General features: G+C 42.7%; 4 protein-coding genes across 4 annotated transcripts; all 4 read right to left on the reverse strand.

The window, feature by feature from the left end:
* Positions 1-24866: 24866 nt before the first annotated feature.
* LOC127348367 (putative RING-H2 finger protein ATL71) lies at positions 24867-26023 on the reverse strand. The gene has a single exon (XM_051374414.2). It carries the CDS (start codon positions 25797-25799, stop codon positions 25215-25217), a length of 585 nt encoding a protein of 194 aa, XP_051230374.1. The 5' UTR covers positions 25800-26023; the 3' UTR covers positions 24867-25214.
* Positions 26024-30410: 4387 nt separating this feature from the next.
* On the reverse strand, positions 30411-31087 carry LOC127292494 (dnaJ protein homolog). The gene is made up of 2 exons (XM_051321908.2): positions 30954-31087; positions 30411-30852 (listed from the first exon to the last, which is right to left on the reverse strand). Exons 1-2 carry the CDS (start codon positions 31085-31087, stop codon positions 30627-30629), a joined length of 360 nt encoding a protein of 119 aa, XP_051177868.1. The 3' UTR covers positions 30411-30626.
* Positions 31088-31134: 47 nt separating this feature from the next.
* On the reverse strand, positions 31135-32483 carry LOC127292493 (uncharacterized protein C227.17c). Its single transcript, XM_051321907.2, has 2 exons — positions 32271-32483; positions 31135-31687 (listed from the first exon to the last, which is right to left on the reverse strand). Exon 2 carries the CDS (start codon positions 31662-31664, stop codon positions 31278-31280), a length of 387 nt encoding a protein of 128 aa, XP_051177867.1. The 5' UTR covers positions 31665-31687; positions 32271-32483; the 3' UTR covers positions 31135-31277.
* Positions 32484-36380: 3897 nt separating this feature from the next.
* Positions 36381-39077, reverse strand: LOC127292495 (dnaJ protein homolog ANJ1). The gene is made up of 6 exons (XM_051321909.2): positions 38814-39077; positions 37825-37996; positions 37594-37732; positions 37232-37508; positions 36950-37148; positions 36381-36861 (listed from the first exon to the last, which is right to left on the reverse strand). The coding sequence occupies exons 1-6, from the start codon at positions 38964-38966 to the stop codon at positions 36536-36538; spliced, it is 1266 nt and encodes a 421-aa protein (XP_051177869.1). The 5' UTR covers positions 38967-39077; the 3' UTR covers positions 36381-36535.
* Positions 39078-72089: the final 33012 nt, after the last annotated feature.

Here is a 72089-nt window from a genome sequence, read left to right on the forward strand (position 1 = left end):
GTGCGTAATGTAATCAACAACTACATCCTTAGACATAGCATCAATGTTTTATCCCTAGTGGCAACAGCACAACACAACCTTAGAACTTTCTCACATCGTCCTGTGTGTCAATGCAGCATGAACCCACTATCGAGCATAAATACTCCCTCTTGGAGTTACAAGCATCTACTTGGCCAGAGCATCTACTAGTAACGGAGAGCATGCAAGATCATAAACAACACATAGATATAACTTTGATAATCAACATAACAAGTATTCTCTATTCATCGGATCCCAACAAACGCAACATATAGAATTACAGATAGATGATCTTGATCATGTTAGGCAGCTCACAAGATCCGACAATGATAGCACAATGGGGAGAAGACAACCATCTAGCTACTGCTATGGACCCATAGTCCAGGGGTAGACTACTCACACATCACTCCGGAGGCGACCATGGCGGCGTAGAGTCCTCCGGGAGATGATTCCCCTCTCCGGCAGGGTGCCGGAGGCGATCTCCTGGATCCCCCGAGATGGGATCGGCGGCGGTGGCGTCTCTGGAAGGTTTTCCGTATCGTGGCTCTCGGTACTGGGGGTTTCGCGACGGAGGCTTTAAGTAGGCGGAAGGGCAGGTCAGGAGGCGGCACGAGGGCCCCACACCACAGGGCCGTGCGGCCAAGGGGGGGCCACGCCGCCCTAGGGTGTGGCCCCCTCGTGGCCCCTCTTCGTCTCCTCTTCGGACTTCTGGAAGCTTCGTGGCAAAATAGGACCCTGGGCGTTGATTTCGTCCAATTCCGAGAATATTTCGTTACTAGGATGTCTGAAACCAAAAACAGCAGAAACAAAGAATCGGCACTTCGGCATCTTGTTAATAGGTTAGTTCCAGAAAATGCACGAATATGACATAAAGTGTGCATAAAACATGTAGATAACATCAATAATGTGGCATGGAACATAAGAAATTATCGATACGTCGGAGACGTATCACCCCCCCCCCTAGGGCCGCGCCGGCCTGTCATCTGGGGGCCCAGTGGCCCCCCTCTGGCGACTCTCGGGTGTTCTGGAAGCTTCGTGGAAAAATAGGATGCTGGGCGTTGATTTCGTCCGATTCCGAGAATATTTCCTTACTAGGATTTCTGGGACCAAAAACAGCAGAAAACAGGAACTGGCCCTTCGGCATCTCGTCAATAGGTTAGTTCCGGAAAACGCATAATAATGACATAAAGTATGCATAAAACATGTAGATATCATCAATAATGTGGCATGGAACATAAGAAATTATCGATACGTCAGAGACGTATCAGCATCCCCAAGCTTAGTTCCTGCTCGTCCCGAGCAGGTAAACGATAACAAAGATAATTTCTGGAGTGACATGCCATCATAACCTTGATCATACTATTGTAAGCATATGTAATGAATGCAGCGATCAAAACAATGGTAATGACATGAGTAAACAAATGAATCATAAAGCAAAGACTTTTCATGAATAGTACTTCAAGACAAGCATCAATAAGTCTTGCATAAGAGTTAACTCATAAAGCAATAAATTCATAGTAAAGGCATTGAAGCAACACAAAGGAAGATTAAGTTTCAGCGGTTGCTTTCAACTTATAACATGTATATCTCATGGATAATTGTCAACATAGAGTAATATAACAAGTGCAATATGCAAGTATGTAGGAATCAATGCACAGTTCACACAAGTGTTTGCTTCTTGAGGTGGAGAGAGATAGGTGAACTGACTCAACATAAAAGTAAAAGAAAGGCCCTTCGCAGAGGGAAGCATTGATTGCTATATTTGTGCTAGAGCTTTGGTTTTGAAAACATAAAGAGAGCATGCAAATAAAGTTTTGAGAGGTGTTTGTTGTTGTCAACGAATGGTAGCGGGTACTCTAACTACCTTATCAACCAGACTTTCAAGAGCGGCTCCCATGAAGGACGTTATCTCTACCAGCAAGGTAGATCATCCCTCTTCTCTTTTGTTTACACATGTACTTTAGTTTAGTTTTTCTTTATTTATGGATGACACTCCTCCCAACCTTTTGCTTACACAAGCCATGGCTAACCGAATCCTCGGGTGCCTTCCAACATTCACATACCATGGAGGAGTGTCTATTTGCAAAATTAAGTTGCTTACTGATAGATCAGAGCAAAACATGTGAAGAGAATTATTAATGCAAGTTAATTAATTGGGGCTGGGCACCCCATTGCCAACTCTTTTTGCAAAATTATTGGATAAGCGGATGAGCCACTAGTCCATTGGTGAAAGTCTGTCCGAAGTAAATGACAAGATCAAAAGATAAACACCACATACTTCCTCATGAGCTATAAAACATTGACACAAATAAGAGGTGATAAATTTTGAATTATTTAAAGGTAGCACTCAAGCAATTTACTTTGGAATGGCGGAGAAATACCATGTAGTAGGTAGGTATGGTGGACACAAATGGCATAGTGGTTGGCTCAAGGATTTTGGATGCATGAGAAGTATTCCCTCTCGATACAAGGGTTAGGCTAGCAAAGTTATTTAAAACAAACACAAGGATGAACCGGTGCAGCAAAACTTACATAAAAGACATATTGTAAACATTATAAGACTCTACACCGTCTTCCTTGTTGTTCAAACTCTTTACTAGAAATTATCTAGACCTTAGAGAGACCAATTATGCAAACCAAATTTTAGCAAGCTCTATGTATTTCTTCATTAATAGGTGCAAAGTATATGATGCAAGAGCTTAAACATGAGCACAACAATTGCCAAGTATCAAATTATCCAAGACATTTTACCAATTACTACATGTAGCATTTCCCGTTTCCAACCATATAACAATTAACAAAGCAGTTTCAACCTTCGCCATGAACATTAAAAGCTAAGAACACATGTGTTCATATGAACAGCGGAGCGTGTCTCTCTCCCACACAAGCATGAATTTATTCAAACAAAACAAAAACAAACAGACGCTCCAAGTAAAGAACATAAGATGTGACCGAATAAAAATATAGTTTCAAGAGAAGAAACCTGATAAGTTGTCGATGAAGAAGGGGATGCATTGGGCATCCCCAAGCTTAGACGCTTGAGTCTTCTTGAAATATGCAGGGATGAACCACGGGTGCATCCCCAAGCTTAGACTCTTCACTCTTCTTGATCATAGTATATCATCCTCCTCTCTTGACCCTTGAAAACTTCCTCCACACCAAACTTAAAACAAACTCATTAGAGGGTTAGTGCATAATCAAAAATTCACATGTTCAGAGGTGACACAATAATTCTTAACACTTCTGGACATTGCCCAAAGCTACTGGAGGTTAACAAAGAAATCCATCCAACACAGCAAAAGAGGCAATGCGAAATAAAAGGCAGAATCTGTCAAAACAGAACAGTCCGTAAAGACGAATTTTAAAGTGGCACCAGACTTGCTCAGATGAAAATTCCCAAATTGAATGAAAGTTGCGTATATATCTGAGGATCACTCACGTAAATTGGCATAATTTTCTGAGTTACCTACAGAGAATTAGGCCCAGATTCGTGACAGCAAGAAATCTGTTTCTGCGCAGTAATCCAAATCTAGTATGAACCCTACTATCAAAGACTTTACTTGGCACAACAATGCAATAAAATAAAGATAAGGAGAGGTTGCTACAGTAGTAACAACTTCCAAGACTCAAATATAAAACAAAAGTACTGTAGCAAAATAAACACATGGGTTATCTCCCAAGAAGTTCTTTCTTTATAGCCATTAAGATGGGCTCAGCAGTTTTAATGATGCACTCTCAAGAAATAGTAGTTGAAGCAAAAGAGAGCATCAAGAAGCAAATTCAAAACACATTTAAGTCTAACATGCTTCCTATGCATAGGAATCTTGTAAATAAACAAGTTCATGAAGAGCAAAGTAACAAGCATAGGAAGATAGAACAAGTGTAGCTTCAAAAATTTCAGCATATAGAGAGGTGTTTTAGTAACATGAAAATTTCTACAACCATATTTTCCTCTCTCATAATAATTTTCAGTAGCATCATGAACAAACTCAACAATATAAGTATCACATAAAGCATTCTTATTCACATGCATAAAAGTATCATTACTCTCCACATAAGCCTAATCGATTTTATTAGTTGTAGTGGGAGCAAATTCAACAAAGTAGCTATCATTATTATTCTCATCATCAAATATAGGAGGCATATTGTAATCATAATCAAATTTATCCTCCATAACAGGCGGTACTAAAAGACCAATATCATTATAATCATCATAAATAGGAGGCAAAGTATCATCAAAGTAAATTTTCTCCTCAATGCTTGGGGGACTAAAAATATCATGCTCATCAAAGCCAGCTTCCCCAAGCTTAGAATTTTCCATAGCATTAGCAACAATGGTGTTCAAAGCATTCATACTAATAACATTCCCATTAGCATGCATAAGTTCCATGGGTTTTTTAATTTTCTCTTCAAACACATCATGTCCTAATTCAAGATAAAGTTCATAAAGATCTCTCATTTTATTGTTGTCTTCCATTAAGCCTTACTAGTGTAAAACAAGAGACAAAAAGATGCAATTGCAGGATCTAAAGGAAATAGCTTCGAGCACACACACGACGGCAACAGAAAAGTACTTAGTTACCTGGGACCGGAGTATGAGTGCCTTTTACCTTTCCTCCCCGGCAACGGCGCCAGAAAAGTGCTTGATGTCTACGGGTGCTTCTATTCTTGTAGATAGTTTTGGGCCTCCAAGAGTAGAGGTTTGTAGAACAGCAGCAAGTTTCCCTTAAGTGGATCACCCAAGGTTTATCGAACTGAGGGAGGAAGAGGTCAAAGATATCCCTCTCATGCAACCCTGCAACCACAAAGCAAGAAGTCTCTTGTGTCCCCAACACACCTAATAGGTGCACTAGTTCGGCGAAGAGATAGTGAAATACAAGTGGTATGAATGAATATGAGCAGTAGTAACGGCGCTAGAAAAGTGCTTGCTGGCGTGCAGTTGATGGTAGTAATATTGCAGGAAGTAAAGATGCAGTAAAACAGTAAACAAGCAGCGATAGCAGTATTTAGGAACAAGGCCTAGGGATCATACTTTCACTAGTGGACACTCTCAACATTGATCACATAACAGAATAAATAAATAGATGCTAGACTCTACACCCTCTTGTTGGATGATGAACACCACTAACTGTGTAGGATTACACGAACCCTCAATGCCGGAGTTAACAAGCTCCACAATATTCGATGTTCATATTTAAATAACCTTAGAGTGCATGACAGATCAACATAACCAAACCAAGTACTAACATAACATGCACACTGTCACCTTCACACTACGAAAGGAGGAATAGATCACATCAATACTATCATAGCAATAGTTAACTTCGTAATCTACAAGAGATCACAATCATAGCCTACGCCAAGTACTACACGATGCACACACTGTCACCATTACACCGTGCAGGAGGAATAAACTACTTTAATAACATCACTAGAGTAGCACGCAGATATATTGTGATACAAAACACATTGCAATCATAAAGAGATATAAATAAGCACTTCACTATGCCATTCATAATAGTGAATAAGTATTCTGTGAAATATAGCCTAAGAGACCCACACGGTGCACACACTGTCACCTTTACACACGTGGGACAAGGAGTCTCCGGAGATCACATAAGTAAAACCCACTTGACTAGCATAATGACATCTAGATTACAAGCATCATCATATGAATCTCAATCATGTAAGGCAGCTCATGAGATTATTGTATTGAAGCACATAGGAGAGAGATGAACCACATAGCTACCGGTACAGCCCCGAGCCTCGATGGAGAACTACTCCCTCCTCATGGGAGACAACAGCGTCGATGAAGATGGCGGTGGTGTCGACGGAGAAGCCTTCCGGGGGCACTTCCCCGTCCCGGCGGCGTGCCGGAACAGAGACTCCTGTCCCCCAGATCTTGGCTTCGCGATGGCGATGGCTCTGGAAGGTTTTCTCTGGTTTCGTCGAACGTGTCGAGGTTTTTAGGTCAGGGACCTTTATATAGGCGAAGAGGCGGAGTCGGGGGGTCGACGAGGCGACGACACACTAGGGGGGCGCGCCCCCGCCCCCTAGGGCCGCGCCGGCCTGTCATCTGGGGGCCCAGTGGCCCCCCTCTGGCGACTCTCGGGTGTTCTGGAAGCTTCGTGGAAAAATAGGATGCTGGGCGTTGATTTCGTCTGATTCCGAGAATATTTTCTTACTAGGATTTCTGGGACCAAAAACAGCAGAAAACAGGAACTGGCCCTTCTGCATCTCGTCAATAGGTTAGTTCCGGAAAACGCATAATAATGACATAAAGTATGCATAAAACATGTAGATATCATCAATAATGTGGCATGGAACATAAGAAATTATCGATACGTCAGAGACGTATCAGCGGCGTCTCAGTAAGGTTTTCCGTATCGTGGCTCTCGGTACTGGGGGTTTCGCGACGAAGGCTTTAAGTAGGCGGAAGGGCAACGCAGGGGGCCACACGAGGGCCCCACACACCAGGGCCGCGCGGCCAAGACCTGGGCCGCGCCGCCCTGTTGTGGCGGCGCCTCGTGGGCCCACTTCCTTTCCCCCTCGGTCTTCTGGAAGCTTCGTGCAAAAATAGGACCCTGGGCGTTGATTTCGTCCAATTCCGAGAATATTTCCTTTGTAGGATTTCTGAAACCAAAAACAGCAGAAAACAGCAACTGGCTCTTCGGCATCTCGTTAATAGGTTAGTGCCGGAAAATGCATAAATACGACATATAATGTGTATAAAACATGTAGATATCATCAATAATGTGGCATGGAACATAAGAAATTATCGATACGTCGGAGACGTATCAGCATCCCCAAGCTTAGTTCCTGCTCGTCCCGAGCAGGTAAACGATAACAAAGATAATTTATGGAGTGACATGCCATCATAACCTTGATCATACTATTGTAAGCATATGTAATGAATGCAGCGATCAAAACAATGGTAATGACATGAGTAAACAACTGAATCATAAATCAAAGACTTTTCATGAATAGTACTTCAAGACAAGCATCAATAAGTCTTGCATAAGAGTTAACTCATAAAGCAATAAATTCATAGTAAAGGTATTGAAGCAACACAAAGGAAGATTAAGTTTCAGCGGTTGATTTCAACTTATAACATGTATATCTCATGGATAGTTGTCAATGCAAAGTAATATAATAAGTGCAATATGCAAGTATGTAGGAATCAATGCACAGTTCACACAAGTGTTTGCTTCTTGAGGTGGAGAGAGATAGGTGAACTGACTCAACATAAAAGTAAAAGAAAGGTCCTTCAAAGAGGAAAGCATCGATTGCTATATTTGTGCTAGAGCTTTGGTTTTGAAAACATGAAGCAATTTTGTCAACGGTAGTAATAAAGCATATGTATCATGTAAATTATATCTTACAAGTTGCAAGCCTCATGCATAGTATACTAATAGTGCCCGCACCTTGTCCTAATTAGCTTGGGTTAACACTGATTATCATTGCATAACATATGTTTCAACCAAGTGTCACAAAGGGGTACCTCTATGCCGCCTGTACAAGGGTCTAAGGAGAAAGTTCGCATTGGATTTCTCACTTTTGATCATTCTTCAACTTAGACACCCATACCGGGACAACATAGACAACAGATAATGGACTCCTCTTTTAATGCTTAAGCATTCAACAGTTAATATTCTCATAAGAGATTGAGGTTTCATGTCCAAACTGAAACTTCCACCATGATTCATGGCTTTAGTTAGCGGCCCAATGTTCTTCTCTAACAATATGCATACTCAAACCATTTGATTGTGAAAACCGCCCTTACTTCAGACAAGACGAACATGCATAGCAACTCACATGATATTCAACAAAGAGTTGATGGCGTCCCCAGGAACATGGTTATCGCACAACAAGCAACTTAATAAGAGATAAAGTGCATAAGTACATATTCAATACCACAATAGTTTTTAAGGCTATTTTGTCCCATGAGCTATATATTGCAAAGGCGAATGATGGAATTTTAAAGGTAGCACTCAAGCAATTTACTTTGGAATGGCGGAGAAATACCATGTAGTAGGTAGGTATGGTGGACACAAATGGCATAGTGGTTGGCTCAAGGATTTTGGATGCATGAGAAGTATTCCCTCTCGATACAAGGTTTAGGCTAGCAAGGTTATTTGAAACAAACACAAGGATGAACCGGTGCAGCAAAACTCACATAAAAGACATATTGTAAACATTATAAGACTCTACACCGTCTTCCTTGTTGTTCAAAACTCAATACTAGAAATTATCTAGACTTTAGAGAGACCAAATATGCAAACCAAATTTTAGCAAGCTCTATGTATTTCTTCATTAATGGGTGCAAAGTATATGATGCAAGAGCTTAAACATGAGCACAAAAATTGCCAAGTATCAAATTATTCAAGACATTTTAGAATTACTACATGTAGCATTTCCCGATTCCAACCATATAATAATTTAACGAAGAAGATTCAACCTTCGCCATGAATACTATGAGTAAAGCCTAAGGACATATTGTCCATATGCAACAGAGGAGCGTGTCTCTCTCCCACACAATGAATGCTAGGATCCATTTATTCAAACAAAAACAAAAACAAAAACAAACCGACGCTCCAAGTAAAGCACATAAGATGTGACTGAATAAAAATATAGTTTCAGGGGAGGAACCTGATGATGTTGTCGATGAAGAAGGGGATGCCTTGGGCATCCCCAAGCTTAGACGCTTGAGTCTTCTTAAAATATGCAGGGGTGAACCACCGGGGCATCCCCAAGCTTAGAGCTTTCACTCCTCTTGATCATAGTATATCATACTCCTCTCTTGACCCTTGAAAACTTTCTTCACACCAAACTTCAAGCAAACTCATTAGAGGGTTAGTGCACAATCAAAAATTCACATGTTCAGAGGTGACACAATAATTCTTAACACTTCTGGACATTGCATAAAGCTACTGGACATTAATGGATCAAAGAAATTCATCCAACATAGCAAAAGAGGCAATGCGAAATAAAAGGCAGAATCTGTCAAAAACAGAACAGTCCGTAAAGACAAACCTGGAAGGGGCACTTAACTTGCTCAAACGGAAAAACTCAAAACTAATGAAAGTTGCGTACATATCTGAGGATCACGCACGTAAATTTGCAGATTTTTTTGATTTTTTACAGAGACTTCTGCGCGAATTCGTGACAGACAGCAATGCTGTTTCTGTGCAGCAATCCAAATCTAGCATCAACTTTACCATAGAGACTTTACTTGGCACAAAAACATGATAAGGAGAGTTTGCTACAGTAGTAAACAACTTCCAAGACTCAAATATAAAACAAAGTACTGTAGTAAAAACATGGGTTGTCTCCCATAAGCGCTTTTCTTTAACGCCTTTCAGCTAGGCGCAGAAAGTGTGAATCAAGTGTTATCGAGATATGAAGCATCAACATTACCTTGGGTGTTGGGAGTTGCTTCAACAATGCATGTTATCTTATCTATGTAAGTTTCAGAGGCTCCCTTTTCATTACTCTTAGGCTTGCTATTCTCATTAAACAAATTTTCAGGAACAATCCAATCATAATTCTTTTCTAGTGCCTCGAACATTCCTGCGAGCTTGCAAGGTATAGATGTCTTAATATCCCCTACATCATTAACATCATTAGTGTATCTTATCCTATCAATGTCCATCTTTTTAAGGGTACTAGCAAAGTTGGTGTAAGAACCAAGCGTATTGTATTTAGTAAAGACCTTTCTAGCCTCTCTTGCTACACCTCCAAATTCTTTAAGAAGGGTTTCTAAAACAAAATCTTTCTTTTCCCCTTCTTCCATATCACCGAGTGTGAGAAACATGTGTTGGATTATAGGATTAAGATTAATAAATTTAGTTTCCAACATGTGAACTAAAGAAGCAACAGCAATTTCATAAGTAGGAGCAAGTTCTACCAAGTGTCTATCTTCAAAATCTTCAGTGGTACTAACATGAGTGAAAAAATCTTCTATATTATCTCTCCCAATTATAGACCCACGTCCTACCGGTATGTCTTTTAGAGTGTACTTAGGTGGAAACATAATGAAATAAACAAAAGGTAAATAAAGTAAATGCAAGTAACTAATTTTTTTGTGTGTTTTTTGATATAGAGTGCAAGACAGTAAATAAAGTAAAACTAGCAACTAATTTTTTTGTGTTTTGATTTAGTGCAGCAAACAAAGTAGTAAATAAAATAAAGCAAGACAAAAACAAAGTAAAGAGATTGGATTGTGGAGACTCCCCTTGCAGCGTGTCTTGATCTCCCCGGCAACGGCGCCAGAAAATATGCTTGATGGCGTGTAACACACACGTTCGTTGGGAACCCCAAGAGGAAGGTATGTTGCACATAGTAGCAAGTTTTCCCTCAGAAAGAAACCAAGGTTTATCGAACCAGGAGGAGCCAAGAAGCACGTTGAAGGTTGATGGCGGTGAGATGTAGTGCGGCGCAACACCAGAGATTCCGGCGCCAACGTGGAACCTGCACAACACAACCAAAGTACTTGCCCCAACGAAACAGTGAGGTTGTCAATCTCACCGGCTTGCTGTAACAAAGGATTAGATGTATAGTGTGGATGATGATTGCTTGCAGAAAACAGTAGAACAAGTATTGCAGTAGATTGTATTTAATGTAAAAGAATGGACCGGGGTCCATAGTTCACTAGAGGTGTCTCTTCCATAAGATAAATAGCATGTTGGGTGAACAAATTACAGTCGGGCAATTGACAAATAGAGAGGGCATGACAATGCACATACATGATACGATGAGTATTGTGAGATTTAATTGGGCATTACGACAAAGTACATAGACCGCTATCCAGCATGCATCTATGCCTAAAAAGTCCACTTTCAGGTTATCATCCGAACCCCTTCCGGTATTAAGTTGCAAGCAACAGACAATTGCATTAAGTATGGTGCGTAATGTAATCAATAACTACATCCTCGGACATAGCATCAATGTTTTATCCCTAGTGGCACAAAGACATCCACAACCTTAGAAATTTCTCACATCGTCCTGCATTTAATGGAGGCATGAACCCACTATCGAGCATAAATACTCCCTCTTGGAGTTAGGAGTAAAAACTTGGTCAGAGCCTCTACTAATAACGGAGAGCATGCAAGATCATAAACAACACATAGGTAATAGATTGATAATCAACATAACATAGTATTCTCTATCCATCGGATCCCGACAAACACAACATATAGCATTACAGATAGATGATCTTGATCATGTTAGGCAGCTCACAAGATTCGACAATGAAGCATATAAGGAGAAGACGACCATCTAGCTACTGCTATGGACCCATAGTCCAGGGGTGAACTACTCACTCATCACTCCGGAGGTGACCATGGCGGTGAAGAGTCCTCCGGGAGATGATTCCCCTCTCCGGCAGGGTGCCGGAGGCGATCTCCAGAATCCCCCGAGATGGGATTGGCGGCGGCGGCGTCTCAGTAAGGTTTTCCGTATCGTGGCTCTCGGTACTGGGGGTTTCGCGACGAAGGCTTTAAGTAGGCGGAAGGGCAACGCGGGGGGGCACACGAGGGCCCCACACACCAGGGCCGCGCGGCCAGGACCTGGGCCGCGCCGCCCTGTTGTGGCGGCGCCTCGTGGCCCCACTTCCTTTCCCCCTCGGTCTTCTGGAAGCTTCGTGCAAAAATAGGACCCTGGGCGTTGATTTCGTCCAATTCCGAGAATATTTCCTTTGTAGGATTTCTGAAACCAAAAACAGCAGAAAACAGCAACTGGCTCTTCGGCATCTCGTTAATAGGTTAGTGCCGGAAAATGCATAAATACGACATATAATGTGTATAAAACATGTAGATATCATCAATAATGTGGCATGGAACATAAGAAATTATCGATACGTCGGAGACGTATCACACAACAATACTATGTGATGTTCCACATCATCAACACATAATATGGATAGCAACAAACAAGGAAAACTTACATAGTCCTCCGGCACGCATCCACTAGGGGGGTTGTCGGCCACTTGATCCATGGCAGCACTCCAACGAGAACAAGCTGGTTTGATGATGTTCCATCGGCTTTCAAGGGAGCGGTAGGATCTGTCGGCCATGCTCTTGGTGCGAGGCTTTAGCTGGTGGTACAGATCCTCAATGCGCTGCCAATAGCGCTTGCCGCCTTGGTCCACTCCGGTGCACGCATCCATCCCCACCTTGCTCCAAGCACGGACCAAGATGGCGTCTTCGATCTCGCTGTAGTTCTCCGTGCGTGGCTTCGGTGTCGATGAAGAACCGGTGGCAGCCGGATCAACCTCAACCATCTCCTCCTCGTCGTCACCCTCATCCTCGTCGTCATCAATCTCTTCGACATTGCACTCCCCATCGAACGCAGCGATGCCGGCGTCCAGATTCACCGCGGATTCGTTGAGCATGTCGAGGTACGATGTTGTGGACTCAACATCGAACACCTTGTATACGTCCATGGTGGGTGGCGGCGGCGCGGGCGGCGCATCGGACGGAACGGAGGGAGGAGGGGCCGCGGCCTTGGAGGGCGGTGGAGGCGCGAGGCAGATGCGGCTGATTGCCTTTGTCCTCACCTTGGCTGGCGCGGCGCCCCTCGGCCCGACCGCCTTGGTCTTCATCCTGCCCCCTTTCTTGGCAGCCGGCAGGGCTTCGGCCGGCGGAGCTGCGGCCGACGAAGCTGTGGCCGCCGCAGGTGCTTCAAAGAATTGCTTCGGAATCCTCTTCCTCTTCAACGGGATGGTGGCGCAGATCATGGCCGACATGGCGCCGGCGTTGTGGACCTCCGACGGGGACATCAACCACCGCGCCCGAAGGAGGTGCACCGCCGGCGATAGGCGGACCCTGTGGAGGATCCATGGCAGCGGGATCCGGCCATCTCGTTGCCGGGAAGGGCGGGGTGGAGGAGATCGGGCGGTGGCGGTGGCGGTTGGCTTCAGCGAAACCCTTCGCGCGCAGTGGAGGGGAGGATACTGGTTTGGCCCTCTATTATCCCCGCTCCCACCCCGCACAAGTAGGGGGCGAAGCCCCGCCCTGTAATCGAAACCAACAAAAATCGGAACGGGGGCCATTTTTACTGGGCTTGCTAGACGGCCGGGTAGAGCCGAAACCCGTATTCCGGCGGTTATTATACGTATTTGGCCCTTTTAAGGAGTCTGTTAGACATGCTCTAAATAAATTTAAAACATGGTATAGCTGAATCAAGCACCGAAAGTTACTCGGCCTGCTGAACCCGGCTGTGGGCGAGCTGCGGGATCTGGTTAGATCCTTCAATCCAGTGGTAGTATTTCTATGTGAAACGAAACAAAAAAAATAGGTATATGGGATTCAGACACGGAGTTTGTGTGGAAGGAAAGGGCAAGGGAGGAGGCCTTGCATTGTGGTGGAAGGATGGGGTGGATGTGGAGGTTCGGCCTTGGTGTCAGTTTTACATTGACGCTAGGATTTCATGTGATAATATCTCCTGGCGATTCACTGGAATCTATGGAGAACCGCGTTCCGATCTCCGAGGCAAGACATGGGATATACTGAGATACCTACGGAGCCAGGACAATTTGCCGTGGCTGTGTGTGGGTGATACGTCTCCGACATATCGATAATTTCTTATGTTCCATGCCACATTATTGATGATATCTACATGTTTTATACACATTATATGTCGTATTTATGCATTTTCCGGCACTAACCTATTAACGAGATGCCGAAGAGCCAGTTGCTGTTTTCTGCTGTTTTTGGTTTCAGAAATCCTACAAAGGAAATATTCTCGGAATTGGACGAAATCAACGCCCAGGGTCCTATTTTTGCACGAAGCTTCCAGAAGACCGAGGGGGAAAGGAAGTGGGGCCACGAGGCGCCGCCACAACAGGGCGGCGCGGCCCAGGTCTTGGCCGTGCGGCCCTGGTGTGTGGGGCCCTCGTGTGGCCCCCCGCGTTGCCCTTCCGCCTACTTAAAGCCTTCGTCGCGAAACCCCCAGTACCGAGAGCCACGATACGGAAAACCTTACTGAGACGCCGCCGCCGCCAATCCCATCTCGGGGGATTCTGGAGATCGCCTCCGGCACCCTGCCGGAGAGGGGAATCATCTCCCGGAGGACTCTTCACCGCCATGATCGCCTCCGGAGTGATGAGTGAGTAGTTCACCCCTGGACTATGTGTCCATAGTAGTAGCTAGATGGTTGTCTTCTCCTCATGTGCTTCATTGTCGGATCTTGTGAGCTGCCTAACATGATCAAGATCATCTATCTGTAATTCTATATGTTGTGTTTGTCGGGATCCGATGGATAGAGAATACTATGTTATGTTGATTATCAATCTATTACCTATGTGTTGTTTATGATCTTGCATGCTCTCCGTTAATAGTAGAGGCTCTGGCCAAGTTTTTACTCTTAACTCCAAGAGGGAGTATTTATGCTCGATAGTGGGTTCATGCCCCCATTAAATCTGGGACAGTGACAGAAAGTTCTAAGGTTGTGGATGTGCTGTTGCCACTAGGGATAAAACATTGATGCTATGTCCGAGGATGTAGTTATTGATTACATTACGCACCATACTTAATGCAATTGTCTGTTGCTTGCAACTTAATACCGGAAGGGGTTCGGATGATAACCTGAAAGTGGACTTTTTAGGCATAGATGCATGCTGGATAGCGGTCTATGTACTTTGTCGTAATGCCCAATTAAATCTCACAATACTCATCGTATCATGTATGTGCATTGTCATGCCCTCTCTATTTGTCAATTGCCCGACTGTAATTTGTTCACCCAACATGCTATTTATCTTATGGGAGAGACACCTCTAGTGAACTGTGGACCCCGGTCCATTCTTTTACATTAAATACAATCTACTGCAATACTTGTTCTACTGTTTTCTGCAAGCAATCATCATCCACACTATACATCTAATCCTTTGTTACAGCAAGCCGGTGAGATTGACAACCTCACTGTTTTGTTGGGGCAAAGTACTTTGGTTGTGTTGTGCAGGTTCCACGTTGGCGCCGGAATCTCTGGTGTTGCGCCGCAATACATCTCGCCGCCATCAACCTTCAACGTGCTTCTTGGCTCCTCCTGGTTCGATAAACCTTGGTTTCTTTCTGAGGGAAAACTTGCTACTGTGTGCAACATACCTTCCTCTTGGGGTTCCCAACGAACGTGTGTGTTACACGCCATCAAGCATATTTTCTGGCGCCGTTGCCGGGGAGATCAAGACACGCTGCAAGGGGAGTCTCCACAATCCAATCTCTTTACTTTGTTTTTGTCTTGCTTTATTTTATTTACTACTTTGTTTGCTGCACTAAATCAAAACACAAAAAAATTAGTTGCTAGTTTTACTTTATTTACTGTCTTGCACTCTATATCAAAAACACAAAAAAATTAGTTACTTGCATTTACTTTATTTACCTTTTGTTTATTTCATCATGTTTCCTCCTAATTACACTCTAAAAAAAATACCGGTAGGACAAGGGTCTATCATTGGAAGAGATAATATAGAAGCATTTTTCACCCATGTTAGTATGGATGAAGATTTTGAAGATATACCATTATTAAAAGTTGATCCTACTTATGAAAGTGCTTCTGCTTGTTTAGTACACATGTTGGAAACTAAATTTGTTAATCTCAATCCCATAATACAACATATATTTCTTACACTTTCTGATATGGAGATGGGAGAAAAGAGAAATTTTGTTTTAAAAGTCCTTGCTAGAGAATTTGAAGATATAGTTAAAGAAGCTAGGAAAGTTTTTATCAAGCATAAGAGGCTCGGTATGTTCCCTGATTTTAAAAGAACACTTGAAAAGATGGACATGGATAGAATAAGGTACACTAGTAATGTTAATGATGGTAAGGAAATTAAAGCACCGATACCTAGTAAGCTCCTAGGAATGCATGCAGCTCTAGAAAATAATTATGCTTGGCTTGTTCCTGAAATTTTGTTTGATAAGAATAGTAAGCCTAAAAGCGTACAAAGAGGAGTTACTTATATAGACCAAATACAATGCATTGTTAAGGAAACTCCCAACACCCAAGGTAATGTCGATGTTTCGTCTCTTGATAACACTTGATATACACTTTCTGCGCCTAGCTGAAAGGCGTTAAAGAAAAGCGCTTATGAGAGACAACCCATGTTTTTATTACAGTACTTTGTTTTATATTTGAGTCTTGTAAGTTGTTTACTACTGTAGCAACCTCTCCTTATCATGTTTTTGTGCCAAGTAAAGTCTCTATGGTAAAGTTGATGCTAGATTTGGATTGCTGCACAGAAACAGCATTGCTGTCTGTCACGAATTCACGCAGAAGTCTCTGTAAAAAAATCAAAAAAATCTGCAAATTTACGTGTGTGATCCTCAGATATGTACGCAACTTTCATTAGTTTTGAGTTTTTCCGTTTGAGCAAGTTAAGTGCCCCTTCCAGGTTTGTCTTTACGGACTGTTCTGTTTTTGACAGATTCTGCCTTTTATTTCGCATTGCCTCTTTTGCTATGTTGGATGAATTTCTTTGATCCATTAATGTCCAGTAGCTTTGTGCAATGTCCAGAAGTGTTAATAATGATTGTGTCACCTCTGAACATGCGAATTTTTGATTGTGCACTAACCCTCTAATGAGTTTGCTTGAAGTTTGGTGTGAAGGAAGTTTTCAAGGGTCAAGAGAGGAGTATGATATACTATGATCAAGGAGAGTGAAAGCTCTAAGCTTGAGGATGCCCAGGTGGTTCACCCCTGCATATTTTAAGAAGACTCAAGCGTCTAAGCTTGGGGATTCCCAAGGCATCCCCTTCTTCATCGACAACATCATCAGGTTCCTCCCCTGAAACTATATTTTTATTTAGTCACATCTTATGTGCTTTGCTTGGAGCGTCGGTTTGTTTTTGTTTTTGTTTTTGTTTGAATAAATGGATCCTAGCATTCATCGTGTGGGACAGAGACACGCTCCGCTGTTGCATATGGACAAATATGTCCTTAGGCTTTACTCATAGTATTCATTGCGAAGGTTGAATCTTCTTCGTTAAATTGTTATATGGTTGGAATCGGGAAATGCTACATGTAGTAATTCTAAAATGTCTTGAATAATTTGATACTTGGCAATTGTTGTGCTCATGTTTAAGCTCTTGCATCATATACTTTGCACCTATTAATGAAGAAATACATAGAGCTTGCTAAAATTTGGTTTGCATAATTGGTCTCTCTAAAGTCTAGATAATTTCTAGTATTGAGTTTTGAACAACAAGGAAGACGGTGTAGAGTCTTATAATGTTTACAATATGTCTTTTATGTGAGTTTTGCTGCACCGGTTCATCCTTGTGTTTGTTTCAAATAACCTTGCTAGCCTAAACCTTGTATCGAGAGGGAATACTTCTCATGCATCCAAAATCCTTGAGCCAATCACTATGCCATTTGTGTCCACCATACCTACCTACTACATGGTATTTCTCCGCCATTCCAAAGTAAATTGCTTGAGTGCTACCTTTAAAATTTCCATCATTCGCCTTTGCAATATATAGCTCATGGGACAAAATAGCCTTAAAAACTATTGTGGTATTGAATATGTACTTATGCACTTTATCTCTTATTAAGTTGCTTGTTGTGCGATAACCATGCTCCTGGGGACGCCATCAACTCTTTGTTGAATATCATGTGAGTTGCTATGCATGTTCGTCTTGTCTGAAGTAAGGGGCGGTTTTCACTATCAAATGGTTTGAGTATGCATACTGTTAGAGAAGAACATTGGGCCGCTAACTAAAGCCATGAATCATGGTGGAAGTTTCAGTTTGGACATAAAACCTCAATCTCTTATGAGAATATTAACTGTTGAATGCTTAAGCATTAAAAGAGGAGTCCATTATCTGTTGTCTATGTTGTCCCGGTATGGGTGTCTAAGTTGAAGAATGATCAAAAGCGAGAAATCCAATGCGAACTTTCTCCTTAGACCCTTGTACAGGCGGCATAGAGGTACCCCTTTGTGACACTTGGTTGAAACATATGTTATGCAATGATAATCAGTGTTAACCCAAGCTAATTAGGACAAGGTGCGGGCACTATTAGTATACTATGCATGAGGCTTGCAACTTGTAAGATATAATTTACATGATACATGTGCTTTATTACTACCGTTGACAAAATTGTTTCATGTTTTCAAAATAAAAGCTCTAGCACAAATATAGCAATCAATGCTCCCTCTGTGAAGGGCCTTTCTTTTACTTTTATGTTGAGTCAGTTCACCTATCTCTCTCCACCTCAAGAAGCAAACACTTGTGTGAACTGTGCATTGATTCCTACATACTTGCATATTGCACTTGTTATATTACTCTATATTGACAATATCCATGAGATATACATGTTATAAGTTGAAAGCAACCGCTGAAACTTAATCTTCCTTTGTGTTGCTTCAATACCTTTACTTTGATTTATTACTTTATGAGTTAACTCTTATGCAAGACTTATTGATGCTTGTCTTGAAGTACTATTCATGAAAAGTCTTTGCTTTATGATTCAGTTGTTTACTCATGTCATTACCATTGTTTTGATCGCTGCATTCATTACATATGCTTACAATAGTATGATCAAGGTTATGATCTCGGGACGAGCAGGAACTAAGCTTGCGGATGCTGATACGTCTCCGACGTATCGATAATTTCTTATGTTCCATGCCACATTATTGATGATATCTACATGTTTTATACACATTATATGTCGTATTTATGCATTTTCCGGCACTAACCTATTAACGAGATGCCGAAAAGCCAGTTGCTGTTTTCTGCTGTTTTTGGTTTCAGAAATCCTACAAAGGAAATATTCTCGGAATTGGACGAAATCAACGCCCAGGGTCCTATTTTTGCACGAAGCTTCCAGAAGACCGAGGGGGAAAGGAAGTGGGGCCACGAGGCGCCGCCACAACAGGGCGGCGCGGCCCAGGTCTTGGCCGCGCGGCCCTGGTGTGTGGGGACCTTGTGTGGCCCCCCGCATTGCCCTTCCGCCTACTTAAAGCCTTCGTCGCGAAACCCCCAGTACCGAGAGCCACGATACGGAAAACCTTACTGAGACGCCGCCGCCGCCAATCCCATCTCGGGGGATTCTGGAGATCGCCTCCGGCACCCTGCCGGAGAGGGGAATCATCTCCCGGAGGACTCTTCACCGCCATGATCGCCTCCGGAGTGATGAGTGAGTAGTTCACCCCTGGACTATGTGTCCATAGTAGTAGCTAGATGGTTGTCTTCTCCTCATGTGCTTCATTGTCGGATCTTGTGAGCTGCCTAACATGATCAAGATCATCTATCTGTAATTCTATATGTTGTGTTTGTCGGGATCCGATGGATAGAGAATACTATGTTATGTTGATTATCAATCTATTACCTATGTGTTGTTTATGATCTTGCATGCTCTCCGTTAATAGTAGAGGCTCTGGCCAAGTTTTTACTCTTAACTCCAAGAGGGAGTATTTATGCTCGATAGTGGGTTCATGCCTCCATTAAATCTGGGACATGATGTAAAAGTTCTAAGGTTGTGGATGTGCTGTTGCCACTAGGGATAAAACATTGATGCTATGTCCGAGGATGTAGTTATTGATTACATTACGCACCATACTTAATGCAATTGTCTGTTGCTTGCAACTTAATACCGGAAGGGGTTCGGATGATAACCTGAAAGTAGACTTTTTAGGCATAGATGCATGCTGGATAGCGGTCTATGTACTTTGTCGTAATGCCCAATTAAATCTCACAATACTCATCGTATCATGTATGTGCATTGTCGTGCCCTCTCTATTTGTCAATTGCCTGACTGTAATTTGTTCACCCAACATGCTATTTATCTTATGGGAGAGACACCTCTAGTGAACTGTGGACCCCGGTCCATTCTTTTACATTAAATACAATCTACTGCAATACTTGTTCTACTGTTTTCTGCAAACAATCATCATCCACACTATACATCTAATCCTTTATTACAGCAAGCCGGTGAGATTGACAACATCACTGTTTCGTTGGGGCAAAGTACTTTGGTTGTGTTGTGCAGGTTCCACGTTGGCGCCGGAATCTCTGGTGTTGCGCCGCACTACATCTCGCCGCCATCAACCTTCAACGTGCTTCTTGGCTCCTCCTGGTTCGATAAACCTTGGTTTCTTTCTGAGGGAAAACTTGCTACTGTGTGCAACATACCTTCCTCTTGGGGTTCCCAACGAACGTGTGTGTTACACGCCATCAGCGGGGGATTTTAATGAGATCCTAACACATGATGAACAGCTTGGCGGTAATGAGAGAAGCGAGTCCCGGATGATGAATTTTAGGGACTGTCTAGCGGACTGCCGCTTAATGGACCTTGGATACAAGGGATATCCTTTCACATGGAGTAATAGAAGAGAGGGAGAAGCTAATATCCAAGCCAGGTTAGATCGTGCTACGGGCACGGCTGAGTTTCTACAGATGTTCCCTTGTTCCAGTGTTCAACACATTCCTACTGAGGAAACAGATCATCTAGCTCTTCTTATCCATGTCGCGGGAGAGTCAAACAAAAAAGTAATTCAATCAAGGGGCTTCCAGTATGAGGAGATGTGGACGAAACATGAGAAATATGATGAGATGGTGAAGGATGCTTGGCAAGCGAACCAGGGTTCTTGGCATGGTTTGCCGGGTCTATGGGAGCGGCTGCGAGGAGTCTCAACACAAATGAAACATTGGAGCTTTGAAGTATTTGGTTCAGTTCGGCAACAAATCAAGAAGCTGAGAGCATCGTTAGATGAGGCCAAAATGAATTCCCTTGATTCGGGATCGATGGAAGAAGTGCGACGGCTAGAAAAACAGCTTCATGAGGTTTATGAAAGAGAGGAAATCATGTACAAACAAAGATCGAGGCAAGAGTGGCTTAAGGAAGGAGATCGGAATACACGATATTTTCAAAATAGAACGACTCATAGAAAGAGGAAGAACACAATCCGTTTCCTCCTCCGGGAGGACGGCAGCAGATGTTCGACAGATGAAGAGATGCGTGATTGGGCGAAGTCCTTCTATGGTAACCTGTTTACTTCGGAGGGCTCTGCAAATATGAATACTATTCTGAACCGTATTGGTACATTTGTCTCACAGGAGATGAATGAGATGCTTTTGAATGAAATCACTGACAAGGAGATCGTGGAGGCGCTCTTCCAGGTGGGTCCGACCAAATCTCCTGGGCCAGATGGGCTCCCTGCACTGTTCTATCAACGCCACTGGGCTTTGATAAAATCGGATGTCTGTAGGGCGGTGAAGGATTTTCTGGCAAGAAGGGATAGCCCGACTGATTTTAATGATACTGTTTTGGTGCTTATTCAGAAGGTGAACTCTCTAGAGAATCTTACTCAGTTTCGACCTATCAGTTTGTGTAATGTGCTTTACAAGTTGGCCTCTAAAGTGATTGCAAATAGGTTGAAACAGATTTTACCCATCCTTATTTCCGAGGAGCAAAGTGCTTTCGTCCCAGGTAGATTAATCACAGACAATGTCTTTATAGCTTATGAGTGTACCCATGCGATTAGAACAAGGAAGAGGAAGACACCGCTGTGTGCCGTCAAATTGGACATGATGAAGGCGTACGATAGAGTGGAATGGATCTTCCTGGAGCAAATGTTGATCAAAATGGGTTTTGCTCTCCCCTGGGTGCAGATGGTGATGAGATGTATCACAACAGTCAGATTTTCGGTTAAGCTCAATGGTGATGTGTCGGAAAGGTTCCTTCCCTCACAGGGTTTAAGGCAGGGGGATCCGATCTCCCCTTACCTATTTCTCTTTTGTGTAGAAGGATTCTCAGCTCTTCTAAGAGAAGCTCAAGAAAATAATCTTATCAGAGGCATTCAGTTTGGAGCCCAGGGTCCTCATATTACACATTTGTTGTTTGCCGATGATAGTGTGGTCTTCCTGGAAGCTAACGAAAGAAGCATGCAGACTTTAAAGAAAATTCTCCAAGATTATGAGGTGAGTTCGGGACAGAGAGTGAATTTGAATAAATCGGCTATCTTCTTTGCTCCTGGCTGTCCCGACTTGGTGAAGGAGGATGTGAAATCTCGTATTGGCATTGCATGTGAAGCGTTGTCTGAACGCTACCTAGGACTGCCTACGGTAGTGGGACGATCTAAGGATGGTTGTTTTAAATATGTTACGGATCGATCATGGGCAAAGGTAAAGGGCTTGAAGGGACAGGGTATGTCCAAAGAAGCTAAAAACGTGATTGTCAAATCTGTTCTCCAAGCAGTACCGGTGTACCCGATGAGCTGTTTCTGGTTTTCCAAAAAATTGTGCAAAAATCTTAGCTCTGTGTCCTCAAACTTCTGGTGGGGAGATACTCAAGAGCAGCGTAAGGTTCACTGGGTTGCCTGGGACAAGATGTGCAAACGGAAGGAACTGGGCGGGCTGGGGTTCAGGGACTATGAGTGTTTCAACCAAGCTTCTTTGGCGAAACAGGGCTGGAGGCTACTAACCGATCCAGACTCATTGTGTGCGAAGGTGTTGAAGGCTAGATACTACAGAGAGGGAGATTTCCTGTCAGCGCCATGTCCGAAGAGGGCCTCCTATACATGGAGAAGCATCGTCCATGGACGCGAGTTGCTTCGAGATGATGGTCTAGTGTGGCGAATTGGAGATGGTGAAACGGTGAAGATAATGGAGGATCGCTGGATCCCAAGAGCTAGCGCCCAACATCCACTGGGATGTAAAGAAGAGAATTGCCCCAAATATGTCAGTGATTTTATACTTGCAGGGGGAGGGGCATGGGATGAATTGAAGCTCAGGGAATTTTTCTATGAGGCGGATGTCCAGGACATTCTGAAAATTCATATTGGCAGGGAGGGTGTGGAGGACTTTATAGCCTGGAATCATACAAAGACTGGTATTTTCTCTGTAAAGTCGGCGTACCATTTGGCGGTTCATAGGAAGAAGATTCGGAATGGTGAGCAGGAGTCATCTCGGTCATGTGATCAGCAAAAGGGGTGGCTTGCTATGTGGGGAACAAATGTGCCAGGCAAAGTGAAGGTGCACTTCTGGCGTCTGATTGAGAATGGACTTGCAGTGGGGAAGGAGCTCAAACACAGGTGTATAAAAGACGGTATTGTCTGTCTAGTGTGCCACAGAGAGGAGAGCTTGCCTCACAGATTTTGGTCCTGCCCTCATTCGGCCATTGCTTGGCAGCTTCTTGAAGAGACGATGGAGGTGGAAATGGAAAAACCCCCGACCCGTCTGGTTTGCCACTCTCAACTCAAAGGTTGGCTCCTAGACTGGATTGGTAAGATGAATGGAAGGGTGGCCGCTACGGCGATGATGCTCCTCTACAATCTGTGGCAAGCTAGGAACGATGCGCGGGAATCCAAACGGATTGAGGACCCGAGGAATCTAGTCAAGAAGACTCTGGATATGGTGGAGGAGTGGTTTAACACCCACTGTAATTCTACCCCGGCCTCTATGAGGACGAAGGAACGCTGGACTCCCCCATGTGAGGGGTGGCATAAGGTAAACGTCGACGGCGCTTTTCACTCGGCTGATGGTGTTGGAGGGGGTGGTGTGGTCGTCCGCGATCACCATGGTAGCTTCGTGGCGGGAGCATGCCATTTTTCCCGCACTTGCCAGATGCGGAGGGGGCTGAGCTGTTGGCGTGTAAGAAGGGCCTTCTGGTGGCGAGAGAGGCTGGGAGTCAGCGAGTCATCTTGGAGACGGACAGCGTCGAGGTAGCAGCGAAACTTCGAAGGGAGGGTCAGGATCGTTCTGTGCATGGCCCATTAGTGTCAGAAATAAAATTTCTTCTTCAAGGTTTCGATGAGTCCTCGGTGCGAGCGGTGAGGAGGTCAGCAAATGAAGCTGCTCATAATATGGCGAAAGGAGGCTGCGTGAATAAATTGTGTAAGGTGTGGTCTAGGATTATGCCTGATTGCATTGTGAACTGTATTGTATCAGACAGGGTTTTGGCTTAATATAACGCAGCTCTTTATCTCAAAAAAAAAAAAGTTACTCGGCCTGCCCAGTCTTCTTTGGGCGGTTTGGCTTTCTACGACGTCACTGGCAGCAGTAGTACACTGGCTGGTAGAATTTTCGCTGGTATGTAGCTGGATTAGACCACCACTAACGGTACCACGAGACTACGATGCATACACTTAAAAACTGAAAGAGCAGAAAGTCGTCTACATTTATATCATCCATCGTAACAGACGTATTCGGCTTGTCCACGCTGTACTATCGCAGGCAATAACCCTGCAGATGCCTCAATCTTTCTACAGCAGTACCTATACACTAATTCCTCCGGTGTTTTCATCCATGCGTCTGAAACCAGCTGGCCCTTTCTTCTTTCCAGAGTCAAACCAAAATTTCAGTTTTCATTTTAGCATAGGGAGTCCTCAAGGGAACACAACTGAACACAATGCAGTACCTATGATTCAACGAGCTCCCGGATTCTGAGCAGATCGGCTCACAAGAAGTTCAATTGATATGTGTAATGGCCATTATTTTGTTCGGGTCAATGCAGAACTCGCGTTTCTCTGCAATCTAAGGGCGTTGTCATTTTGCTCTCAGAACATGAGACCTCATCGGTGTCCGTGTTACTTCAAACCACAAAGAAAATTAAACTATGGGATTTGCATAGCTGACCCAGCAAACCTGGGGTTAGGGGGGCTGTGTGTGTCTTGCTTAAGGACTACAGCTATATAGACTATACTATTAAACATTCATTTGGTGCGTTCCTGGAATTGTAAATTGGACAACTTGCTGGAATCTGAGTACTGAATTATCTAGTGTAGTTTGGTATTCTACTTGACACCGGAAGTCAAGAATAACGGATCAACTGAAAGTGTTGGTTGTGAGTTGTTCGTTACGTTTATGAAGCAGAACATAACAACGAGATGATGCGTTTACATTTCGAGCCTGAAATCCACAATTTACACCTGTTTCTTTAGACTTGAGAGTAAGTTAGTACCACTGAATTGACAACCAGAACAGAAACTGGTGGGAGAATTCTCAACCATTTTGTCTTGCTAAACTGAGACAATAATCCCTGAGCTCATCTTCTGATGGGAGAATTCTCAACCATTTTGTGTCAGTACAGAATGCTATCTGACTTGCATTTTCATCAGAAAAAGGAGAAACTAAGCTGAAAACGAATTTACACCCAGGACCAACAAAAGAAGCTTCTAATTCCTAAACATTTCTTTTTCGCCCATTCCATTTTTCAGAATAAGAAAATGGAGCAAGAAAATTAAAACCAAGCAAGAACCTCCGTCACGACGACGGCCTCCCCATGGCCAGCGGAGTGATCTCGGCGAGCGGCGTGGGCAAGGGGCTGGGCAGCGGCGAGGTCCGGCAGACGGGGCAGGTCGGGTGCTGCCGGAGCCAGGGGTCGACGCACTCCTTGTGGAACAGATGGCCGCAGTCGGGCAGCATCCGGAGCACGTCGCCGTCGCCGTAGTTGTCGAGGCAGACGGAGCAGCAGGTGCAGGTGGTGCCCAGTTTCTTCTTCCTCGCCTTGGCCTCGCCGTACACCACCTCCGGGTACCCCTTGAGCGTGGCCTCGTCGATGCCGAGCTCCACGTCGTCGACTTCAACGCCCCCATTGTCGCCCCCGGCGTCCCCCTCTCGGCGGCGTCGCCGGTGTCCCCGACGCGGAGACGGTGTCCCGTCGTCGGGAGGCGGCGCGCGGGTGCAGAAGTAGGATGCGAGGGTGATGGTGGTGATGAGGAGGAGGATGCCGACGGAGACGCCAACGCCGTAGCCAAAGCCGCCGATGCGGTCCGAGCTGAACATGCCGACGGAGTTGCCGTCCGCTGGGGGGATACGGCCGTCGGGCGGCGGGCCACCGGAGCTCATCGCGACGTCGTATACGAATCTTCCTTGGCCGGCAGGCCAAGATGAATGCAAGATGAACCGAAGCGAATGATGGTTAGCTAGCTAGAGAGGTGCGGTGACGGGTCGTCGTTGGTGGTGGCGATGAGGAGGAGGAAGAGAGCGATTGTTGATCGTTTGGTGGGGTTTTTGTTTGGGCTTGAAGGGAGCTCGGATCCAGCCGAGGGAGGTTGCGACGGGGACGTCAACGCTTTGCATGTTGCCAGAGCGGGACGGGAAGGAGCCGGCGGAGGACCGTATACCATGTACGGGAGAGCTGTATTGGATGCGGATGCGGCCGGACGAAATGGGCAATGGTTTCGATCGAGGTCAATGCTGCGTCCCGCAATATTATATGATCATCACTTCGGTTGATTTTGGTGTGTACTTTTATGCATGTTTTGTTGCTGATTTCTGTTTGCTGGGTTCGCCAGGGTCAATGCAAAATATGTAATGCAACCATGGGTTCGAGGTTTGACTTGTAGGCTGTACGTAGCTCGTTCGGATGCTTTGTGTGCGACTTTTATTTTCCCAAGTTGTGTGAACCATGTATCAGGCTTTTGGATAATAACAAAAGCTAACCAGCGCATGCGATGTTATCAAATCTCACATGCAATCTATATTGCAACTCATGATACCATTCTTTTTATGGAACATGATTTAAACAAAGCTGTTAATATGAAACTAATTTTGTGTCTCTTTGAAGAATTATCGAGAATTAAGATTAATTTTTATAAGAGTGAGATTTTTTGTTTTGGAATGGCTAAAGAGGAGGAAGATCAGTATAAACAGATCTTTGGATGTCGGACAACTTCCCTTTAGATACCTGGGTATTCCAATCCATTACAAGAAACTTAAGAATTCTGATTGGTATCCGGTAGAAACAAGGTTTGAGAGTAAATTAGGATGCTGGAAAGGTAAGTTACTATCCTATGGTGATAGGTTAGTTCTTATTAATTCAGTATTAACTAGCTTACCGATGTTTATGTTGTCTTTCCTGCAAATACCTGTTGGGGTAAGGAAACGTTTGGACTTCTATAGATCAAGATTCCTTTGGCAGTCCGACGAAAACAAAAGAAAAGACCGGCTCACGAAATGGAATATAGTTTGTAGACCTAAAGATCAAGGGGATTAGGTATTGAAGTTCTTGAAATCAAAAACAGATGTTTATTGAGTAAGTGACTTTTTAAACTTCTTAATGAGGACGGGGTGTGGCAAGAATTGCTACTTAATAAATACCTAAGACATAAGACGTTATCGGAGGTTCAAGCAAAACCTACTGATTCCCCTTTTGGAAAGGTCTAATGGAGGTCAAACAGGAGTTTTTTTCTAGGGGTTTTTTCAAAGTGGGTAATGGTAGCAGTACTCGTTTTTGGGAAGATACCTGGTTGGGCAAAACTTCTTTGGCTCAACAGTATCCGTCTCTATATAATATTGTGCACCATAAGAATGTCACAGTTGCACAGGTACTAGGTCAGTCGCTGATGAATATCACGTTTCGGAGAATATTAAGTGGTAATAAATGGACTTCATGGTTACAATTATGCCGCAAACTAAAGATGGTACAGTTAAATGAAGAGGATGATCGTTTTGTGTGGAATTTGTCATCAAATGGTTTGTTTACAATAAAGTCGATGTATGAAGATCTTATGTGTGATCATACCCCATTTCTGAGAAAATACCTTTGGAAGGTAAAGGTTCCGTTAAAAATCATTTTTTTTATGTGGTTCTTGAGTAATAAGGTGTTGTTAACCAAAGATAATTTAGTTAAACATCATTGGAATGGGTGTACAAAATGTGTCTTCTGTGATGAACAAGAGGCCATTCAACACCTGTTTATTGAATGCCTCTTAGCTAAACTATTATGGCGTACGGTGAACTTTACCTATGATCTTCCACCTCCCACCAATATTACTAATATGTTTGGTAATTGGTTAAATGGAGTATATAGACAATCTAAGGCATATATCCGGATTGGGGTGGCTGCCTTATGTTGGTCTATTTGGAGACTCAGGAACGATATAATTTTTAATAAAAAACTTTCTTTTCATTTCTTGCAGGTTATCCATATGGTTTCCCATTGGGTCCAACTTTGGGCTCTGCTTTTTCCGGTGGGGCAGCGGGATGCCATGGCTACTGGATGCACACGACTCCTGATGGTCGCTCAGGATATCTTGTGCCAGGCTGGTTGGCGTCATACTAGAAGGCTATGTTGATATGTAGTCTTAGTATGTGTTTCTTTTGGTGGTTGATTTTTGTATCAATCCCTGATGATGCGTGATTTGTAAACATTAATATTCGGACCTGTTTTATTTTAATAAAAGGCTGTGTGCATCGTTACGATGCAGAAGCCGGGGTATACCCCCATTTCGAAAAAAAAAACGCGTCTCACGAAACAAACACACGTTGCAACTCATGACAATCGCAAATCATGAAGAAATCTAAGGGCATGCCCAATGCACTGTCCTGGAGGTACTGTCTCACATCTTTCGCTAGGTTCGGGTGATCCAAAGTAGATTCGATGAGAAGGCAGCCTCCTCTTCAGGAAGTGGGATCTTAAGCCTTAAAAGCATGATTTTTTAAGAGAGAAAGAGATACATAGTGTCATATTTGTGGGGTCTCTTCTCTCTTTTTTCTGACTAAAGTTGTAGCTTTCATTGGAGAGATAAAACTCACCATGTTGCTTCTGACAAAAAATTTACATGGAGAAGCTAGTTGTGTATGCCACCATTGCTCATGCCCTAATAGTGTGGAATCGACTGAGAATTAAAAATTGTATGCACTATAATGAAAATCCACTATTGAGAAGGATTGATCAAGTCCATCAAGTCCATGCCATATATAGAAACAAACGATTTTTCTATGAGACTGGGCATGACAATGTTCAATTCTATAGTAAATTGAAATTAAGATTTAAATTAACATATATAAAACATGGAGTGGATAATTCTTAGGTGACGCCATCAAATCTTACTTTCAACCCGTGTTGCAAATTGCGACTCATGGCAAGAAAATCACGAAACAATCCAATGGGATGGAAATGGACTCAAAATTAAGCTAATTTGCAGTCGAACAAATAAAAATATTTAACAAAAAATTTATGCACAATAATAAAAACCCACCTTTCAAAAGGATTGATCAAGTCCATGCCATATACAGAAACAAAAGTCATTTCTATGAGACTGGGCTTTGTGAAAAGTCACACTTACAAGCAAGGTTATTTGAGTGGCAACTAGTAGCAAACTTAACTCTAGCTTTTTTTATAAAGATTATGTATTAATATCAAGAAGATTTCAATTACACCTAGACTCTGCAACAAGTCAGTGCCCTGATAGCAATACATACGCATATAGTTATAAAAAATAAGAAGTACATAAAAGAAAAGTCCCACTATAGAGATCTATTTCTTGTAGCAGCGAACCAAACACCACTAATACATCACCAGAAATCCATCTTCACTTGAAGTTCTCTGACGTGCATGGTACCCATTTCTGTCTCCTCTCACTTCTTCTGTTTCCCTTCTATAACTAACTATCACATTGTCCTGCACGCCATCTGATGCGATCCTTTGTTTAGCTCCACTCCATGTGATTTACTCCGCCGGCCATTACCACACTCGTTGTTCACACCATCAGAGTTATAGTTAAGCTTCTGACATCAGATTTACAAGATCCGTCAAACCGAAGTGATGTCTTCATGGTTTCACTCAAGATGAGGCAATTCAATTCCTTGAGTACACGAGGACCCCCCAAATTTTATTACCGGAAACTATGGCTCTTTTGAAAAGGATGGAAAACTACTGCAACACAAAGCGACAGGGTAGGCAGCAAATGGGTTTTGCTTCACCTCTAAGCAGAAAGGCAAAAGATACACACGCGAAAAACACGAGAAAGAAAATAGACCAGTTTTCGCCCTTTGCTCTGTTGATTCTGACCCGCACCGATTAACACATTGCAGCCGAACGTCTGCTATTCGAGAAACAGATACGTTCTCTCCACTTCTCTCCATTATTTGCCAAGGTCAGAATCCAATAACAGGCTGATCGGCCTCGAATGTCAACTTCTCTTACAAGGTCAAATGCCAGAAGTAAGTAGACCGTAGAGTAGAGGTATACATAATGTTTTGCCGAGCTGGGGAGCAATGCTTATTCTTTGGAGGTAGAATGGATGGGACAAATAATAATGCATTTGTATATACATTACTTGAGTGGCCTGCTTGCCTCGAGTGATGCCTTCCCCAAATGCTTACCCTTCGATTTTCAAAAGGAATAACATGATGTCCCTCTAACTGACAATTGGATCAAGCAAGGTACATGTTCAGGCAACCACTCGATGCCAGGTCCGGGCGTCACCAGCAACACGCCGAGGCTTCTGATCTAAATATCTAATACGTACAAAGTGCATCTGCCTTTCGGCAGGTTTTTGCCCAAACATTGTAGCTCACATTACAAATTATCTAATGGGACAACATGGCAGTGTCGCTGTTACACGAGCGACTGCAGGCGCTAGAGTTGCCCGAAATCTTTGCAACAATCGAACACGTCAAAGGTGATGTCGGCTCACCAACAGCCAACAAGTAATAAACGTGCCAAAGTCATAGGAGAACGCAAAATAAATTTTCTGGACGACCTGCCATTGTTTAGCAAAGTAGCCATATGATATACTAGCACCAAAGGTTCCATCGTAGGGCGTCTAACTTGGAAAACTTGAGAACAGCATCGCACAGAAGCACGATAGGAAAATAATTGATCCGAGGCCTACTGCCAGGCATGGCCCCATCTTCGCCGTAGGCCTCCTGCGCCTGATGTTGCTGTTACCTCCTCGTCTCCTCGATCTCGACGTTGAACGCCATCTTCTCCTCGCACTTGTCTAGCTCCATGTTCGTGTGCTGCAACACAGGCTTGGGCAGGAGGACGGTCTCAAGGGCCTTGCACTGGTCTGGGATCAGTGAGTCTGAGAATTCCACCATGAAGTGGATGTAGAGCTTGGCCTTCATGAATGGCCTCTGGTACATGGGCATTGCCCTCATCGCTGATCGCCTTGAAAGCATTTGAAGAAACATTAATCAACACGATCAATGAGCATCCGTTGAATAACTGAACTGAACAACCACTTATTCAGGCAAAGGTCTCCCACTTACCACTGATAAGCTACCAGGTTTGACAACTCCAGGGTTGGACTTGACAAGCGACTTGAGTCAGCACATACTGAAGTCACACAGGGCTTCGGTATAGAGCATGTCATTACACTTCCTCTTGAAGAGGCAATCAGCATAGCAGCAAAAAAAACCACAAAACAGCCTAGTTCAGTTGCGAACAAGATTCAGGTATCAATCCATCCAAGATTCCAATTATTTGCCTTGTCAGGTACATTCAAGTTTGAACAAATATCAGTGTTCTAAGAACAGAGAAATAAAAACGCGATTAACGCTTCCGTTTGTGTAAGCTCCCCCGCCTTACAGTTCTCAGGAAATACCACCAGACTTGGGAGGGGGCGCAGCAGACACTGCAGGCTTCGACTGCACCACCAAGTGCTTGTACATCCGCCACCAGTTCTCCGCCGCATCGTCAACGGTCCGGTAGGTCCAAATGTGCGGCCTGGCCTTCTCCCGGGCGATGAGGATCTCCTCCACCTCTGCCTTCCGCTTCGTCTTGAGCGAGAGGCAGTCAACAAGATCCCCCCACTTGCCGAAGCAGTTGTCGAAGTCACCGTAGCGGTAATAGTGCTGCATCTGGTGCCACGGCGAGTAGCAGAACCACAGCGCGTCAAAGCACTTTATGCAGTCCAGACGCGGCGGGGGCAGTTCGCTGCCCTCGGCGCTAGTCGTCTGGGGCTTCTCTTCGGGCACCATACGGGGCGCTGGATTACTAAGGCCTGTGTAAGGGTCCAACCATCAGGATATGTGTTTTGTACTGCCTTACTGAGAGATTGAGTGTAATTATTTTTCTCCCAGATCTAGTCTAGCTACTAACACTACTTCACACTCCAAACGAAGTTATCCACAGCTCCTACATCAGTAGCAAATCAACATACCAAGCTTCTAACGAGTTGCTCAATCATCAATAAATTATAAGAATAAACATCTAAGATATAGTTTCTAGAATGTGGAAAAGCTTCTGTTAAGCTGTTCAGTCAATAAAAATCTACAAGCATCAACTACTCCAACTCCAGCTTCGAAATGGAGTATAGTTTTCAGGCATGTGTACAATTGCAAGAACAAATGTATAGGACAATATTTCACAGATTCATACTGAATGGTAAACAAAGGTGGACTAAATGCGAATTAGAAAGCCGCTCGCAAACCTATTCACCCAATTTTCCGGCCTACAACAATCAGACACGCATCAACCAGCTCCATCCCCTTCGAATTGCACACCCCGGCCACATATCCGCCTCTCCCCAGCCCCCCAGGAATGCACTATACCCAATAGACAAGCAAAATCCCTTACAAACTCACCGGAAGAACAGATCGGTGCGAAAGCTGGAAAGATCAGCCGGCTCGGGGTCGCCGCCTTTGTCTGGATGGTTCTTGATGGCGGCCTTCCTGAGGTCGCGCTGGGACGCGCCTAGGGCAACCCCAGGATCTCGTAGTACCGTCTGATCTGGATTGGGCGGCGGTGATGGGGTCGCGAGGGCCAAGCTTCCAGATGCTTCACAGTTCACACTTTGTTCTGTTTTCATCTGACCTTAAACTTTGTTCTGTTTTTATCTGACCTACACCCGCTTAACACCTTTCAGCTGAACATTTGTGTTTCGGAGAACAAATACGTTCCCCGCTTTGCCTCCGTTGTCATTTTGTCTAACTTCGTTTGAGTTTTTAAGTCATCCTCAAATTTTGAACCAATTGTTAACCATATTTTTGGTTAAAAAAATATGAGTTACATGCCACTAAAAATACATTATTCAGTGGCAATGGTCGGAGGCAGCGACAACAGCACCCCGCCTTCTTGAAAGTGTCAATGGGGATGCTCTCGTCCTCTATGCTCGAGAATCAGGATACCTTCCAGGAAACCCTCGACCCTAGGTGTTGAATGGTGACGGTGTTTTCGGGGTATTCCCCTCTTGAGGACATTATTTGTTGAGCTTCATTGGCCTAGAGGGACCGATGGATGGGGATGTTGTTGCCATTAGTTTGGCGATTGAAATGATACATATGTCGCCTAGAGGGAGCATGTGAATAAGCAATTTAAAACTTTTACATTATGACTTTAAATAAATGTGAAATAAAAGTACAGTTTTATTTGGCAAGCACACAACCTTTATAAACTAGGCTGAACTATGTGCACAAACAACATATAGAAGATATATATAACTTCAAGCACGAAGGATGTCACAAAGTAAAATGCAAAAGAAGAAAAAAATTGGGTATAAAAATAACCGAGGTACGCGAAGATGGTGGTATATGCCGAAGTTCACACCTTGCGAGCACTACTGTCCATTGAAGCGATGTGGAGGCACAATGCTCCCCAAACGCTTCGATGGTTTACCGTATTATCTTCGAGCCTTTCCATCAAAAGGGAAGTCATTGATACTATGGGACCCTTGAGAACGGTCACCAAACATGTAGAAGTATCGATCTTTACAATATTAATTTGCTTTTCTTAAGCGCCTATATAAGTGGAAAACAAATTTTGAACTTGGGAGCATATACTCTTGGTACCCGAGAAAACATTTCAAAATGTTTAAATAAATCTGAACAAAAATTCGACACGCATATGTCAACATTATATGTGTACACGCCAAGTTTCGCTAAAAATAGAAATTTTTATGTCCTATGTGAAAAAAAGAAAATGTCTTGTCAAAGTACTTTTTTTAAGCAACAAAAATATCTTTTTACACATGACACAAAAAATGCCAGTTTTCCACGAAACGACTTTGTGAGCACATATAATGTTGAGATGTGTGCGCCAATTTTTTGTTCAATTTTTTAGTATTTTAAACTTTGTTTAAAAATCATTTAAAAAAAAGGTGCACATGCTCCCGGGTGTAGAAACGCTTCGTCCATAAATAAGCCCTTTGCATTGGACATGCCCTTAGTTAATAACTAGATGATACCCCGCACGTTAGGGCGGAAATCCTCTCAAACTTCGAAGCTTGCACGTTTTCTTTGTAGATCATGTGATCCTCCTTAAAAAAAATGAACCGAGAACATGAGTTCAACTCCGACATGCCTAAACATTTACTGTACAACCTTCAAAACCTCCAACAAATTGAATGATTGTGTTACCAAAATGAAACAATGGAAAAGATCTGCCTAGAACCAATACCTGATTCGATATTTCAATCGAAGATGGCACCTAATATATGCAAACTGAATTTTATTTAGTCGATAGCAGTCTGAGAAATAGGCAAATCCAGTATGGAAGCTCTATAACCATACAAAAGAAATCCCCGTGCTGTCCAGTCACAAATTACATCTCCTTGTATCTCAGTAACAAAACCTTGAAATCCATAGTTAGATAAACATTTAAGAAGATACCAACCTGGAGAGGACGGAACCAAATTGATGTCTAGTGATCTTCTTACACTCAAGGTAAAAAATATTAGCAGACCAAAGATCGAACCTCCATTGAGACAACAATCACCATACCTGGACATAGTATGAATCAGAGCACTCTCGGATGGATGAAATCTGAAGGTGAAGTCTGAAGTGTTGAAAGCAGAGCGGTTCAGAGTAGAGGTTTCATGCGAGTGTTCGTTCGGAGACATTACATGGCTGCGTATCTGAATTGCCTTTCTATTAATCAAAGAGATTAACTGTTTATTCCTCCTTTTACAAAGAAGATGGTAGGGTGCTCGCTGCAGGGTAGGTGAGGATGTGTAAAGACGGGGAAAAACAAAGTGGGATATTATTAGCACTAAGGCTTCAGTTACTGCATGAAATAAAGTGGCGATGTTGAAGTGTTGCATCGTACAAAAATAATGACATGCCAGGCTACGGTTTTGCTTATAGATAGATCATTTGCAAGAGAGAAAAAATACAAAATTAATGACATGGCAGGCTGCTAATGTGGAAGATTATGATTGGTCTAAACATGTTTGATGAGTTGGATAGCTTGCATGTTAAGAGAAATCATTTAGTGGGTTGCTCCTATTTAGATATTGTAGATAAGATGAGGCAAAACGTCTACCTCTGTTTTGGAAAAAGTACTTTCAATAAAAATTCAGCGGTATGTTTTTTTGTGTCATATAACTTGTCTTAGTTAAATTTAGAATCAAAATTTCTTTTTTTTGAACGGGTATGGGTCCGAAAGGACCCAGATGCTGCTTCATTTATAAGCGGTGGCTGAACAAATTACAGGGGAGTCCGCATAGAAAGTAGAAACTGCAGAAAAGACCCCAGGAATTACAACAAGGTCCTCAGGACAAAAAGGTTAAAAAGCAATCGGGTCCTCGGGATCCTTCTCCACCGTCAAGAAGAGCTCCGCCGCCGCGCCAGGAATACCGGCGCCGGGGACGAACCACTTGGGCCAGCACCACTGTAAGGTGCACAGCAGCAGGAGCTAAAGATCCTCTGCATCGGCTTGAAGCCTGGAGGAAGATAGACCATCGAAGCATGGCCTTGGAGGGTCGCCTTTCGACCATGATGTGCAGAGGCAGGGCGGAGTTGACCGCCGGCTTCAGTCCTCTGCTGATGAGCTCCAGAGACGAGAGCGCAGAAGCTCTCCGGCGCAGCAGAAGTTCCCCGCCGTTTCCAAGCCGTAGCTACCTGGACAGCCTCCACTCCCCATCCCCCCTCGCCGCCACGGCCGGCCAGGGATAGGAGGTAGACCGTCCAGAGAAGCCTGAGCTTGGCCACAAATACAGGCCCTTTATTCATGGAGTCGCCCGCCGACCAGATCTTCACCGCATCCAACTCCGACCGCCGGAGTTCGTCGGGGAAGAAGGCCACAGGCCAGCTACAGATCTCGGCCAAGAGATCTAGCAGCCTACCCTCGACAAAGTGCCAAACAACGGCATAAAACCAAGAAAACCTAGATCTACTAGAGCTATACACTACCCTAACTCCGGCGCCTCTCCTAGGCCATCTCCAGCCGGCTACGCCGGTGGAGAGGCCATCAGATCGGCCCGGCCTCTGGTGGAGAGCTCTCAGCTACTGTAGCGTGAAGAGAGAGGTGAGGGGGTAAATGAGAGCGTATTTAGAATCAAATTAAAAGGAGTACAACCTGTAAACCCCAACAGAGGGAGCATGATCAGCTTGTCATGCAGAAGCACGTTGTCCGTAGAGGAAGACATTTTGCTTAGTAGAGAGTATTACGAATTGCTATTACTACTCCTATATCGGGATAGTTGACATTAATGTTTTGTTGAAATAATGAAAGTTGTTGTTGCTATATAAATAGCAAAGTACATTTGTATATATGCGTTACTTGAGTACCTGCTCGCCCCTGATGCTTTCCCGAAATTCTGATTACAATCGGATCAAGACAGGTACGAGTACATATCAATTTCCGGAACCAACCAATCGCTCCTACCTGTTCGTCCCCCTTCTAGGTGTACATCTGAAGACGGCATTGTCGCTGTTTCATTAGAAACTGAAGCGTAAAAACGTGCCACAGCAAGTCAATGGAGAACGCAGATGATCTTTATGGACGACCTAAAAACTGTTTCGTAAAGTAGTAATATATCATATACTAGCACCAAAGGTTCAGCGTAAGGCGCCTAACTTGGAAAACTTAGAACACAAACAAATTCCGGACAAACACATTATAGCCCATCTGCCTACTGCTGGGCACACTGCACGCGCTGACCACCACCGCCGGGCATGTCCTCATCCTCATCATAGGCCTCCTGTGCCTGCTGTTGCTGCCGCCTCCGCATCTCCTCCTCGATGTCAATGTCATAAGCCATAGTCTCCTCGCACTCGTCCAGCTCCATGTCCGTGTACTGCGACACGGGCTTGGGTGGGAGGATAGTCTCAAGGGCCTTGCACTGGTCCGGGTTCAGCGAGTCGGGGAAATCCACTGTGAAGTGGATGTAGAGCTTGCCCTTCATGAATGGCCTCTGGTACATGGGCATGCCCTCATCGTTGATCGCCTTGAATGAGTCTGCAGAAACATTGATCAACATGATCAGTGAGCAGCAGTTAAACCGTTGGATGGGTGTATAAACTGAACTAGCGCTTGTGCCACTTACCAGGCTTGACAACTTCACCGGGGTTGGACTTGATGAGCAGCTGCCTGCCGTCCAAATGGGTAAGAACATACTGGAAGCCACACAGGGCTTCGGTGAGGGTCAGAGTGTGCTCGTAGAAGAGGTCGTCACCCTTCCGCTTAAACTTGGGGTGCTCCTTCTGCTGTAGGACAAAGATTATGTCTCCGGTGACTGTATCAGGCTGCACAACAAGCAAACGATTAGCTGCGGGAACAGGCAAACACAGACAGAAAAACTAAGCACTTCAAGTCCTGCTGCACATACCGCTTCATCGGCCTCGCCAGGGAAGGTGATCTTCTGGCTGTGCTGCATACCCTTCTCAACCACCACCTCCAAAACCTTCTTCTCTGTCACAACCTTATCGCCCTTGCACTGCCCGCACCGATCCTTGTCACTGATGGTCTCACCAGTTGCCCTGCACTCACTGCAAGGCTGCTGCATTTGCTGAATCATTCCTGGTCCCAACTGGCGTATTTGCATCTTATAGCCAGCTCCCTGGCAGCTAGAACACTTCATCGAAGCCCCAGACTTTGAGCCCTTGCTGTAGAAAGAACACAGTACCGTGAGATTTCAGAACTAACAGGCTGTACCACATGCAAGGTTACACAAGGAAGCAGGCTACTTACCCATTGCACTTTGAGCAGAGCACATTGCGCGAAAGCGAAAGCTTCTTTGATGTGCCATTGTACAATTCCTCGAGGGTAACCTTGAGAGGATGAACCACATCCTCACCCCTGCGCTGCCTCCTGCCTCTGCTGCCACTACCTGGAGAACCAACACGGGTGTGTGTGAGTTTGCGACAACATTGGCGAATCACGATTACAAATTTGGTTATTTACTGTTGTGGACATATATACCTGGGAAACCACCACCACCACCTCCGAAGAATGACTGGAAGATGTCAAATGGATCATGCATTCCTCCGCCACCTCCCATCCCCTCCTTGAGGGCATCCTCACCATACGTATCATAGATCTCCCGCTTCTCGGGATCGCTCAGAACCTCATATGCCTGAGCTAGCTCCTTGAACTGCAAGGGAACAACGACTGTCAGTTCTCCAACTAAACCAGAAAGCAGCCATGTCATTCAAACAGATTAACGGCACAAGCAACGGTAACAACAGAGCTTTACTCAACAGAAGCATCACCTGACAGTTTTGCTACTCACGGTAAGTTTGACACATGGCATTAGAAACTAAGCAAGTTGCATGTCAGTTTTGCTACTCCAACAAGCGATTACATACTATTTTGAATTTTGAATAAAACAGCTGCTGCATTCGCAACAAGAGCGTTGGTCAACACCGACTGCTGAATTGCCCAACATAAGCACTAACATCATACAAGTTAACCCTACCACGCAGTCAGAATGATTAGCTCGTACATACTGAACCCGGCTACTGATCCTCCATCAGTATCAAATCAACCATGTAAAGCTTGTAGCAAACTGCTCGACTAACAATAAACATCTAAATAGACCGATTGCAGGTTCGAGAATGTGAACAAGCTTCTGCTAAATTGATCAATTAATAAGCATCTACAAGCATAAACTATAGTTTGAAGCATATGAACAATTACGAAACCAAGTCTTAAGGGGGATTTCACAGATTCATACGGAATGCTAAACAGAGGTCGCCTAAATGTAATTTCCAAAGCCGCCAACAACCCTATCCATCTCCCCGGACAATTCAGACACACATCCACGAAACCAACAACTAAGCCCATCGAACTGCACACCCCGGCCACAGATCCGTCTCCCCGACGAACGACCGTACCAAATCGAACAGTCTAGACCAGATCGAGGATATATAAAAGGAAAGAGGGGATCGGGCGGGCGGGCGGGCGCTCACCTTCTCGGGGTCGCCGCCCTTGTCGGGGTGGTTCTTGATGGCGGCCTTGCGGTAGGCCTTCTTGAGGTCGTCCTGCGCCGCGTCCTTGGGCACGCCGAGGATCTCGTAGTAGCGCGTGCTGTCGCTCTTCTTCGGCGCCGCGCGCCCGAACATCTCGCCTGTCGCCGGAGGATTTCCTACCTACGCCGCCGGTGAGAAGAAACCCTAGCTGGTTTGGTCGTGGGGGATCGAGGTCGCCGGTCGGGATCGGGTTGTGAGGCGGAGGTGGAGGAGGAGGGCGGTGGTAGTTATAGGAGCGCGCGACGGGTGGTGGGGAGTGAATACTCTGGAAGATGCGGGAGGGGCGGCGCGGGCCGTCCGATCTGGATCGGGCGGTGGTGCGGGACGAGTGCCGAGCTTCTAGACGCTTCCGGCGTGTTCTGGTGAAAGGAGGAGGAGTGCGGGCACGGTTCGGGTTTGTGGGAAGGGGAGATGTGTGGAGTTGACTCCGGTAGGGCGAGTCCTTGCGGAGTTCGGGTGCGGGTCCGATGCGCTGGAACCATCCAGTGTGGATTTTTGAACAAAACATCCCTGTCCTAAATAGGCCCATGAAGCCATGACCCTCGGCCTTATATAGTGAACACTTTTTTCCTTCATACAAAGTAAGTGAAGATTTTTGGCTCTCGGGCTCCCGTTAGTGTCGAAGGACGAAAATAATTTAAGGTAGGATAGACTGTAATAAATAAATAACGCAAAGATTAAAATAGGTTTGATACATTAATGTTATATATAACCCTAACCCAATCACCTAATACAACAAAATATGAATATTCGGATATAAATAGAACCTTAAACAAGCAATTTATGCCACCTAAATGGCAAGGCTTGATTTTTTTCATGAAAGTCTTCTATAATTCTATCGATCAAGGCTTTTGAATATCTCTTGCTGGATGCCCACTCCGGTGTTGATGATCTTTATCATCGGGAAATCCCTTAGTCGTCGCCACAGTTAAAAGCAATGCTAACTCAGAGGTGTTAATGTAATCGGAAGTTTCTTTCAAATATCAAGGAATCTCTAGATCCTTAAATTCTCCACCTACCAAGTGACCACAAGAGCTTCTCTAGCTGGATCTCGACAAATGGCACTCACTGTGGTTGCACATGTAGCCCTTGCAATGCATGGGAAACTTCAAATGGATGTCGAGCTACATGTAGCCCTTTATTGTCAAATACTCAGAATTAATGTTTCAAAGTTTCAAAAAATTGAATCGGAATTTCGCAGATAGCTAATGATGTATACTATTATGGTGTAATATGTCAATACAAACTACTTCATATTTTAGGCTACACAAGAATAACAAATTACGACAAATTTTATGGTGAGCAGTGCACATTTCAAGACTATAAAATTTGTCACATTTTGTCAATTTCGTGTAGCCTAGAAATATAAATTAGTTTTGATGAGGACATCCCTACTACACCACTACCTCCGTCATTAATAAATGAAGATGAACCTGCTGTGGAGCTCAAGTCCAATGAAGTTCGGATTGGACCAATTACAAGGGCTCGTGCGAAGCTACTTAAACAACAGGTGAACTTGTTTCTAAACGGTACTTTGATTGACGAGAACTTTATACTACCTAAGTCCTATTACTTATGTATCATCAGGTATCAAGAAGAGACGAGCATCGCACGAGGAGGAGAGGAGCAGCTGGACATGAAGACGGACGTCAAGATGGACATGAAGCTGGACATGGAGCTGGACATGAAGATATCTCATGGACGCGCGAGGGAGGAGCGGGAGGCATGCGCGAGAGGAGAAGAAGACGTCTAGGCCGGTCCAGCACCCGGTCCGACCGGCCGTCAGACCGGCCAACCCGGTCACTGACCCGGTCGACCGGGCGCCAACCGGACGTGATTTATCGTACCGGATGAAAACCGGAAAACCTCGCAACTATCCGGTTGCCGCCCGGTTGACCGGACCCCGGACCGGCCGACCCGGTTGCCGCCAGTTGACCGGACCCAGATCGCCGACCCGGTCCCTGGCCCGGTTGACCGGATTCCAGACCGGATTTGTCCGAGTCTGTCTCGACCAGATCTATTCTGGGTCGGTTATTTTTGTATCTTTTCGACCAGAACTCGTCCCGGACGCCTATATAAGTGCCCAGGACGCCCCCCTAGCTGCTTTAGACCATGTTTAAGATAAACCCTAGTTCTTAGTTGTTTGCTCTAGCAAAACTATTGAATTCCTACACCATATTGCTTGATATTGTGTAGATCCTGAAAAAGTCTTGTGTGATCTGCTGTTCCATTGGGAATTAGACGGTTGCAACTTACCGCTTCGTGGTCGGCGGCTACGTGCGCAAGTGTGTGGAGTTGCGAATATCTTGTAGGGTTGAGAGCTGTTGCATTGGCGACAGGGACCAATCGAGAGATCTCGTTGCGTCATACAAGTTATCTTCCACTTCATCGTCGTGTATCTCCGCTGCCATCATCCCGTGATCATCATCACCACCGTTGCTTACTGAGAAGATCGGGCCACCCCTTATCATCTTGGTATCAGATTTCCAGTTTTCCTCGGTAAGCCATCCACAATCCACCCCATAGTTGAGTTGTGAGTGTTTCCTATCCAGAAAAAGCCAAAAAAAAATTAGGGTTAGGGTTTGCCATAGCCTTAGATTGCACTAATTTCAAGTTTTAGTTGCTTTTCGTAGTTGTTTTTGCGTCTCTTTTCTTTCTATCTAGTCTTTTCGGGTTTGAGTTTACTCTATCATCTTGTGTTACTTTATCTTATGGTGTCAGTTTTTGTTGCTCCGAGTCCACATAGCGTACAGTGTGCTTGTTCCCAACCATAGACACAGCCTTTCGATATAACGTGACTAGGAACTTCCCCAGAAGAGACTAGTTTTACCGCTCGACAGGCTGCTCGTTAGGTTATCGGTGCTTTGCATATTTCTGTGTAATATCCCAGGTTTAGAGGCAATAAAATGAGAGAACACCAAAGTGTGCATTGCATTCATGCATAGAAAATCCGGGGAATTTTCGCGCTTCAAATAAAACTTACCACAGTAACTGAAGTTTCACTTGACTTGCTGGAATTGAAGTAGATCATCAAGTCAAGCGCTATAAACTTCACTGTGATCTTTGCTAAAACCTTGTTTTGGGTAGAGATGATTTGATCTATGGGCTAGATCAAATGGAATTAGTTTGACAACAAACAATACCTTAAGTAAGGGTCAACTACAAGATCTCATAAAAGATCTCAGCATGACATTTCTTACAACAACACATGAATAATTATTCAATCCTAAATCATAGAACACAATTAATTAAGAAACTATTCTTTACTTATCTTATCCATGTCTTCTACTAAATAAATGTTCCTACCATGAGTCACATGGTATCTCTGTTCAACTACAATACCTGAACCAAGTCAAGGACATTCATATTCATTCCTCATTAACCCTTGACCATTCCAACCTTGTTTTCCAATCCTACCATTAAACCTTAGAGAAAGGAGAGTACCATTCATATGCTTATATTAGGTATTCAATAGAACCTAGCTTACTATTTACAACCTTATCCAAGTGAGGTAATTGCTGATACCAACCAATGATACAAGAAATATAAGTCAAGTATTAAACCATACTTGACCTAGCTAATACTTGATGGTAAGCAAGAACCTATTCTTCCAGTAGTTATAGAGAGGCAAGTGTTGTGATCATTACAACTTGGTACTGATCCTAAACCCTAGAGAAACCCTACCTATTCAGAAGAGCTCAACCTAAAGAGGTATACTCAAGTATATGGACTTATATTTGATCTTGGAAAGAGAACCATAATTCACCAATGAATTATTATGAGGCCAATACTTTGATCATTACAAATTGGGTGATGATCACAAACCCTAAGAATATAAGTGAGTGTGTTGAGAGAAGTATTAAAGAAGAGAGACTAATGAGGGATTAGTTGATCATGTCTAATGCATGATCTTACTTTATAAATTGAGATGATAAGTTAAACCAATACATGTGAGGTATAGATCTCATCTATCACATAAAATAATAAGTATATCACTAGTAGTTAACCCCAAACCAATCCTCATGCCTTGTATGGAGGAGTTAGGGCATTAAACCTAAACCTTGTTTATCCAAACATTAGAGACAAACCTAGCATTGCCTTTATGCAGGAGTCCTAATTAAGTGAGGAGGATAACCCTAGCCACTAAAACATGATCAAAGCTTATACCATATCATAATCCTAGTTGTGTATCACATTGGCGATCACTACTTAAACCCTAGGCTATATTCGAATTCCATCCCAAGCATCACTTTGGATTATAAATATAACCCTGCCATACCTCATGCCTATTTCATACTTCAAATAGTGAAGTATTTCCAAAACCATAAACCTTCTCATATGGAACCAATCTACATAAAATATTGTCCTAACTTGTGTATCACAGATCCCAAGTATCAACCAAGCCATATATACCTAAGGACTAAATGCCATTTGGTGAGTAGAATGAAACCAATACCCTATTCTACTTTGTTATCCAAATACTTTGCCTAAGTGAACCAAATGAATAGTATTTTATAAAATAGAATCACCTCAACAAGAGAATTAACTATGATGAGTTTAGGATTCATTTTAAATAATGCAAGCAAGAGTTGCTAAGCAAGATTATTTAACATAGAGTTAAGCCAACCATTGTCTTAAACCCTTGGAAATAATCCTCTACATAAAATCATGCATCCATCCCATTCTCATTGCCACTAATTCTAAACTATAGCCATAATTAAAAAATATGTGAACCTCACTATTGTTAAGCACACTAGCTAAACCTAATAACCTGTTCCTCATGCATATATTTCAATCACTTAAATAGCTGTGGTTCCCAAATGAAAACGGTATTGAGATAAAAATCTAAACCTATTTCTATGATAATTAAACCTCACAACAACACAAATTTAATCAAAGATTAAACATTTGTTTGAACCAAACAATTATGCAATATGTATTTCTATAAATTCTATTGAGAATCAAAAATTGGAAAACCTGCAGAACAAAATAGAAGTCAGAATTGAATTCAAATAATAAACTAGAAACCAGAATAATTCAAAACAGAAATTTAAAAGAGAAAAATGGAGGGAAACTTACCTGGTGGACCGCAGCATGCCGAGCAGCCCCGCAGCCGAGCCCAATAGCACAGCCCATCACCACGCCACCTTGCGCAGAAGCCAGCTTGGCCCAGCCCATCGTACCCCTTCGTGGGGATAAGATCGAAGAGGATGATCTTCGTCTTCCTCTTGCTGGAGATCGACAGCGCGACCGGCCACCGCATCGACGCCGCTCGTCGACGCAACGACACGCTCGCTAGCTCGCCACGTAGTTGTCCTTTGTTCTTGTCCATCGCCAGGAGGATGCTTCAAGATTCCGACCCGAACCCTAACGCACATCACCTCAGCATCCTGACCGCCCGTCGCCGATGCTCGTCGCCGTCTCCGACCACGCCTCGAGCTATAAAAGCTCAAGAAGAACCACTGAAACCCTAGCTAGCTCCGCAACCCTCTCATACCTTCTCTATCCCTCGCCATTTTTCTCAAACACCGAAGCCATCACCGACAGGTTCTCCGGCTAGCCGGTGATTGAGGACACCCCAGGGTCCATCATGTAGTCTCGGGGAAGCGCCAGACTCCGTAGATTATCCCGGTGGAAGGAATCGAGCAGGAGCTTTTCCAGCTGATCGAATTTCATCAAGTTCTGCCGCGGTGGTTCGCCGGAATCCGCGGCATAGCGCTCGTCTCCGACCGTCCCTGCCTCCATCGACCAAACCATCAGCACCAAGGTGACTTTGCGCATCTCCTGCACCCACTGGTTCCTAATTTCGCACATCTGGATCCTATTTTCGAGTCCAAGCATCCACCGTAGCGTATTTTGGGATCTTGGCCGGTGAGCGCCGCCGCAGTCGGTGGCCGCCGGAGTGGCTCCGGTCATCATTTTCTGGGGGCACCACTTCGGTGTTGTTCCGCGTAGCAGGCCGCGTCGAGTGAACCCATCAGGCCGTTCCCTAGCGGCCGGAATTGCCGTCGCCGACGACCCCTGCCTCGCCGGCGATGTGCCCCGTGCCTAGTCAGCGGTTGGACCTAGTCCACGCATACGTGGCCACTGACCTGGCGATTGGCCCCACTAGTCAGTGTCTTAGGTTAGGGTGTGAACCGGTACACCTAGTCTTTTAGATTTAATTCAAATTCCAGAAAATCACTGAAACTTTGCAAAATTATATCAAATCCATTCCAACTCGGAAAATTATGAATAAAAAAATTCAAATAAAATATAAAAAAAATGTGTGTCAAAATAAAAAATTTACTTATTTTTAATTTTGTTAATTATGCCTTTTCAATTATTTAAAATCCAATTTGAAATCAATAAATTAGATAAGTTCAAAATTAAATATTAGCTATTCAGTAACTAAGTAAAATGTTAGGATTAATTTTATTTACCATATTTGCATTAACTTAATTATTAGTGGTAATTCATGAAACATAATTTGCAAATTACCATTTACCATTTTCTTTAAATAGTAATAACTCAAGAAAATATTATAAGCCAATATTATTTTGGTAAATCAAAACTTATTTACTTAAACATCTTTAGTTAACAAGTTAAATATTTTAAAAACCTAATAACAATTATTAAACCCTGATTCTTAATTAAACTAAAATAGGAGTTACTCTAATTATTAAATCTTGTGAAGATTAATAAAATATCAAACCATCACTAATTTTGATTCAAATTAATTAGTAACCACAACTCTATTACCAATTATCATTTTAGGAGTTATACCATAACCTAGAAACCCTAGTTTCAATTTGAGTAAGACCTTGATCCCATTATTTCATGTGATCATTCCACCTTAGAACCAACTCTAAAACCCTAGTTTTGTGTCACATGTGATCATGTGAGATTTACTTAACATATAGAACCCTAATAAGCAACTATTGAATGCATGCTCATGATCCACTAGCATAAACCAAGTCACATGAGATTATCATTTCATGTTCCTATTCTTAATTTAAAACCTATATGATTCACTAGTGTCACCTAGGTATAAACCCTAACTTGTTAATTGAATTAGTACCATTAACCACTATCCTACATACCACACCATTAGGATCAACCTCAACCATCAAGCCCTAGTAGAACCATAATGATAAACCCTAGTACCAACCTTGTGTAATAATTCACAACACATGCTCCTATTCAACTAAACCCTATTCAGAAGGTAATAAACCACTTAGATTAGAAAGCATTAGTGATTATTTGGTAAAGCAAATATGAAGCCATAGTAAACCTAATAACAAACCTATGGACCCATCTTAATAACCATCCTTTGATATGATGTATATGGGAAACCATAATAATAACCCTACCAATATTTGCTACCTATAAAACCATTCCAAGTTAAGAATCAACTAGTTCCTATTAGTGAAACTAAATGAACCAATAATAAACCTAGTTGAATCCAATAGTAAACCCTAGAAAGCCATAGCTCCTATGTATTGTAGTTCATATTCTTATTTAACATGTTCTTCAAAAGTTATTCTTTTGAAGTACAAATGTCAATCAAACCTTAGAAGCCCTAATTCTTCTTTGAAATACTCATTATTTCTTAATCAACATGTTCTTCAAAAGTTATTCTTTTAAAGTATAGTATAAGTAATCATCAACCATGTTCTGTAGAACTTAAAATTGACAACTGTTCTTTACATATTGTTCCACTACTATTCTTTATGTGTATGATTGTTATGATGTCCTATATCACTTGATTATGATGCTAATATAATCAAAACCCTAATAAGAACCTTGTTTGAGAACCATCCTAAAAGTGCAACACACCTTAAACAAATCTTTACAACTCATCCATCCCAAATCATCGAGGTTAGGTTACGCTCGGGACGATTGCATCTCATACTATGCATTATAGCATCTTTGCCAGTTCTTTAAACATTGTCCTTACCGGACGATGATGGTATTTCAGCATTTGGAGTTCTCACGTATCGAAGCTTTTGCCTGCATAATCTTGCAGTCAAGAAAGGCAAGTTCATCGCTTGCTCATGTCATTTGATTATTTGTATCAAACTATATGCAAAGTACTATACTTATCACTCATGCATTTAAAAGCAAAGTATTATTTTACAATTATGAATATGACTATGTGGTGGGCAATGGAACCATGGTATGTGTTGATATGGTGGAGGTTCCATTGCATGGGTTATATCACCCTAGGATTAATTACCAATGCCGTCCAGTGATTCTAGCGCCGTACAAACCGCGTTGACCATGAGATCTATAATGGCTCTGGGGAAGCCAGCCGTATCTTTTCCCTTCTGCACGCTGATGTCTACGTTCCCCCTCCTTTCCTGTAGACAGTGTTGGGCCTCCAAGAGCAGAGGTTTGTAGAACAGCAGCAAGTTTTCCCTTAAGTGGATACCCAAGGTTTATCGAACTCAGGGAGGAAGAGGTCAAAGATATCCCTCTCATGCAACCCTGCAACCACAAAGCAAGAAGTCTCTTGTGTCCCCAACACACCTAATAGGTGCACTAGTTCGGCGAAGAGATAGTGAAATACAGGTGGTATGAATATATATGAGCAGTAGCAACGGTGCCAGAAAATAGCTTGCTGGCGTGTAGTTGATGGTGGTAGTATTGCAGCAGTAGTAACGCAGTAAAACAGTAAACAAGCAGTAGTAACTCAGCAGTATTTAGGAACAAGGCCTAGGGATTACACTTTCACTAGTGGACACTCTCAACATTGATCACATAACAGAATAGATAAATGCATACTCTACACTCTTGTTGGATGATGAACGCATTGCGTAGGATTACACGAACCCTCAATGCCGGAGTTAACAAGCTCCACAATAATGTTCATGTTTTAGTAACCTTTAGTGTAAGATAGATCAAAAGACTAAACCAAGTACTAACATAGCATGCACACTATCGCCTTCATGCATATGTAGGAGGAATAGATCACATCAATACCATCATAGTAATAATTAACTCCACAATCTACAAGAGATCATGATCATAGCCTACGACAAGAACCACACGGTGCACACACTAGTCACCTTTACACACGTGCAGGAGGAATAGAACTACTTTAATAACATCACTAGAGTAGCACATAGATAAATTGTGATACAAAACTCATATGAATCTCAATCATGTAAAGCAGCTCATGAGATTATTGTATTGAGGTACATGGGAGAGAGATGAACCACATAGCTACAGCGAAGCCCTCAGCCTCAGGGGTGAATTACTCCCTCCTCATCATGGGGGCAGCGATGGCGGTGAAGACGGCGGTGGAGACGGCGGTGGAGATGGCTCCGGGGGCAATTCCCCGTCCGGCAGGGTGCCGGAACAGAGAGTTCTGTCCCCCGAATTGGAGTTTCGCGATGGCGGCGGCGCCCCTGGAGTCTTTCTGGAGTTTCGTCAATTGGTGTTGCGTTTTTAGGTCGAAAGGGATTTTATAGGCGAAGAGGCGGCGCAGGGGGGCACCTGGGGGCGCCACACCCTAGGCCGGCGCGGCCAGGGTCTGGCCCGCGCCGCCATGTGGTGTGGTGGCCCCCTGGCCCCTCTCCGACTCTTCTTCGGAGTTCTGGAGCCTTCCGGGAAAAATAGGAGGTTTGGCGTTGATTTCGTCCAATTCCGAGAATATTGCCCGAACAGCCTTTCTGGAACCAAAAACAGCAGAAAACAGGAACTGGCACTTCGGCATCTTGTTAATAGGTTAGTTCCAGAAAATGCACGAATATGACATAAAGTGTGCATAAAACATGTAGATAACATCAATAATGTGGCATGGAACATAAGAAATTATCGATACGTCGGAGACGTATCAGCATCCCCAAGCTTAGTTCTGCTCGTCCCGAGCAGGTAAAACGATAACAAAGATAATTTCTGGAGTGACATGCTACCAACATAATCTTAATCATACCATTGTAAAGCATATGAGATGAATGCAGCGATTCGAAACAATGTAAATGCAATGAGTAAACAATTGAATCATATAGCAAAGACTTTTCATGAATAGTACTTTCGAGACAAGCATCAACAAGTCTTGCATAAGAATTACTCATAAAGCAATAAATTCTTAGTAAAGGTATTGAAGCAACACAATGGAAGATTAAGTTTCAGCGGTTGCTTTCAACTTGTAACATGTATATCTCATAGATAGTTGTCAATGCAGAGCAATATAACAAATGCAATAAGCAAGTATGTAAGAATCAATGCACAGTTCACACAAATGTTTGCTTCTTGAGGTGGAGAGAAATAGGTGAACTGACTCAACAATAAAAGTAAAAGAATGGTCCTTCAAAGAGGAAAGCATCGATTGCTATATTTGTGCTAGAGCTTTGGTTTTGAAAACATATAGAGAGCATAAAATGTAAAGTTTTGAGAGGTGTTTGTTGTTGTCAACGAATGGTAATGGGTACACTAACTACCTCGCCAACCGGACATCCAAGAGCGGCTCCCATGAATTATTTTATTTTTGGGTGGCACTCCTTCCAACCTTTCTTTCACAAACCATGGCTAACCGAATCCTCGGGTGCCTGCCAACAATCTCATACCATGAAGGAGTGCCTTTTTATTTTAGTTTTATTATGATGACACTCCTCCCAACCTTTGCTTACACAAGCCATGGCTAACCGAATCCTTCGGGTGCCGTCCAACAATCACATACCATGGAGGAGTGTCTATTTTTGTTAATTAATTTGGGACTGGGAATCCCATTGCCAGCTCTTTTTGCAAAATTATTGGATAAGCGGATGTGCCACTAGTCCATATGAGAGTCCGTCAAAAGTAAATGACAAGGTTGAAAGCTAAACACCACATACTTCCTCATGAGCTATAAAACATTGACACAAATCAGAGGTGATAAATTTTGAATTGTTTAAAGGTAGCACTCAAGCAATTTACTTTGGAATGGCAGGAAATACCACATAGTAGGTAGGTATGGTGGACACAAATGGCATAGTGTTGTTTGGCTCAGGATTTGGATGCATGAGAAGTATTCCCTCTCGATACAAGGTTTAGGCTAGCAAGGTTGTTTGAAGCAAACACAAGCACGAACTAGTACAGCAAAACTCACATAAAAGACATATTACAAGCATTATAAAACTATACATCATCTTCCTTGTTGTTCAAACATCTTACTAGAAAATATCTAGACTCTAGAGAAACCACTCATGCAAACCAAATTTTAACAAGCTCTATGTATTTCTTCACTAATAAGTGTAAGGTATATGATGCAAGAGCTTAAACATGAGCACAACAATTGCCAAGTATCACATTACCCAAGACATTATAGCAATTACTCCATGTAGCATTTTCCAATTCCAACCATATAACAATTTAACGAAGAGGAAACTTCGCCATGAATATCATGAGCTAAGAACACATGTGTTCATATGCAACAGCGGAGCGTGTCTCTCTCCCACACAAGCATGATGTAATCCAATTTATTCAAACAAAAACAAAAACAAAAGCACACAGACGCTCCAAGTAAAGCACATAAGATGTGACCGAATAAAAATATAGTTTCAAGAGAAGGAACCTGATAATTTGTCGATGAAGAAGGGGATGCCTTGGGCATCCCCAAGCTTAGACGCTTGAGTCTTCTTGATATATGCAGGGGTGAACCACCGGGGCATCCCCAAGCTTAGAGCTTTCACTCTTCTTGATCATAGTATATCATCCTCCTCTCTTGACCCTTGAAAACTTCCTTCACACCAAACTTCTCATAAACTTCATTAGAGGGGTTAGTACATAATCAAAAACTCACATGTTCAGAGGTGACACAATCATTCTTAACACTTCTGAATATTGCTCAAAGCTACTGGAGTTTAATGGAACAAAGAAATCCATTCCACATAGCAAAAGAGGCAATGCGAAATAAAAGGCAGAATCTGTCAAAACAGAACAGTCCGTAAAGACGAATTTCTAATAAATACTTTCGTTGCTCAGATCAGAAAACTCAAAACTAATGAAAGTTGCGTACATATCTGAGGAACACGCACGTAAATTGGCATATGTTTCTGATTTTTCTACAGAGAGAAAATCCCAGATTCGTGACAGATAGAAATCTGTTTCTGTGCAGAAATCCAAATCTAGTATCAACCTTCGATTAGAGGCTTCACTTGGCACAACAAAACACAAAACTAAGATAAGGAGAGGTTGCTACAGTAGTAAACAACTTCCAAGACACAAATATAAAACAAAGTACTGTAGCAAAATAACACATGGGTTATCTCCCAAGAAGTTCTTTCTTTATAGCCATTAAGATGGGCTCAGCAGTTTTAATGATGCACTCGCAAGAAATAATATTTGAAGCAAAAGAGAGCATCAAGAGGCAAATTCAAAACACATTTAAGTCTAACATGCTTCCTATGAAAGGGAATCTTGTAAAGAAACAAGTTCATGAAGAGCAAAGTAGCAAGCATAGGAAGATAAAACAAGTGTAGCTTCAAAAATTTCAGCACATAGAGAGGCATTTTAGTAACATGAAAATTTCTACAACCATATTTTCCTCTCTCATAATAACTTTCAGTAGCAACATGAGCAAACTCAACAATATAACTATCACATAAAGCATTCTTATCATGAGTCTCATGCATAAAATTATTACTACTCCCAACATAAGCATAGTCATTCTTATTAATTGTAGTGGGAGCAAATTCAACAAAGTAGCTATCATTATTATTCTCATCATCAAATATAGGAGGCATATTGTAATCATAATCAAATGTATCCTCCATAACAGGCGGTACTAAAAGACTACTATCATTATAATCATCATAAATAGGAGGCAAAGTATCATCAAAGTAAATTTTCTCCTCCATGCCCGGGGGACTAAAAATATCATGCTCATCAAAACCAGCTTCCCCAAGCTTAGAATTTTCCATATCATTAGCAACAATGGTGTTCAAAGCGTTCATACTAATATCATTGCTACTAGCATGCAAATAAGATTCCATAGGTTTTTTAATTTTCGCATTAAACCATTCATGTCTTGACTCAGGAAATAGAATAAAAAGCTCACAGATGTTTTCCATTATGCCTTACTAGTGTAAACAAGAAACAAAAAGATGCAATTGCAGGATCTAAAGGAAATAGCTTCGAGCACAAACACAATGGCGCCAGAAAAGTACTTTACCTGGAACCGAAGTATGAGTGCCTTTTACCTTTCCTCCCCGGCAACGGCGCCAGAAAAGTGCTTGATGTCTACGTTCCCCCTCCTTTCTCAGAGGCAGTGTTGGGCCTCCAAGAGCAGAGGTTTGTAGAACAGCAGCAAGTTTTCCCTTAAGTGGATACCCAAGGTTTATCGAACTCAGGGAGGAAGAGGTCAAAGATATCCCTCTCATGCAACCCTGCAACCACAAAGCAAGAAGTCTCTTGTGTCCCCAACACACCTAATAGGTGCACTAGTTCGGCGAAGAGATAGTGAAATACAGGTGGTATGAATATATATGAGCAGTAGCAACGGTGCCAGAAAATAGCTTGCTGGCGTGTAGTTGATGGTGGTAGTATTGCAGCAGTAGTAACGCAGTAAAACAGTAAACAAGCAGTAGTAACTCAGCAGTATTTAGGAACAAGGCCTAGGGATTACACTTTCACTAGTGGACACTCTCAACATTGATCACATAACAGAATAGATAAATGCATACTCTACACTCTTGTTGGATGATGAACGCATTGCGTAGGATTACACGAACCCTCAATGCCGGAGTTAACAAGCTCCACAATAATGTTCATGTTTTAGTAACCTTTAGTGTAAGATAGATCAAAAGACTAAACCAAGTACTAACATAGCATGCACACTATCGCCTTCATGCATATGTAGGAGGAATAGATCACATCAATACCATCATAGTAATAATTAACTCCACAATCTACAAGAGATCATGATCATAGCCTACGACAAGAACCACACGGTGCACACACTAGTCACCTTTACACACGTGCAGGAGGAATAGAACTACTTTAATAACATCACTAGAGTAGCACATAGATAAATTGTGATACAAAACTCATATGAATCTCAATCATGTAAAGCAGCTCATGAGATTATTGTATTGAGGTACATGGGAGAGAGATGAACCACATAGCTACAGCGAAGCCCTCAGCCTCAGGGGTGAATTACTCCCTCCTCATCATGGGGGCAGCGATGGCGGTGAAGACGGCGGTGGAGACGGCGGTGGAGATGGCTCCGGGGGCAATTCCCCGTCCGGCAGGGTGCCGGAACAGAGAGTTCTGTCCCCCGAATTGGAGTTTCGCGATGGCGGCGGCGCCCCTGGAGTCTTTCTGGAGTTTCGTCAATTGGTGTTGCGTTTTTAGGTCGAAAGGGATTTTATAGGCGAAGAGGCGGCGCAGGGGGGCACCTGGGGACGCCACACCCTAGGCCGGCGCGGCCAGGGTCTGGCCCGCGCCGCCATGTGGTGTGGTGGCCCCCTGGCCCCTCTCCGACTCTTCTTCGGTGTTCTGGAGCCTTCCGGGAAAAATAGGAGGTTTGGCGTTGATTTCGTCCAATTCCGAGAATATTGCCCGAACAGCCTTTCTGGAACCAAAAACAGCAGAAAACAGGAACTGGCACTTCGGCATCTTGTTAATAGGTTAGTTCCAGAAAATGCACGAATATGACATAAAGTGTGCATAAAACATGTAGATAACATCAATAATGTGGCATGGAACATAAGAAATTATCGATACGTCGGAGACGTATCACACGCCAACGGATTGGTAGAGCTGGCGGGGTGTTGGAGGCACTGCCGTAGGTTGGGATAGCCTTTTAAATCCCCATCCATTAGTGATGATAAGCTCTACGATCTATGATGGATTGTCCGGAGTACACCGTGAGTAAAGCCGTACTATCGGAAGAAGTCTACTGGGGGTGTAGGGTCGGACAAAAGGGTGGGTTTGCAGTCGCGGAGAAGGCGGTGTGGGCTTGGATCTTACACCTGGCCTCACACCAAAGGAAGTGTGGACGAGCATGCTACTCGGTTGGCAACAAGGTTAAGTTCTCTTATGGGAAAAGTAACGCACCTCTGCAGAGGATACTGAATTGTGACTGTCACTCCCTGTTCCGGGAAGGGAACTGCGAACGCGGCAGGAAAGGAACTCCACGAAGTTCTGGTCAACATGTGAAGACTGACGGGCATAGTTTTCAGAATAAAATAAACCTTTTGAAGAAATGTTTATGAAAACTTGCATTGGCCTATGACTTTCTGGTCGATGGCTGTAGCTAGTGCATGATACGCCTATTTCCTAATATGAACTTGCTGAGTACGCTCGTACTCATTCTATCTCGTTTGAACCCCCTTCTTAGATCAAGGCACCGAAGGAGAAACTACCGTGGAACTCGAAGACAAAGGAGTCAACTGCAACAAGATGAAGAATTCAATCAAAGAAGCCAATGGAGTCAACTTCTGCATCAGCTATAATGGAACCCTAGACTAGTAATAGAAGGGAACCTTTCCCTAATCCTAGCTACTTAGCCAAGTAGCTCTTAAACTTGAATTAGCAATAAGATAGACTATGAGTCGTTCTTCTGGAGCTCTATTTGAAGTTTTACCTCACTGTAAAGTAGGAGGTTGTGTTGATCTTATGTAAACAGCTCTTGTGTACTTCTATAGACATACCTTGGACTCGCATATGTTTCTGTTGTACCACTCTGAGAGATGTAATATGAGTGGAACGGTGTTTCACTTGTGTTATGTCAATGACTTGTGTACTACACCATGCAGTGGTACGCTGGGTCATCACAGCTGGTATCAGAGCAAATGCTTTGACCGTAGGATTAAAACCCTTTAAAGGAGACCTATAGGTTTGGTAGTGTCTATAGAAAGTATTTTAGCTAAGCTAACTATGCTAAACCAACAATTCTTTTGACTTGAGATGGGTATTCACTTGAGAATAATCCTGACACACTTGAGTCAATCTTTCTTATCTATCTTCCTTAAGTAAAGTTAGTTAGCTATCTTGCTTCATTCCAAATAATTAGAACAGCATTGGAGCTTAAGATAATTGGTGGTAGTAGACCACAGTTGGTATACAACACATGGTAGTCCAAAGAGAGGATACAACTGATACGTCCAAAACATATCTACTTTCCCGAACACTTTTGCTATTGTTTTGCCTCTAATTTGTGTGTTTTGGATACAACTAACACGGACTAACGCTGTTTTCAGCAGAATTGCTCTGGTGTCTTGTTTTTGTGTAGAAATTCAACTTTCGGGAAAATCCTCAGAATTTATATCAATGGGCCTATTTTACAAGAATACTCAGGGAGCCAGAAGGGCAAGCCAGGTGGAGGCCCGAGGGCCCCACACACCAGGCCGGCGCGGCCCGGGGGGCGCGCCGCCCTAGTGTGTGGCCCCCTCGGCTGGCCTCCGACGCCCCCCTCTGGACTACTTAAGGGGTTCGATCTAAAAATCGCGAGGAAGAAGTCGAAGTCGCCAGAAACCCTCCAGTATGCCGCCACATCGCGAAACTCCGTCTCGGGGACCAGAAACTCCGTTCTGGCACTCCGCCGGGACGGGGAGTTAGAGGAGATCATCGCCATCATCATCACCGACGCCTCTCCATCGACCAGCCATGTTTCCCCCATCCATGTGTGAGTAATTCCCCCGCTGTAGGCTGAAGGGGATGGGGGATTGGATGAGATTGGTCATGTAATAGCATAAGATTGTTAGGGCATAGTGCCTAGTGTCCGTAATTGGTACTTTGATGATATTGTTGCAACTTGTTATGCTTAATGCTTGTCACTAGGGCCCGAGTGCCATGATCTCAGATCTGAACATGTTATTGTTTCATCATGATATTCATTGTTTTATGATCTTACCTGCAAGTTGTATACACATGTCGCTGTCCGGAACCAAAGGCCCCGAAGTGACAGAAATCGGGACAACCGGAGGGGATGGTAGTGATGTGAGGATCACATGTGTTCATGGAGTGTTAATGCTTTGCTCCGGTACTCTATTAAAAGGAGTACCTTAATATCCAGTACATTCCCTAGAGGCCTGATACGTCTCCGACGTATCGATAATTTCTTATGTTCCATGCCACATTATTGATGATATCTACATGTTTTATGCACACTTTATGTCATATTCGTGCATTTTCTGGAACTAACCTATTAACAAGATGCCGAAGTGCCAGTTGTTGTTTTCTGCTGTTTTTGGTTTCAGAAATCCTAGTAAAGAAATATTCTCGGAATCGGACGAAATCAACGCCGAAAATCTTAGAATCCCCGGAAGCATCCAGAACACACGAGAGAGGCCAGAGGGGGGCCACAGGCCCACCAAACCATAGGCCGGCGCGGCCTAGGGGTGGCCCGCACCCCCCTATAGTGTCGTCGCCTTGTTGACCTCCTGACGCCGCCTCTTCGCCTATTTAAGCCCCCTCGACCTAAAACCTCGATACGAAAAAGCCACGGTACGAGAAACCTTCCAGAGCCGCCGCCATCGCGAAGCCAAGATCTGGGGGACAGGAGTCTCTGTTCCGGCACGCCGCCGGGACGGGGAAGTGCCCCCGGAAGGCTTCTCCATCGACACCACCGCCATCTTCATCAACGCTGCTGTCTCCCATGAGGAGGGAGTAGTTCTCCATCGAGGCTCAGGGCTGTACCGGTAGCTATGTGGTTAATCTCTCTCCTATGTACTTCAATACAATAATCTCATGAGCTGCCTTACATGATTGAGATTCATATGATGATGCTTGTAATCTAGATGTCATTATGCTAGTCAAGTGGGTTTTACTTATGTGATCTCCGGAGACTCCTTGTCCCACGTGTGTAAAGGTGACAGTGTGTGCACCGTGTGGGTCTCTTAGGCTATATTTCACAGAATACTTATTCGCTGTTATGAATGGCATAGTGAAGTGCTTATTTATATCTCTTTATGATTGCAATGTGTTTTGTATCACAATTTATCTATGTGCTACTCTAGTGATGTTATTAAAGTAGTTTTATTCCTCCTGCACGGTGTAATGGTGACAGTGTGTGCATCCGTGTTAGTACTTGGCGTAGGCTATGATTATGATCTCTTGTAGATTATGAAGTTAACTATTGCTATGATGGTATTGATGTGATCTATTCCTCCTACATAGTGTGAAGGTGACAGTGTGCATGCTATGTTAGTACTTCGTTTAGTCGTATTGATCTTTCATGCACTCTAAGGTTATTTAAATATGAACATTGAATTGTGGAGCTTGTTAACTCCGGCATTGAGGGTTCGTGTAATCCTACGCAATGGTGTTCATCATCCAACAAGAGTGTAGAGTATGCATTTATCTATTCTGTTATGTGATCAATGTTGAGAGTGTCCACTAGTGAAAGTCTGATCCCTAGGCCTTGTTCCTAAATACTGCTATCGCTGCTTGTTTACTGTTTTACTGCGTTACTACTGCTTGTTTACTGTCCTGGGCAAAGCACTTTTCTGGTGCTGTTGCCACTGCTCATATATATTCATACCACCTGTATTTCACTATCTCTTCGCCGAACTAGTGCACCTATTAGGTGTGTTGGGGACACAAGAGACTTCTTGCTTTGTGGTTGCAGGGTTGCATGAGAGGGATATCTTTGACCTCTTCCTCCCTGAGTTCGATAAACCTTGGGTGATCCACTTAAGGGAAAACTTGCTGCTGTTCTACAAACCTCTGCTCTTGGAGGCCCAACACTGTCTATAGGAAAAGGAGGGGGGGCGTAGACATCAAGCTATTTTCTGGCGCCGTTGCCGGGGAGGAAAGGTAAAAGGCACTCATACTCTGGTCCCAGGTTAAGTACTTTTCTGGTGCCATTGTGTTTGTGCTCGAAGCTATTTCCTTTAGATCCTGCAATTGCATCTTTTTGTTTCTTGTTTACACTAGTTAGGCATAATGGAAAACAACAAAAATATGAGAGATCTTTATGAACTTTATCTTGAATTAGGACATGATGTGTTTGAAGAGAGAATTAAAAAACCCATGGAACTTTATATGCATGCTAATGGGAATGTTATTAATATGAATGCTTTGAACACTATTGTTGCTAATGCTATGGAAAATTCTAAGCTTGGGGAAGCTGGCTTTGATGAGCATGATATTTTTAGTCCACCAAGCATTGAGGAGGAAATCTACTTTGATGATACTTTGCCTCCTATTTATGATGATTATAATGATAGTAGTCTTTTGGTGCCACCTGTTATGGAGGATAAATTTGATTATGATTACAATATGCCTCCTATATTTGAAGATGAGAATAATAATGATAGCCACTTTGTTGAATTTGCTCCCACTATTACTACTAAAATTGATTATGCTTATGTGGAGAGTAATAATTTTATGCATGAGACTCATGATAAGAATGCTTTATGTGATAGTTATATTGTTGAGTTTGCTCATGATGCTACTGAAAGTTATTATGAGAGAGGAAAATATGGTTGTAGAAATTTTCATGTTACTAAAACACCTCTCTGTGTGCTAAATTTTTTGAAGCTACACTTGTTTTATCTTCCTATGCTTGTCACTTTGTTCTTCATGAATTCATTTGTGTACAAGATTCCTTTTCATAGGAAGCATGTTAGGCTTAAATTTGTTTTCAATTTGCCTCTTGATGCTCTCTTTTGCTTCAAATACCATTTCTTGCGAGTGCATCATTAAAACCGCTGAGCCCATCTTAATGGCTATAAAGAAAGAACTTCTTGGGAGATAACCCATGTGTTTATTTCGCTACAGTAATTTTGTTTTATATTTGTGTCTTGGAAGTTGTTTACTACTGTAGCAACCTCTCCTTATCTTAGTTTAGTGTTTTGTTGTGCCAAGTAAAGTCGTTGATAGCAAGGTTCATACTAGATTTGGATTACTGCACAGAAACAGATTTCTTTGCTGTCACGAATCTGGGAAAAATTCTCTGTAGGTAACTCAGAAAATTATGCCAATTTACGTGAGTAATCCTCAGATATGTACGCAACTTTCATTCAATTTGAGCATTTTCATTTGAGCAAGTCTGGTGCCTCAATAAAATTCGTCTTTACAGACTATTCTGTTTTTGACAGATTCTGCCTTTTATTTCGCATTGCCTCTTTTGCTATGTTGAATGGATTTCTTTGTTCCAATGACTTCCAGTAGCTTTGGGCAATGTCCAGAAGTGTTAAGAATGATTCTGTCACCTCTGAACATGTGAAGTTTTGATTATGCACTAACCCTCTAATGAGTTTGTTTCGAGTTTGGTGTGGAGGAAGTTTTCAAGGGTCAAGAGAGGAGGATGATATACTATAATCAAGAAGAGTGAAAGCTCTAAGCTTGGGGATGCCCCGGTGGTTCACCCCTGCATATTTCAAGAAGACTCAAGCATCTAAGCTTGGGGATGCCCAAGGCATCCCCTTCTTCATCGACAAATTATCAGGTTCCTTCTCTTGAAACTATATTTTTATTCCATCACATCTTATGTACTTTACTTGGAGCGTCTATTTGTTTCTATTTTTGTTTTGGTTTGAATAAATGATTGTGTGGGAGAGAGACACGCTCCGCTGGTTCGTAGGAACACATGTGTTCTTAGCTTTTAATTTTCATGGCGAAGGGTGAAACTGCTTCGTTAATTGTTATATGGTTGGAAACGGAAAATACTACATGTAGTAATTGGTATGATGTCTTGAATAACTTGATACTTGGCAATTGTTGTGCTCATGTTTAAGCTCTTGCATCATATACTTTGCACCTATTAATGAAGAAATACATAGAGCTTGCTAAAATTTGGTTTGCATATTTGGTCTCTCTAAAGTCTAGATAATTTCTAGTATTGAGTTTGAACAACAAGGAAGACGGTGTAGAGTCTTATAATGTTTTCAATATGTCTTTTGTGTGAGTTTTGCTGCACCGCTTCATCCTTGTGTTTGTTTCAAATAGTCTTGCTAGCCTAAACCTTGTATCGAGAGGGAATACTTCTCATGCATCCAAATACTTGAGCCAACCACTATGCCAATTGTGTCCACCATACCTACCTATTACATGGTATTTCTCCGCCATTCCAAAGTAAATTGCTTGAGTGCTACCTTTAAATTTCCATTCTTCACCTTTTGCAATATATAGCTCATGGGACAAATAGCTTAAAAACTATTGTGGTATTGAATATGTACTTATGCAATTTATCTCTTATTAAGTTGCTTGTTGTGCGATAACCATGTTTCTGGGGACGCCATCAACTATTCTTTGTTGAATATCATGTGAGTTGCTATGCATGTCCGTCTTGTCTGAAGTAAGAGAGATCTACCACCTTAATGGTTGGAGCATACATATTGTTAGAGAAGAACATTGGGCCGCTAACTAAAGCCATGATTCATGGTGGAAGTTTCAGTTTTGGACATATATCCTCAATCTCATATGAGAATAATAATTGTTGCCACATGCTTATGCATTAAAGAGGAGTCCATTATCTGTTGTCCATGTTGTCCCGGTATGGATGTCTAAGTTGAGAATAATCAAAAGCAAGAAATCCAAAATGCGAGCTTTCTCCTTAGACCTTTGTACAGGCGGCATGGAGGTACCCCATTGTGACACTTGGTTAAAACATGTGTATTGCGATGATCCGGTAGTCCAAGCTAATTAGGACAAGGTGCGGGCACTATTAGTATACTATGCATGAGGCTTGCAACTTGTAAGATATAATTTACATAACTCATATGCTTTATTACTACCGTTGACAAAATTGTTTCATGTTTTCAAAATAAAAGCTCTAGCACAAATATAGCAATCGATGCTTTCCTCTTTGAAGGACCATTCTTTTTACTTTTATGTTGAGTCAGTTCACCTATCTCTCTCCACCTCAAGAAGCAAACACTTGTGTGAACTGTGCATTGATTCCTACATACTTGCATATTGCACTTATTATATTACTCTATGTTGACGATTATCCATGAGATATACATGTTATAAGTTGAAAGCAACCGCTGAAACTTAATCTTCCTTTGTGTTGCTTCAACACCTTTACTTTGAATTATTGCTTTATGAGTTAACTTTTATGCAAGACTTATTGATGCTTGTCTTTAAGTGCTATTCATGAAAAGTCTTTGCTTTATGATTCATTTGTTTACTCATGTCATTACCATTGTTTTGATCGCTGCATTCATTACATATGCTTACAATAGTATGATCAAGGTTATGATGACATGTCACTCCAGAAATTATCTTTGTTATCGTTTACCTGCTCGGGACGAGCAGAAACTAAGCTTGGGGATGCTGATACGTCTCCGACGTATCGATAATTTCTTATGTTCCATGCCACATTATTGATGATATCTACATGTTTTATGCATACTTTATGTCATATTCGTGCATTTTCTGGAACTAACCTATTAACAAGATGCCGAAGTGCCAGTTGCTGTTTTCTGCTGTTTTTGGTTTCAGAAATCCTAGTAAAGAAATATTCTCGGAATCGGACGAAATCAACGCCGAAGATCTTAGAATCCCCGGAAGCATCCAGAACACACGAGAGAGGCCAGAGGGGGGCCACAGGCCCACCAAACCATAGGCCGGCGCGGCCTAGGGGTGGCCCGCGCCCCCCTATAGTGTCGTCGCCTCGTTGACCTCCTGACGCCGCCTCTTTGCCTATTTAAGCCCCCTCGACCTAAAACCTCGATACGAAAAAGCCACGGTACGAGAAACCTTCCAGAGCCGCCGCCATCGCGAAGCCAAGATCTGGGGGACAGGAGTCTCTGTTCCGGCACGCCGCCGGGACGGGGAAGTGCCCCCGGAAGGCTTCTCCATCGACACCACCGCCATCTTCATCAACGCTGCTGTCTCCCATGAGGAGGGAGTAGTTCTCCATCGAGGCTCAGGGCTGTACCGGTAGCTATGTGGTTAATCTCTCTCCTATGTACTTCAATACAATAATCTCATGAGCTGCCTTACATGATTGAGATTCATATGATGATGCTTGTAATCTAGATGTCATTATGCTAGTCAAGTGGGTTTTACTTATGTGATCTCCGGAGACTCCTTGTCCCACGTGTGTAAAGGTGACAGTGTGTGCACCGTGTGGGTCTCTTAGGCTATATTTCACAGAATACTTATTCGCTGTTATGAATGGCATAGTGAAGTGCTTATTTATATCTCTTTATGATTGCAATGTGTTTTGTATCACAATTTATCTATGTGCTACTCTAGTGATGTTATTAAAGTAGTTTTATTCCTCCTGCACGGTGTAATGGTGACAGTGTGTGCATCCGTGTTAGTACTTGGCGTAGGCTATGATTATGATCTCTTGTAGATTATGAAGTTAACTATTGCTATGATGGTATTGATGTGATCTATTCCTCCTACATAGTGTGAAGGTGACAGTGTGCATGCTATGTTAGTACTTGGTTTAGTCGTATTGATCTTTCATGCACTCTAAGGTTATTTAAATATGAACATTGAATTGTGGAGCTTGTTAACTCCGGCATTGAGGGTTCGTGTAATCCTACGCAATGGTGTTCATCATCCAACAAGAGTGTAGAGTATGCATTTATCTATTCTGTTATGTGATCAATGTTGAGAGTGTCCACTAGTGAAAGTCTGATCCCTAGGCCTTGTTCCTAAATATCGCTATCGCTGCTTGTTTATCGTTTCTTTGCGTTACTACGCTTGTTTATCGTCCCGGGCAAAGCACTTTTCTGGTGTCGTTGCCACTGCTCATATATATTCATACCACCTGTATTTCACTATCTCTTCGCCGAACTAGTGCACCTATTAGGTGTGTTGGGGACACAAGAGACTTCTTGCTTTGTGGTTGCAGGGTTGCATGAGAGGGATATCTTTGACCTCTTCCTCCCTGAGTTCGATAAACCTTGGGTGATCCACTTAAGGGAAAACTTGCTGCTGTTCTACAAACCTCTGCTCTTGGAGGCCCAACACTGTCTACAGGAAAAGGAGGGGGGGCGTAGACATCAAGGCCCGGCTGCCACCGGCTGGTAGGACAAAAGATGTTGTGCAAGTTTCTCATTGCGAGCACATACGACTATATATGGAACACATGCCTATTGATTGCTTTGTACTTGGACACCGTTTTATTATTATCTGCAAATGCTCTGCTTTGATTGTTACATGAGTTTCTCTCATCCATGCAACGCCCGTTATTCGTCCCTGTTCCTACAGTATTTTAATCCTGCTGTTTACTAAAATCACTACTGTTGTCTTTGTTACTCTGTTGTTGTTATTTCACTACTGCTACTGCTATAAAACTGTTACTACTGATAAACTCTTGCGATCAAGTCTGTTTCCAGGTGCAGCTGAATTGACAACTCCGCCGTTAAGGCTTTCAAGTATTCTTTGTCTCCCCTTGTGTCGAATCAATAAATTGGGTTTTACTACCCGCGAAGACTGCTGCGATCCCCTATACTTGTGGGTTATCAAGACTGTTTTCTGGCACCGTTGCCAGGGAGCATAGCTTTATTTGTAAGTTCACTTGGATTGATATTGTTCGCTACAAATTCTCCATCATGGGTAAACCTCGCGATCCTAAAGTCGCCATATTACCATCCACTACAAGAAAAGATACAACTCTGAGTACCTCTGCTACTCTTGATTCACCCTCTGTGATAAGTCAACTTGTTTCACCGCCGCAAGCTTCACTTGCGGGTACTTCTGCTGAATCTGAAAATTCTCATAATATTGATAATGTTTCTGTTGTGCTTGATGATAGTGGTTCATTGGGATCCTTTCTAGATGCTACAATTGCTAGGTCTAGACAAATTGAAAATACTGAAACTCCTAATGCTGCTACATTTGTTAATTCACCTGAACTTGATTATTCTAGTGATGATCCTGATGAGGATTATGTGAAACTTAATGATGATTTTATTGATAAATGCAATGCTATTACTGATGCAAGAAAAATTAAAAAGTTTCTCGCACAATATACTGTTAGACATAAGCTATCTCCTGATCCTAAATTTGCCACATCTCCTATATGCATTAAGGATAAAGATTATGATTTTTCTCTCGATCTATCTCATATAGCTATTGTTGAGAAAACTCCCTTTTGTGGTACTGAAAAAGATAGTGCTGTAGAACACATGAATGAACTCTCTTCTATGAGTAGCTTGTTTTCTGATGATGTCAAGATGCGTACTTATTTCGTTGCTAAATTTTTTTCCTTTCTCATTAAAGGATGATGCTAAAACTTGGTATAATAATTTGCCTCCTGGTTCTATTAAAAGTCCAGGTGATTTGCTTGATGTTTTCTTTCGGAAATACTTTCCTGCTAGTGCTCAACATGCTGCTTTACAGAAAATTTATAGCTTTGACCAGGAAGATGGAGAGAAATTGCCTGAAGCATGGGCAAGATTTTGCTCCCTTATCAGGGCTCGACCTAGACATGAATTGGAAAAGCATGATTTACTTGATATATTCTATAGTGGACTAACCGTTGAGTCTAGGGCATATTTGGATAGTTGTGCTGGTTGTGTTTTCAGGAAAAGAACCTGCAGGACGAAGTGAAGAATTATTGGCTAAAATAGGCCGGAATCATGATGATTGGACTACACCTGAACCAACTCCAACGCCAATATTGAAGAAGAGGGGTTTAATTAAATTGAATGATGAAGATATGAGGGAAGCCAAGAAGTCTCTCAAGGAGAAAGCTATTAAATCCGAAGATGTGAAGAATCTACCTCCCATAGAAGATATATGTGAGATAATTCCCCCTTCATCCATGATTGAGGTAAACTCTCTTCAACACTTTACTAGGGAAGATATTCCGTATTCAAAACCTCCTGCTCAATGCTTAGATGAGTTTGATAATTATATTGTTAAGCAAGAAAATTTTAATATGAGAGTAGAGAATCATCTAATGGAAAATTCTCAAGCTATTAGCAATTTGCATGATATTGTGGAGAGAACCTCCAATGATGTTAAGATGCTTGTTAAACATTTTCAAATGATTCAAACTCAAATTGATCAACTCACTAAAGTGCAAAGTGACCTGTTAAAAAATAATTCTAAAGAGAAACATGCTTATGAAGTAACAACTAGAGGCGGTGTCTCTACCCAGGATCCTCTATATCCTGAAGGGCATCCCAAAAGAATTGAACAAGATTCTCAACGAATTGAAATTAGTGCTCCTTCTAAGAAAAAGAAGAAGAAACATAAAAATGTTGTAGAATCCTCTGAACCTGTTAATGATCCTAATAGTATTTCTATTTCTGATGCTGAAACTGAAAGTGGTAATGAACATGATAATGATAATGATAAGAAAGATGCTTCTGATAAAGAAGAGGTTGAAGATGAACCTGAAAAGCATGCTAAAAATAAAAAGTATACTAAAGAAGATTTTATTGCTAAGAAACATGGTAATGAAAGGGAACCTTGGGTACAAAAGCAAATGCCTTTTCCTGCAAAGAAACTAAAATCAAAGGAAGAAGAACACTATAATAAATTTTGCGATTGGATGAAACCTTTATTCTTGCAAATCCCTTTGACTGATGCTATTAAATTGCCTCCTTATTCAAAGTATATGAAAGATATTGTCACTAACAAGAGGAAAATCCCCAATGAGGAGATTTCCACTATGCTTGCTAATTACTCTTTCAATGGCAAAGTTCCAAAGAAGTTGGGCGACCCAGGTATACCTACTATTCCTTGTTCTATTAAGAAAAATTATGTTAAAACTGCTCTATGTGACTTGGGAGCCGGTGTTAGTTGATGGCGTGTATTTCACACGTTCGTTGGGCAACCCCAAGAGGAAGGTATGATGCGCACAGCAGCAAGTTTTCCCTCAGAAAGAAACCAAGGTTTATCGAACCAGGAGGAGCCAAGAAGCACGTTGAAGGTTGATGGCGGCGGGATGTAGTGCGGCGCAACACCAGAGATTCCGGCGCCAACGTGGAACCTGCACAACACAACCAAAGTACTTTGCCCCATCGAAACAGTGAGGTTGTCAATCTCACCGGCTTGCTGTAACAAAGGATTAACCGTATTGTGTGGAAGATGATTGTTTGCAGAAAACAGTAGAACAGTATTGCAGTAGATTGTATTTCAGTAAAGAGAATTGGACCGGGGTCCACAGTTCACTAGAGGTGTCTCTCCCATAAGACGAACAGCATGTTGGGTGAACAAATTACAGTTGGGCAATTGACAAATAAAGAGAGCATGACCATGCACATACATATCATGATGAGTGATGGCGTGTATTTCACACGTTCGTTGGGCAACCCCAAGAGGAAGGTATGATGCGCACAACAGCAAGTTTTCCCTCAGAAAGAAACCAAGGTTTATCGAACCAGGAGGAGCCAAGAAGCACGTTGAAGGTTGATGGCGGCGGGATGTAGTGCGGCGCAACACCAGAGATTCCGGCGCCAACGTGGAACCTGCACAACACAACCAAAGTACTTTGCCCCAACGAAACAGTGAGGTTGTCAATCTCACCGGCTTGCTGTAACAAAGGATTAACCGTATTGTGTGGAAGATGATTGTTTGCAGAAAACAGTAGAACAGTATTGCAGTAGATTGTATTTCAGTAAAGAGAATTGGACCGGGGTCCACAGTTCACTAGAGGTGTCTCTCCCATAAGACGAACAGCATGTTGGGTGAACAAATTACAGTTGGGCAATTGACAAATAAAGAGAGCATGACCATGCACATACATATCATGATGAGTATAGTGAGATTTAATTGGGCATTACGACAAAGTACATAGACCGCCATCCAACTGCATCTATGCCTAAAAAGTCCACCTTCAGGTTATCATCCGAACCCCCTCCAGTATTAAGTTGCAAAGCAACAGACAATTGCATTAAGTATGGTGCGTAATGTAATCAACAACTACATCCTTAGACATAGCATCAATGTTTTATCCCTAGTGGCAACAGCACAACACAACCTTAGAACTTTCTCACATCGTCCTGTGTGTCAATGCAGGCATGAACCCACTATCGAGCATAAATACTCCCTCTTGGAGTTACAAGCATCTACTTGGCCAGAGCATCTACTAGTAACGGAAAGCATGCAAGATCATAAACAACACATAAGCATAGCTTTGATAATCAACATAACAAGTATTCTCTATTCATCGGATCCCAACAAACGCAACATATAGAATTACAGATAGATGATCTTGATCATGATAGGCAGCTCACAAGATCCGACAATGATAGCACAATGGGGAGAAGACAACCATCTAGCTACTGCTATGGACCCATAGTCCAGGGGTAGACTACTCACTCATCACACCGGAGGCGACCATGGCGGCGTAGAGTCCTCCGGGAGATGATTCCCCTCTCCGGCAGGGTGCCGGAGGCGATCTCTGGATCCCCCGAGATGGGATCGGCGGCGGCGGCGTCTCCGGGAAGGTTTTCCGTATCGTGGTTCTCGGCATCGGGATTTTCGTCACGGAGACTTTTTATAGGCGAAAGGGCAGGTCAAGAGGCGGCACGGGGCCCCACACCACGGGCCGCGCGGCCAAGGGGGCCGCGCCGCCTAGGGTGTGGCCCCTCCGTGGCCCCTCTTCGTCTCTCCTTCGGACTTCGGAAGCTTCGTGAGAAAATAGGCCCCCTGGGCTTTGATTTCGTCCAATTCCGAGAATATTTCCTTACTAGGATTTCTGAAACCAAAAACAGCAGAAACAAAGAAGCGGCACTTCGGCATCTTGTTAATAGGTTAGTTCCGTAAAATGCACGAATCTGACATAAAGTGTGCATAAAACATGTAGATAACATCAATAATGTGGCATGGAACATAAGAAATTATCGATACGTCGGAGACGTATCAGCATCCCCAAGCTTAGTTCTGCTCGTCCCGAGCAGGTAAAACGATAACACAGATAATTTCGGAGTGACATGCCATCATAATCTTGATCATACTATTTGTAAAGCATATGTAGTGAATGCAGCGATCAAAACAATGTATATGACATGAGTAAACAAGTGAATCATAAAGCAAAGACTTTTCATGAATAGCACTTCAAGACAAGCATCAATAAGTCTTGCATAAGAGTTAACTCATAAAGCGATAATTCAAAGTAAAGGTATTGAAGCAACACAAAAGAAGATTAAGTTTCAGCGGTTGCTTTCAACTTGTAACATGTATATCTCATGGATATTGTCAACATAGAGTAATATAATAAGTGCAATAAGCAAGTATGTAGGAATCAATGCATAGTTCACACAAGTGTTTGTTTCTTGAGGTGGAGAGAAATAGGTGAACTGACTCAACATTGAAAGTAAAAGAATGGTCCTCCATAGAGGAAAAGCATCGATTGCTATATTTGTGCTAGAGCTTTGATTTTGAAAACATAAAGAGAGCATAAAAATAAAGTTTTGAGAGGTGTATGTTGTTGTCAACGAATGGTAGCGGGTACTCTAACCCCCTTGCCAGACAAACCTTCAAAGAGCGGCTCCCATTTTATTTTATTTTGGGTGGCACTCCTTCCAACCTTTCTTTCACAAACCATGGCTAACCGAATCCTCGGGTGCCTGCCAACAATCTCATACCATGAAGGAGTGCCTTTTTATTTTAGTTTTATTATGATGACACTCCTCCCAACCTTTGCTTACACAAGCCATGGCTAACCGAATCCTTCGGGTGCCGTCCAACAATCACATACCATGGAGGAGTGTCTATTTTTGTTAATTAATTTGGGACTGGGAATCCCATTGCCAGCTCTTTTTGCAAAATTATTGGATAAGCGGATGAAGCCACTAGTCCATTGGTGAAAGTTGCCCAACAAGATTGAAAGATAAACACCACATACTTCCTCATGAGCAATAAAACATTGACACAAATCAGAGGTGATAAATTTTGAATTGTTTAAAGGTAGCACTCAAGCAATTTACTTTGGAATGGCGGAAAATACCATGTACTATAGGTAGGTATGGTGGACACAAATGGCATAGTGGTTGGCTCAAGTATTTTGGATGCATGAGAAGTATTCCCTCTCGATACAAGGTTTAGGCTAGCAAGGCTTATTTGAAACAAACACAAGGATGAACCGGTGCAGCAAAACTCACATAAAAGACATATTGAAAACATTATAAGACTCTACACCGTCTTCCTTGTTGTTCAAACTCAATACTATAAATTATCTAGACCTTAGAGAAACCAAATATGCAAACCAAATTTTAGCATGCTCTATGTATTTCTTCATTAATGGGTGCAAAGCATATGATGCAAGAGCTTAATCATGAGCACAACAATTGCCAAGTATCACATTACCCAAGACATTTATAGCAATTACTACATGTATCATTTTCCAATTCCAACCATATAACAATTTAACGAAGGAGAAACTTCGCCATGAATACTATGAGTAGAAACCAAGGACATACTTGTCCATATGCTACAGCGGAGCGTGTCTCTCTCCCATAAAGTGAATGCTAGGATCCATTTTATTCAAACAAAACAAAAAAAACAAAAACAAACCGACGCTCCAAGAAAAAGCACATAAGATGTGATGGAATAAAAATATAGTTTCAGGGGAGGAACCTGATAATGTTGTCGATGAAGAAGGGGATGCCTTGGGCATCCCCAAGCTTAGACGCTTGAGTCTTCTTGATATATGCAGGGGTGAACCACCGGGTGCATCCCCAAGCTTAGAGCTTTCACTCTCCTTGATCATGTTGCATCATACTCCTCTCTTGATCCTTGAAAACTTCCTCCACACCAAACTCGAAACAACTCATTAGAGGGTTAGTGCATATTATAAATTGACATATTCAGAGGTGACACAATCATTCTTAACACTTCTGGACATTGCATAATGCTACTGGACATTAGTGGATCAAAGAAATTCATCCAACATAGCGAAAGAGGCAATGCGAAATAAAAGGCAGAATCTGTCAAAACAGAACAGTTCGTATTGACGAATTTTAAAATTGCACCAGACTTGCTCAAATGAAAATGCTCAAATTTAATGAAAGTTGCGTACATATCTGAGGATCATGCACGTAAATTGGCTTAATTTTCTGAGTTACCTACAGGGAGGTGGACCCAGATTCGTGACAGCAAAGAAATCTGGAACTGTGCAGTAATCCAAATCTAGTACTTACTTTTCTATCAACGGCTTAACTTGGCACAACGAAACACAAAACTAAGATAAGGAGAGGTTGCTACAGTAGTAAACAACTTCCAAGACACAAAATAAAAACAAAATACTGTAGGTAAAAACATGGGTTGTCTCCCATAAGCGCTTTTCTTTAACGCCTTTCAGCTAGGCGCAGAAAGTGTGTATCAAGTATTATCAAGAGACAAAGTGTCAACATTACCTTGGGCTTTACCCTTACCTTTCTTATTGTTTTTCTTTCCCTTTGGTTTAGGAAATGTATGAGTTTCCCCCGGTATAGAGGTGAATTTCAGAGTGCCTTCTCCAACATCAATGACTGCTCCCAATAGTTTCAGCAGGGATCTTCCGAGTGTGAGTTTTCCTGTTTCAACAACAAGGTAATCAATGGATATTGTTCTTCCAAGAATGGTTGTATGCACACCTGCGGCTATTCCTTTAGGAATTATAGTAGAGTTATCAATGAGAGTTATTTCTTCTCCTCCTTCCTCGACTCCCCAAAGTTTCAAATATTTATAAATACTTTCAGGCATAAGGCAAAATTCATACATAATATCACAGTAGGCATGGAGAGTTCGATCACTGATGACAATTTTAACAGCAGGATCCCACATTGAGAGTTTAGAGTTCACTAAAACTTGTTCAAGACGATTACGAACATGGCAATAATTATCATTCAAGCGAGATGTACTTATCTCGAGGTTATTTAATCTACTATAAATGCTAGTGAGGACTGAATCAAAGTTATTAGCTGAATCATGTGATGCAACCAACTTCTTTATGGCATTAAAAGCTTGATCCCCATTGCAATGAAGGAAATCTCCTCCCACTAAAGTATCCAAAGCATATCTATAGCGAACCATAAGACCAAAATAAAAATTACTGAGGAGCAAACTTAGAGTCATTTGAGGTTCAGTTTTACGATATGAAGTAAAAATTCTAGACCAAGCATCCTTAAAACTCTCCTCATCCCCTTGTTTAAAAGTGAAGACTAATTCTTCAGGCGAAGAAGTAACAGGTTCAGAGCTAGACATGGTAACAAAAGTAACTAATTTTTTTGTATTTTAATATAGAGTGCAAGACAATAAAGCAAATTAGATAAAGCAAATGCAAGTAAACTAATTTTTTTGTGTTTTTGATATAGCAAACAAGATAACAAGTAAAGTAAAACTAGCAACTAATTTTTTTTGTATTTTGATTTAGTGCAGCAAACAAAGTAGTAAATAAAACTAAGCAAGACAAAAACAAAGTAAAGAGATTGAGAAGTGGAGACTCCCCTTGCAGCGTGTCTTGATCTCCCCGGCAACGGCGCCAGAAAATATGCTTGATGGCGTGTATTTCACACGTTCGTTGGGCAACCCCAAGAGGAAGGTATGATGCGCACAGCAGCAAGTTTTCCCTCAGAAAGAAACCAAGGTTTATCGAACCAGGAGGAGCCAAGAAGCACGTTGAAGGTTGATGGCGGCGGGATGTAGTGCGGCGCAACACCAGAGATTCCGGCGCCAACGTGGAACCTGCACAACACAACCAAAGTACTTTGCCCCAACGAAACAGTGAGGTTGTCAATCTCACCGGCTTGCTGTAACAAAGGATTAACCGTATTGTGTGGAAGATGATTGTTTGCAGAAAACAGTAGAACAGTATTGCAGTAGATTGTATTTCAAGAAAGAGAATTGGACCGGGGTCCACAGTTCACTAGAGGTGTCTCTCCCATAAGACGAACAAAGCATGTTGGGTGAACAAATTACAGATTGGGCAATTGACAAATAAAGAGAGCATGACCATGCACATACATATCATGATGAGTATAGTGAGATTTAATTGGGCATTACGACAAAGTACATAGACCGCCATCCAACTGCATCTATGCCTAAAAAGTCCACCTTCAGGTTATCATCCGAACCCCTCCGGTATTAAGTTGCAAAGCAACAGAGACAATTGCATTAAGTATGGTGCGTAATGTAATCAACAACTACATCCTTAGACATAGCATCAATGTTTTATCCCTAGTGGCCACAGCACAACACAACCTTAGAACTTTCTGTCATCCGTCCTGTGTCAATGCAGGCATGAACCCACTATCGAGCATAAATACTCCCTCTTGGAGTTACAAGCATCTACTTGGCCAGAGCATCTACTAGTAACGGAAAGCATGCAAGATCATAAACAACACATAAGCATAGCTTTGATAATCAACATAACAAGTATTCTCTATTCATCGGATCCCAACA

The sequence above is a fragment of the Lolium perenne genome, chromosome 4 (genome assembly GCF_019359855.2).
Source record: "Lolium perenne isolate Kyuss_39 chromosome 4, Kyuss_2.0, whole genome shotgun sequence".
NCBI lineage: Eukaryota > Viridiplantae > Streptophyta > Magnoliopsida > Poales > Poaceae > Lolium > Lolium perenne.

Coding starts and splice junctions, on each gene's coding strand:
- LOC127292494 (XM_051321908.2), bottom strand. CDS start 31,087: ATGCTGATTGCCTCTTCAAGAGGAAGTGTAATGACATGCTCTATACCG. Junction 30,853..30,953: donor AACCTGGTAGCTTATCAGTG/GTAAGTGGGAGA, acceptor AATGCTTTCAAG/GCGATCAGCGATGAGGGCAA.
- LOC127292493 (XM_051321907.2), bottom strand. CDS start 31,664: ATGGTGCCCGAAGAGAAGCCCCAGACGACTAGCGCCGAGGGCAGCGAA.
- LOC127292495 (XM_051321909.2), bottom strand. CDS start 38,966: ATGTTCGGGCGCGCGGCGCCGAAGAAGAGCGACAGCACGCGCTACTAC. Junction 37,997..38,813: donor AGGGCGGCGACCCCGAGAAG/GTGAGCGCCCGC, acceptor GTTCCCTTGCAG/TTCAAGGAGCTAGCTCAGGC. Junction 37,149..37,231: donor CTGGCGAGGCCGATGAAGCG/GTATGTGCAGCA, acceptor CTTGTTGTGCAG/CCTGATACAGTCACCGGAGA.
- LOC127348367 (XM_051374414.2), bottom strand. CDS start 25,799: ATGAGCTCCGGTGGCCCGCCGCCCGACGGCCGTATCCCCCCAGCGGAC.